Source organism: Theropithecus gelada, chromosome 1 (assembly GCF_003255815.1).
Source record: "Theropithecus gelada isolate Dixy chromosome 1, Tgel_1.0, whole genome shotgun sequence".
Lineage (NCBI taxonomy): Eukaryota > Metazoa > Chordata > Mammalia > Primates > Cercopithecidae > Theropithecus > Theropithecus gelada.
Window position 1 is genome coordinate 165849891 of NC_037668.1, and position 72089 is coordinate 165921979.

Consider the following 72089-nt stretch of genomic DNA (forward strand, 5'->3'; position numbering starts at 1 on the left):
GGTTGGTTCAAAGTCTAAGTATCTGTGGTACCATTTTTTTCTTCTTCTTATTTTTCCCAGGATACGTAGTTGAATACTGGATATAAGATAAGCAGATAATCCATCAATTTAGTTTACTAGCCATACCTGAAAAATTGAAAATAATTAGATGACAACGTGTTACTTAGGAATTGGGAGAAGAAAGATTTAAAGAATCAAGGTTACTCTATAAATCTCGGGATTTCTGTTTCATTTCCAAATAGCTGCAAGAGAAAGCTAGCCTTTCCAGGGAATGCACTGATGAAGACATCCATACTCTAGCAAATGTTCCTCATTTGCATATTTTCTGCAAATCTTATGGTCAATTTGTATCAGTATAAATCAGTGCCTCCTAAGCTTTTCCATGTCACGGCACACACACTAAAGTGATTTTTTTTTTTCTTTTTTTGAGATCAAGTCTTGGTCTGTTGCCCAGGCTGGAGTGCAGTGGCATGATCTCGGCTCACTGAAACCTCTGCCTCCCGGGTTCAAGTGATTCTGGTGCCTCAGCCTCTCAAGTAGCTGGGATTACAGATGTGCACCACCATGCCCAGCTAATTTTTGTATTTTTTTTTGTTTGTTTAAGTAGAGATGGGGTTTCGCCATGTTGACCAGGCTGGTCTAGAATCACCTGACCCCAAGTGATCTGCCCACCTTGGCCTCCGAAAGTGCTGGGATTACAGGAATGAGCCACTATTCCTGGCCCCAAAATGGTATTTGTACCACAGGCTGGGGTAAACTGAAGGAGATTTAGGGTGTCTATATGAAGTCGGGGGAACAATTCACTATTTTTGATACTAAATGATTATGAAGAGAAGAGAAATTACACAGCACTGGGAGACATATTAAAGGGAAAACCAATACAATATTTTCATAATTTTAATTTTAGTTATTTTTTAAAAGACAGAAACAAGTGAATTTTTATTTTTATTTATTTTTATTCATTTTTTTTTTTTACTTTGAGCTGTTTATGAATTTTGAAAAAGTAGCGTATTGGAGAAATAGTAAAAAATTCACATTTCTGAGCACTTACTTTGTATCAAGGACCAAGGCGGGTGGATCACTTGAGGTCAGGACTTCGAGACTAGCCGGGCCAACATGGTGAAACCCCATCTCTACTAAAAATACAAAAATTAGCCGGGTGTGGTGGTGTGCACCTGTAATTCCAGCTACTTGGGAGGCTGAGGCAGGAGAATTGCTTGAACTTGGGAGGCAGAGGTTGCAGTGAGCCAAGATCACACCTCTGCACTCCAGCCTGAGTGACAGAGTGATACTCTGTCTCAATTTAAAACAACAACAACAAAAAGGATTAAAAAGTAAATTCTGTGATGGACAGTAATCTTTTATTGCTGAATTTACAGCAGTTGGAATAATACCCAGTACGAAGAAGGTACCCCATAAGTATTTTTGATTGATTAAATAAAAGGTAAATCACAATTAATACAATTGACATTTGGAGGTACTGACCAAGGTTATACAGGTAGCAAATTTTTGAGCTAGAGTTGAGCTCAATCTGTTGGTCTTCAAAACCTAGGCATTTCCACTGCACAATATTGGTTTCCCCTTTGCAGGGAAGTGCATCCTCAGCCAAACGAATCATTTCTTGACACAGAGCAGGAAACAGTTCATTGCCATAAATCGATTCTGTTTCCAACCGAATCCTTTTGTGCACTATCTTCTTTTTTTACTCTAAGTGGAATCTTTATTAAATTCTGTGGAAAGCATAAATAAGTTATCATTAATTGCACTTGGAGCTTCTAAAGATTGAAAATTAAAATTTTTAAAAGTTTAAAGAGTTAATTAGGCCCCAAATCCTGAGTCACACTTAACAACATAGGGACCTTAATAACTATTGGTATTCAAACATTGATGAGCAGCAGTTCAAAATTTAACAATTCAGAATATTATGCCTGAGAGTATTTTGGAGAATTTCAGGTTTGGTGAGTGGAAATTGACTTTACTTTTTTTTTTTGAGACAGAATCTCACTTTGTTGCCCAGGCTGGAGTGCTGTGGTGCGATCTTGGCTCACTGCAACCTCCACCTCCCAGAGTTCAGCTGCCCAAGTAGCTGGGATTACAAACGTGGGCCACCATACCTGGTTAATTTTTGTATTTTTTTAAGTAGAGACGGGATTTTGCCATGTTGCCCAGCCTGGTCTTGAACTCCTGGCCTCAAGTGATCTACCCACCTTGGCCTCCCAAAGTGCTGGGATTACAGGCATAAACCACCGTGCCTGGCCACCTTTACTATGTTTTTCCACACCTTGTAACAAAGTGGTGCAAAGTTTTCATTTATTTATTCTTTTTTTTTTTTTTTTGAGATGGAGTTTTACTCTTGTTGCCCAGGCTGGCTGGAGTGCAATGGCATGATCTCAGCTCACCGCAACCTCTACCTCCCGGGTTCAAGCGATTCTCCTGCCTCACTCTCCTGAGTAGCTGGGATTACAAGCCTGCACCACCACGCCTGGCTAATTTTGTATTTTTAGTAGAGACGGGTTTCTCCATATTGGTCAGGCTGGTCTGGAACTCCTGACCTCAGGTGGTCCACCCACCTCGACTTCCCAAAGTGCTGGGATTACAGGCGTGAGCCACTGCGCTCGGCCTCATTTATTTATTCTTGAAGTCCTTGCCAACCTCATCAAATGCCCAGTAACAAGGCTTCCTTCCAGGCTTACTGCTGTGACCACAGAAGATTCCTTCTGTCCCTTGCAAGTCTTACAGCTAACATCTTATGTGATGTTGTGTAGCATACTTAGGAATATATGTGAAATTACTTAATCATATGCACACTCAGAGGTTGGAGGAACATGTTTGTGTGACAAAGCATCTTTTTCTATATCAGACTTTTTTTTTTTTATAAACAAAGCCAAAATGAAAATATAAAACCCCCTGAGATATCCATAGGAAGTAACTCTGATTTGGGCTGACATGGCTTATCTGAAGAGTGTGGGCCAAGTACATTCAGGGCAGCTTTTTTTCTCAGGGTCTGGAAGCATGAACGTTACTGGGGCAGACTTTTTCCGGGGCCAATATTCGGGACCTGATGGCAATTTAGGTACATCTCTGGAGCGAGGGGTGATGGAGTGATGAAGCACTAGAAGGGGACTGCCGTCAGAAGAAGGCAGTCGGGGAATGCTTGAGCTAGAAATTGCAGGTGGTACAATGCCAGTTTTCTTCTTGGTGGCTTCCTGAATGGCTCGTTCAAATTCTCAGACTTCATCAATTGTCATGTACTTGTTTGGGCATGACTCACTGTGTCATTTGCAGGTGAGGAATATTGATTGCAAACTTTTTATGTTAGTTTGCTCAGGCATGTTTTTTTCATATTCCTGAACATCATCCATTATGACATACCATTCATCAACCCATGCAAAAGCTTATGTCGTCTTTGACTAACTTGTGTACAAATTGCCCTATTTTGGTCCGAAGCCTCCAGACCTCCAACCTCACTGGCAGTCTCCAGCTTGTAGGAGCACATGATGGGCTGATGTCTATCTATTCAGCCTGCCCTTAACTGTCCCCATCCTGTCTTCTCTGACTTGAAGTGTTTAGGATCCTCAGATTCTTTGTATTAGTGCCCTGGAATTTCATTGCAGACAGTATCAATAAAGCAAACATCTCTCTCTAGGTTTTTGGCTTCCTTGTAAAAAACATTTACTGGTCAGGCATTGTAGCTACAGGTGTGAGCCACCGCGACTGGCTTTCTCTCTATTTTAAATTAAAAAAAAAAAAGTCAATGTATTATAAAGGATATTACAAAGGGTACAGATGAAGAAATGCATAGGGTAAGATATGGAGGAAGGGGAATGGAGCTTCCAAACCCTCCCTGGGTGCATCACCCTCCAGGAACCTCCATATATTCAGCTGTCCAGAAGCTCTATTTTCATGATTTTTAATGAGGCCTTAAAGTTGCTTTTATGACAGTAAGTTTTTAATATTAGGCGTTATAGTTGAATGGCTTTATGTAATTTTTGATTAAGACTTTTAAATAACAGTCTCTTCAATATTTTTATGTTCAACAATAGATTCTCTTCCCACAAATGTATAACAAAATTTAAACCAGTCTTCACAATTATTTAAAGTAATTATAACACTTGAATTACATTGGAAATAACAGCCTATCCTTATCTTCTCCTTATAAATGTAATATTGAGATTTCTTATGACAATGTGATTTCTATAAAACTTTTCCATATCAGGTATTTCAATATAATAATAAAGCAAAATTTTGCAGAAGGCGCTTGCATTGTTGGGATGGTCGCTTAGGAACCACTAATAGCAAATAGGGAGGTGTATCTGACTTACATGATGACAGAGATTTAAGTTGCTGGCTGTCCAGTGCCTGTCAGGAGTTCCCATCCAAACTCCTGGAACAAGGTTCATGGAGCTGCAGGAGGAGTTTATATAACAGGTTCCCAAGAGCATTCCAGGCAGCAAGATTAGGGTGGAGGATGGCAACAAGGCTGATGGCAAGCACTGGGCAGACAATAGTTGAATCTTTGTTGCTGCGTATATTAAATATGTCTGTCTATATGCCCATTGGTATTGGTGTGTTCTAAGTGACCACTCTAAAAAGGCAGGTACATTCTTTAAAATGTAGCTCTATTATTATTTTGAAATAATGTAGAGAGCTGGCTCCTAAAGTCAATATCTGAGTAATAGATGGGGTGCACTGTTTCAATCACAGCTCACTTCAACCTCAAGCTCCTGGTCTCAAGTGATCCTCCTGCCTCAGCCTCCCCAGTAGCTAGGAGCATAGGCATGTGCCACCACACCTGGTTAATTAAAAAAAAATTTTTTTGTAGAGATGGAGGTCTCGCTATGTTGCCCAGGCTGGTTTGGAATATCTGGCCTCAAGTTCCTGCCTTGACCTCCCAAAGTACTGGGATTATAGATTTGAGCCCCTGCTCCCAGCCCAGATGCTCATGCTCCTTCACCTCTCTGCAGATCCTCAAAGAAGGCTGCTTAAGGCTGGAGGTGACTCTCTTGGGGACAAGCCAGCCTACTTGTTGTGGGTGCCAAGGAGATTAGTGTCTCTCAGCATGCCTGTTAATCCATTTGTGTTTTACCAGTACATTTTAGCACCCTGATTAGCACGCTGTAGTATGAATAGTGTCTCAAAGGAGGTCTCCGTATCCCATTTCCCATGCCATGCATATGCCTAATGAGGATGCCCTAAAAACTGGTTGAGCCTAACTATTATCAGGAGATCCTGAAATTCTGTACCTCTAGGAAAGTTCTGCAAAAGAGATCTTCCCCAGTTCCCTCACCCAGGGTGGTAGGTGGGTTGAGGAGTGTCCAATATGGCACCCAACTGTGACCAACTGAATTGTGAAAGCCAATTGCAGTTCTTTGGGGTAGAGTCCAGGCAAACTTCTTCAGTGTTTATCAGTCCAATAGAAGCTGCTACTGTGAGTGGAAAAAGGGAGAGATTAAATAATCTGCTTTGGCCAGGTTTGTCTCAAACTCCTGACCTCAAGTGATCTGCCTGCCTTGGCCTCCCAAAGTGCTAGAATTATAATTTTGAGCCACCGTGCTTGGCCTTGAACTTTATTTTTTAGTGTAGTTTTAGGTTCACAGCAATACTGAGTGGAAACAAGAGAGTTCCCACTGCTATGTCTTCAAGGTCCAGCTTCCATATCATTATCTCTATGAAATCTCTGATTTCCCATAGAGGTAAATAAAAGTTTTCTCTTCTGAAATTTCACAGTCCCTTTAAGAAAATTTAACAAGATTTCATTTTCTAATCTGTTTTATTTGTCATGTACCTATCTTTTCTTCTTCGCTAGACTGTAAATTCATTAAGGGTAGGATCCATGTCTAATCTACCTCTGCATCTCCTAACACCATGGTTCCATCATTGTTTTGGCAAATATTGGAGTATGCATGTATTATTACACCGTGCTGCTTACATATTTATAGATCTGCTTTTCTTATTTGACGGACACCTCTGAGATTATATCTTTATTTTTCTATGTCTCCCAATGCCTTGAGCAATGTCAAGTATATAGTCAGTGGTGAATAAATGCTTGCTTTTTTCGTATGAAAGGAAGCTGGCTGTTCTATGGTAAAATTTCAGCTGAAACCTCTGTAAGTATTAAGTAGTAATCATAAACAATTAAAAATTATGGAAAAGTATAGAAAAATTTGTTTTCAATAGAATGTATTTATTGTGTTCTCAAAAGCATATGTTTTCATCTCCCAATGTTTCCTAAAGCTTGGTGACCTTTGTGTAGGATGAGACATCTTTCATGGATGAAAATAGATCTCTAACTCTTTGAAATCATAACTTCTTCTGACAGTAGAAATATATCAAGGAAAAAAGAGTTTGAGTCAAAATACATCTTTAAAGTTTTCTTTTTCTCAGAGCATTTGACATTTAAAACTCATTATCTCTTGCCACTTGAATCTCAGTGTTGACCTCAAGGATTCTGTAGAAGGTACAGGATTTAGAGGGCAAAGAGAAGCACAGTAAAGTGAAGTGAATGAAAATGAAGAGTAAAGAGGTATAACTTGGTCTTGGTGATGTCAAATTCAGACCAAGGGCAGTGGGTAATTTATGGGATGTATCAAAAGGAAAGGGATAAATGATGATGAGAGTAGCAACATTAAGTCAGAAAAGACAAGAAAAATGAGAGGCCAAAGGGCAAGACACACAATAGGTGAGGAGGGAACGTTTCTAAAATAACAACTGTGATCCTTTAATTTTTTTAAATTGCACCAATAACTTCAGAATACTGGTAATGAAAATACAGATACAATTCCCCTTCAACACCATTTCCCTGGAAATCAAATCTTTTTCCTTTTTTTTTTCAGCCCCAGAGAATGGAAAATATTTAGAGAGGTACAAAACTATAAAGTGTCTCTATAAATAACTACAAAATTTTGACTTACATTTATTTATAATGTCTAAGGCACAGCCACAAGATCTCCTCCTCTTAGGAAAGAAGGAGAAAATTTTAAGGGTTGGCTGCTCTTGGCTGGGTGTGGTGAGTCACACCCATAATCCTAGCACTTTGGGAGAAGGAGACTGGAGGATCACTTGAGCCCGCGAGTTTGAGGCCCGACTGGGCAATATCATAAGATCTGGTCTCCACAAAAATATTAAAAAAATATTAGTTAGCCATGGTGGCATGTGCCTGTACTCCCAGCTACTGGGGAGGCTGAGGTAGGAGGAGTGGTTGAGCTCAGGAGGTGGAGGTCTGGATTGCACCATTGTACTCCCAGCCTGGGCGATAGAGTGAGACCCTGTCCAAAGAAACAAACAAAAAACCACACACACGCGCACACACACACACACACACACAACAAAAAAATGAGTTCACAGCTCTTATCTTTACTTTAACTAAGTTTAGACATCCCTTCCTCAAGATGATTCTCCTTCTAATCCCAAAATAGCAGAAACATGGAATTAGGTTAAGACAACTGGCTAAAGAAATTTATTTCTTCATGCCATTATTTTCATTAATAGGCATTCTAGACTTTTGAGGTACTTATTGCTTTCTGTCTTAACATACATATTAACACTCATAGATGTAACATACCCTTATGAGCATACTTACATTTTGAAAAATCTCCTCTTCACCTTCAAATTGTGGAGAAATAAAGCACTGAAATAATTCATTATTCATAATTTCCATCCAAGCTAGTGCTACTTCCTAACTATGGACCACATTATAGACATGGTAGGTGGCAGTTTACATATATTTCCTACAGAATCATTTGTAACTATAACTTTTCATCTCTAATTTGGAAAAAATAACAAATTCCAAGGAATAATAATAATAATATATTGATAGAGTCTATCTTGGGTATACAGTAATTTATGGATAAAATATACATAAATGTTGGTATTTTATTGTTTATAATAGATTACTTGCAAGTCACCTCTCAGTTGGTTAAAATGCAATCATACATGACGTTATGGTTGAGTATGGTTGGTCTAACATGGTGTTGTAATGAACTATAACCGGTGTAGCCACTGTAAAGACTTTTTCTTCTTGTTGTTGTCACCAAGACTGGAGTGCAGTGGCGCGATCTCAGCTCACTGCAACCTTCACCTCCTGAGTTCAAGTGATTCTTCTGCCTCAGCCTCCTGAGTAGGTAGGATTACAGGTCCCCGCCACCATGTCTGGTTAATTTTTGTATTTTTAGTAGAGACAGGGTTTTGCCATGTTGGCCAGGCTGGTCTTGAACTCCTGACCTCAAGTGATCCACCTGCCTCAGCCTCCCAAAGTGCTGGGATTACAGGTGTGAGCCACCATGCCCAGCCTTGTAAAGACATTTTAGCCCTCTGACAGTGAAGTCAATGAGGGGACCTTGAAATTGTCTGTGAATGTCTCATTTCTTTTCTTTTCTTTCCTTTCCTTTTTTTTTGAGGCAGAGTCTCACTCTATTGCCCAGGATGGAGTGCAGTGGCACAATCACAGCTTACTACAGTGTAGAACTTCTGGGTTCAAGCAATTCTGTCACCTCAGCCTCCCAAGTAGCTGGGACCACTGGCATGTGCCACCATGCTTGGGTAATTTTTAATTTTTTTGTAGAAACAAGGTTTTGTTATGATGCCCAGGCTGGTCTCAAACTCCTGGACTCAAGCAATTCTCTTGCCTCAGCCTACCAAAGTGCTGGGATTACAGGTGTGAGCTATTGTGTGCAGCCCATTTTCTTACAAGGACCTGAATATCAGCTCTTTGCCAAGTCAGATGATTTCATTCCACAGGTGCAGTATATTGACCGTGTTCAGTTGGAAGCAGCCAGTTGAGAGAAAATGTCCCAGTGTCCCTAATCTCACAAGACTGTGGAATGAGTCTTTGACAGTGGAGAATTGTAACAGTGAAACAGTAAAAAAACTACAGTAACTAACTCCAGAATTAAGCGGCATTTACCCATTCCTGCACATAGGCAAGGATAATTTTAGAGCACTGAGATAATATACAAAAATAGCAATAATGTAGTTTTAAAAGCTAACTCTGGGATTAAAAGAGAAATATGTAAACAATGAACTCTGTTTTCTTTTTTTTTGAGATGGAGTCTGGCTCTGTCGCCCAGGCTGGAGTGCAGTGGCCGGATCTCAGCTCACTGCAAGCTCCGCCTCCCGGGTTTACGCCATTCTCCTGCCTCAGCCTCCCAAGTAGCTGGGACTACAGGCGCCCGCCACCTCGCCCGGCTAGTTTTTTTTTTGTATTTTTTAGTAGAGACGGGGTTTCACCATGTTAGCCAGGATGGTCTCGATCTCCTGACCTCGTGATCCGCCCGTCTCGGCCTCCCAAAGTGCTGGGATTACAGGCTTGAGCCACCGTGCCCGGCCTGAACTCTGTTTTCTTAAAGATTTATAGGAGCATTGTGATCTGACCAAAAACAAAGAAGTTCCCAACCTCCTTGGACCCTGGCTGGCACCCAGATGTCTGTGTTTATTGATTACCTCTTGATCCCAACTCCCTTGCCTTCCCCTGCCCTTAAAATAAAAAGAACCTGAAATTTGTACTGATTAAGATGATACTTTAGAATGCTAGTTCACCATCTTCTTGGTTTTGCTGGCTTTCCAAATAAACCTACGTTTCTTCCCACCAACGCTTGTCTCTCAAGTTTGGCTTTTGAGCTGCTAGCTGCTGACCTGTATTCAGTTACATTTTCAATATAAATCACTATTATTTATCTTGGGAATCCACTGGTTGAAATTCAAGTTCTTTCTCTACTGCCAAAATCCAAAATTTCCATTTCATCAGCCTCAAATGCATTTAAAAATGTCAAAATGCATTATGACAATGTTGCCAGATAAAGCCAAAAATACCTTCCACCTTTTATTGTCTTTGAATACTAAGAAAATGAATGAAGGAATAATAGAGATGCTTCTCTAGAAACTTTAGTATTATAATTAAATCTGCCAAACATTTGCATATGGTATTTATTGCACAGTGTTTTATATTTTCCAGGGAGAGAGAGAGATTGGTTACAGTCAATAAGTTGTATAACTGATACCTGAATTCACTCTTTCCTTTCTGTGTAAGTTGATTCCAAGGCATCAGACTATAGACCTGGAACAGAGGAGCAGAGGCATAATTCAAATTACTGAGCATCTTCTGCTAACAATGTGTAGTAATTTTTTTACTTAGTAGATGTGAACTTAACCCAGAACCTAAGTTACCTTAGTTCATGTGTACTTAGGCTCTGGGTTTAAAAAATAATGAATTATATCATTCTAGTCTTTTAATTAATTAATTAATTTATTTATTTTTTCTTGAGACGGAGTTTCATTCTTGTTGCCCAGGCTGGAGTGTAATGGCATGGTCTCGGCTCACTGCAACCTCCGCCTCCTGGGCTCAAGTGATTCTTGTGCCTCAGCCTCCCAAGTAACTGGGATTACAGGCGCCTGCCATCACACCCAGCTAACTTTTTTGTATTTTTAGTAGAGACAGGGTTTCTACTGTTGGCCAGGCTGGTCTTGAACTCCTGACCTTAGGAGATCCACCTGCCTCGGCCTCTCAAAGTGCTGGGATTACAGCTGTGAGCCACTGTGCCCAGCCTATAATTTTTGTTATTTTATTTTACTTTAAGTTCCAGGATACATGTGCAGAACGTGCAGATTTGTTACATAGATACACATGTGCTATTGTGGTTTGGTGCACCACCTATCAACCTGTCATCTGGGTGTTTTTTGTTTTTTTTTTGGGACAGAGTCTTGCTCTGTCACCAGGCTGGAGTGCAGTGGCACTCTAAGCTCACTGAAACCTCCACCTCCCAGGTTCAAGTGATCCTCCTGCCTCAGTCTCCTGAGTAGCTGGGACTACGGACGCGCGCCACCACGCCTGGCTAATTTTTTACATTTTTAATAGAGATGAGGTTTCACCATCTTGGCCAAGATGGTCTCGATCTTCTGATCTTGTGATCTGCCCGCCTCGGCCTCCCAAAGTGCTGGGATTACAGGCATGAGCCACTGCACCCGGTCACCGTCATCTAGGTTTTAAGCCCTGCGTGCATTAGGTATTTGTCCTAATGGTCTCCCTCCCCTGTAGCTCTAGCCTTCAATTCGAAGTCTAGTAGGGAAAATTTTTTTTATTTTTTTGGGACACGGCTTTACCCTATTGCCCAGGCTAGAATGCAGTGGCACAATCTTGGCTCGCTGCAACCTCTGCCTCCCTGGCTCAAGCCATCCTCCCACTTCAGTTTCCTAAGTAGCTGGGACTAAAGGCATGTATCACTGTTCCTGGCCAATTTTGTGTGTGTATATGTGTGTGTGTGTGTATATACACACACACACACATATACACACACACACACACACACACACATATACATATATATATATATATATATATATATTTTTTTTTTTTTAAGAGAACAGGTTTTGCCATGTTGGCCAGGCTGGTTTTGAACTCCTAAGCTCAAGCAATTCACCTGCATCGGCTTCCCAAAGTACTGGGATTACAGATGTGAGCCCCCATGCCTGGTTGAAACAAATATAAATAAGTGCCAATGGAATGTAAAAAACCCCTGTATTGAAGCACTGTGTCACAGGTCACCACCCCTGCCTAGCGAACTCTTCTCAGAAGGGAGGAACTTTGAGCTGGGTCTTGAAGAATGAGTTGGAGTTTTCCAGAGAAAAAAGAAATCTGATGGTCTTTCAGGCAGAGGAAACAGCATATGTTTGGGAGTAAGAGTTTTGGGAGAAAGGCAGAGAGTTCTGTGTAACCAAATTAAAAGGAGTGTGTGAGTGTATTGCTCTGAGCCCCATTTATATTTTATTTCTGAACCTACTCTGTGAACTTTTCTTCTGTCTATTGCTTTCTGAAGTGTTTAAATAAACAATGATTCAAGATAGACCCTACACTTAGTAGCCTTTCTCTCTATTGTGGAGTGGGTTAAGATGAATCTCCAGGATATTTATAGATTATACCTTTAACATGTTCACAATGTATTGACTAAGACAAACTAGAAGCATTTTACTTCTATTTACTTGTGTGAGTGGAAGGAACTGAAGCATAAAGAGCTGTGAATGACTCATTTGGTGGGGGGTGTTAGGCTATAACTTAAGACCTCTGATTTCAAGGGAGCCTTTGGTTCATATCTGCACATCTTCCAAGATCTACAGGCATTGTTTTCCACAGCACAAGTACCTCACCATCTTAAGGGAAGGCACATAAAAGGAGCAACTGTCTCTGCCAACCTGAGATCCTTTTTATTCTGAAAATACCACCTGTACTCACTGTTTACCACCCACCAAGAAAGCAAGTGTTTAACAGCTCAGTCTTGGGTATCCACAGGGCCTTAGCCTATGCTCAGCACAATCTGATGGGAATTGGAGATCTATAAGACATATATATATATATATTTTTTACCTTCTTGGAGTTTGTAATTGGGATGAGATTACCACCCAGTTAGAGCTTAATTACAGAGAGTTGGGCTGGGCATGGTAGCTCAAGTCTGTAATCCCAGCACTTTGGGAAGGTGAAGCAGGAGGATCCCTTGAGTACAGGAGTTCAAGACCAGCCTGGGCAAAAAAGTGAGACCCTATCTCTATAAAAAATAAAATAAAATAAATTAGCCAGGTGTGGTGGTGTGTGTTTGTAGTCCCAGGTACTTGGGAGACTGAGGTGGAAGAATGGCTTGAGCCCAAGAGTTTGAGGCTACAGTAAGCCGGGTTTGCCACTGTATTCCATTCTGGGCAACAGAGCCAGACTCTGTCTCAAAAAACAAAAAAAATTTATGGAGGGTTGACTACAGAAGCACAATAATTCTACCTGTTTCTGATGATGGACTTTCAAAACCTTTTTCTGAATCAGAATTTCCAGCTGCCTCCTGAAACATTTACCAGGATGTGCCAAAGACCCTTAAATTCAACAGATTCAAAATTAGATTGGTTATTTTTTTTTTTTCCTATTATTCCTATGTCAAGTGTTCTCTATTCTATATTTAGATCTTGGTTAATGGTATTATCTCCTGTTCAGCACGCAAACTAGATATCTGTGGGCCATAAATGACTTCTTCCTTTCTCTAACACTTTAATATCCAGACTACCACTAAGTCATGTTCATTGAATCTTCAAAATGAGTTTCAAATTTCCACTGTAATTTGGTGTAAATGTAATAGTCTATAATTCATATTATGCCAAAAATGTATAGCTTCTATGCATGGGTAGCAATGGATGCTGTGGTTGGAACATCTGTTTGACAATGTACGTTGGCTCAGTTTCTTCTGGTTACACCCATTTCAGGTTAACTCAGACTTGTAAGATTTCTCTCCACTCCTGGCTCCTCCCCCAGAGGCATCTGGGTGTGGAGGAAAGCTGACTTGTCTCATGTGATGGGAGAAGTGTATCTGGGGATTGGGAGGTGATGGAGGCAAGATACACATGCTGTCCTCTGAGTTCTTGCTTGTCTCCAGCTGAGGTGTCCTTTGCTTTTCTCTGTGTGTGTTAACCTATGTTCTCACTAAACTATCAGTGACAGAACTAGTCCCACCTGGTCTTTGGTATGTGTTAGCATCTGCTGTTGTTGAGCTAGGACTCCACCATAGTCTCTGGTCCTGTGGCTGCTGCATTCTGGCTCAAAGTCCCTGCCATTTCTTAAGTCCTTGCAGCTTGTCCTGCACCCCTGAGCAGGTGGGAACCTCTGGCTTTTCTGCACTTTACTTACATGCCTCAAGTCCGGAAACATGTCTGGGTAGACACTTCCACTGGATGGGTAGAGGCTTTTCCCACAGGGTCTGAAAAGGCCACCGTGGTCATTTCTTCTTTTTTGTCAGACATAATTCCTCAGTTTGGCCTTCCCACTTCTATACAGTCTGATAATGGACTGGCCTTTGTTAGTCAAATCTTTGCCCCATCTCTAGAAGATGAAGGGCTTTCTCTAGTTTTTCCCCTTTCTGTATGGTCAGGTCATATCATTCCCCATGTGAATGCAGCATTTCAACTCCTTTCCCTGTAGCCGTAAGATGATAGGACTGTAGGGGAATATGATTTATAGAGGAAATAAGGACTACATTTACTGTTTTCAAAATAGTATTCTTATTACATATAGACTCATTTATACATACACACCTCTGTGCATTTTTTATTAAAACAAAATCATTACTATACTTATTTTTTGTAATGCCTTTTTAAATCAAACAATATATATATTTGTTTGTGGGGGGAGCGGGGGACGGACTCTCGCTCCGTCTCCCAGGCTGGAGTGCAGTGGTGTGATCTCGGCTCACTGCAAGCTCCGCCTCCTGGGTTCATGCCATTCTCCTGCCTCAGCCTCCCGAGTAGCTGGGGCTACAGGCGTCCGCCACCACGCCCAGCTAATTTTTTGTACTTTTAGTAGAGACAGGGTTTCACCGTGTTAGCCACGATGGTCTCAATCTCCTGACCTCGTGATCTGCCCGCCTCAGCCTCCCAAAGTGCTGGGATTACAGGTGTGAGCCACTGTGCCCGGCCTTAAACAACATATTTTGCAGCACTTTCCATGCCAGGACATTCAGATATATTTCATTCTTTTTAATGGGTACATAGTATTCCATTCTATGACTGTATCATAATTTGTTTAGTGGTGGATGTTTAGCTTGTAGTATTCTATTTTTTGCTATTATAAATATTTCTGCAACATACATCCTTGTATGTCATGCAAGGAAAATTTACTGTTTCTTTATTTCCCTTACTACTTTAGTGGGCTTGTTTTGTCCTGCCTAAAAAGATTATTTTCTACCCTAAGACCAAATACATATTTTTTGTTTTTTCTTTTATCTTTACTTTTCTTATGTTTTTTTCTTTTCTCTCTTTTCTTTTATACTTTAACATGTTTAATTCATTTTTATATTTTAGACATTTCCATGATGTAGGTAGAATTATCATTTTTCCATATATTATAGAGTTGTGTATTTTTTTTAAAAAAATACATTTTCAGGTCCTCTCTCCCACGGTGGGTGAGTACGGCGGGGGGGTCCCTTTCTTCCTCAGCCAAGGCTGAAGACAAAGATCAGATCTTGAGGATCATTTTTAAGACTGCCATGTGCTGGGAAACCTTGTTTTCCTACCCCAGACATTTGTAGAAAACAAAACAAAACAAAACAAAAACCCAGTTTTTTCACAGAAAAGTTCCTGGTTGGAATCAGTTACTTGGGAAACTTAGGTTGGGTGATGTTCTCATTGATCTCACTTTCATACTCAGCATTTCGGTTCCCATTATTTTCTCTTAAACTACAATTGCCAAATGGCCTAAACCTGTCTTTGCAATAAGGTAGTAGATGTAAATTTTCTCCTCCCCTATTTGCAATAGTTAGGTTGTTAATTAACTGAATGAATACTCAATCTCTGATCCCCATTGCAAACATAATGATGCAAAAGCCAAGATCTGGGTGATTTAAAATCATTGTAGAACCCCAGCGTGAACTCCAAAAGTCAGAATTTGTGCAGTGTTATAATATTTTATTTTATTTTATTTTTAAGAGATGGGGTCTCACTGTGTTTCCCAGCCTGGAGTGCAGCGGCACAATCATGGCTGACTGCAGCCTTGAACCGTTAGGCTCAGCTAGTCCTCCTGCTTCAGCCTGCCAAGTAGCCAGGACTTTAGGCACATGTCCCCACACCTGGCTAATTTTAATTTTAAAACATTTTTGTAGAGATGGTGTCTCACTATGTTGCCCAGGCTGTCTATCATAATGTTCAAAACAATTTCAACGGGCTCATTTGTAATAAAATGTAATAGCAGAGTTGTTAACATCTGCATTTAAAAGATATCTGTTACATAACTGTGTTTTGCAAAAAGAGAATTTGTTTATCTTCTTAAATCTATCTACCTACCTACCAACCTACTCATCTGTATTTAGATCTAGCTATAGATATATTTGAAGAAACAGAAAAAATATGTACAAAGAAGAAAAGAATTTACTGGTACCCAGTTAATTGGTCAACATTTTGGCCAGTTTTCTTCTCATTTTGTATTTATGCAATGCACACATGGTTTATTTACCTACAAAGTAGAAGAGCACCGCCTACATTCTGGCCAAATGTAAAAAGTTGACTATTGAAATTAATATTCAGTGGAACTGAGGCTGAAGGCAAATGTAACCATCAAAGAATAAATTTTAATGGCCGGGTGTAGTGGCTCAAGCCTGTAATCCCAGCATTTTGGAAGGCCCAGGTGGGTGGATCACTTGAGGTCAGAAGTTTGAGATCAGCCTGACCAACATGGCAAAAACCTGTCTCTACTAAAAATACAAAAAATTAGCTGGGTGTGGTGGTGGGTGCCTGTAATCCCAACTACTCGGGAGACTGAGGCAGGAGAATTGCTTGAACCTGGGAGGAGGAAGTTGCAGTGAGCCGAGATCGTGCCACTGCACTCCAGCCTGGGCGACAGAGCCAGAGTCTGTCTCAAAAATATATATATACACATTTTAATACCAAGGTAAATCCAGTTGATCAAAATAAGATCAATAAGCATAATTATTACTATAATTTCATATTAAAGTTTTTGTAGTAATATTTTAGAAGTTTGACATTATGGCCCAGGCACAATACCTCCTACCTAGATCTTAGCTGCTGGTCTGCTTGTACCTTTGCAGATTCTTCAGACCGTACCTTTGCCTACTAAGGAGATGCTTGTTTCAGCTAAGGGCAGTGAGCGGATATAATGTTTGTTGCCATGTAGCCATCTTGCCACCAAGTTGTTGGATGTTCTCACCTCTGAATTGTAGCCAACTAAAGACTTATCTACTCTTCGTATTCTGCCTTTAAAGATTGGTAGTTGTGAAATTTCACTGAGGCAGTTCCACAAATTTAAGCTTTTTTTGCCTGATTACAGAAAAATACTGAATATTGTTGTGCTCATGTTTTTGGTTTTAAAAAATTTAAGCTTGGGCAACATGGTGAGATCCCACCTGTACTAAAAGTTATTATATTATTTTTTGAGACCAAGTCTCACTCTGTTGCCCAGGCTGAGTGCAGTGGTGTGATCACAGCTCACTGTAGCCTTGACCCCCTTGGCTCAAGTGATCCTCCTATCTTAGCCTCCTGAGTAGAGGGGACTACAGGTGCGCACCACCACACCTGGATAATTTTTTGTAGTTTTAGTAGAAATGAGGTTTTGCCATGTTGCCCAGGCTGACCTCAAACTCCTGGACTCAAGTAATCTGCCTGCCTTAGCTTTTCAAAGTGCTGGAATGAGAAGTGTGAGCCACTATGCCCAGCCACTACTAACAACTAAAAAATTAGCCGCATGTGATGGCATGGCTGTAGTCCTAGCTACTTGGGAGGCTGAGGCAGGAGGATCACTTGAATCTGGGAGGTGATTATAGGCGGTGAACCCAGGAGGTATGATCGTGACACTGCATTCCCACCTGGAAGACAGAGCAAGACCTTGTTTAAAAGGAAAAAAAAAATGTATGCACATGATGTATATAATTATGTGGACAAAATTTATCCTTAAGTCTTGGGTTTGGAAAAGTACCAGTGGAGCAATGTAACCGGCTTTCAGGTTAGCAAAAGCTCCGAATTTCCATCTGCATCTCAGTTCTCACTCACTGCACACACGCCAATGCCAGCACCTTTGGTGGAGCGGCATGACTTGAAGCTCCCCACGGCAGGCATCATCAGGCAATACTTACCCTCTCATGGGACTTTCCAACCAACAAACCCCTTTCTCTGCAAGGGACTCTTTGTGAGTGAATTCTGTGCTGTAGGTATTCATCTCTGCAAAGTATAATGCTAAGGCTTTCTTTTGAACAAGTAACTGTTTTTTCTTTTTCTTTCTTCAGTAACTACTCTTCCTCATTGTTTGACCATGTTATATGAGTACATTATCAGGCAGCTCTATAACCTCTTACCTGTCATGTTGTTGTCTTTCGCTGCAGAAGAATGATGAATGTGACCCCAATCTTGCTGCCACAGCCGACAATTCTGTTACTTTACCCTCTGCTATAATTACTTCCTGAGCACACATAACCAAACGATGTGAACTAAACATATGGCTGTGATTCTTAAGCCACTCAGAACCTTGTTTGTTCCATTGTCAATGACAACTGCATGACACCTTCCTTTACCGATTTCCCATTTGTAAAGATTTCTTTTATCACGTTAATGTGTGAGATTGGTGTTCAAGATTAAGAAATTTCTTGATGTGGAAGTAAAGCCAAATGCAGTTGGTTTTGTCATTAATCCATGGTGCTGACACGTAGACAAAAAATTTCTGTTTCTAAAAGTTCACATGTCTAATATACAAAATATTAAATATGTTTAATAATATTAACATTTTTGTCAAAGTGGAATATAATTGAGGTATAATCTTTTTGGTAACCTGGTTTTTAGAATTTATATCCTGTGGCTGAGTGTGGTAGCTCACGTCTGTAAATTCCAGCACTTTGGGAGGCCAAGGCAGGAGGATTGCTTGAGTCCAGGAATTCACGACCAGCTGGGCAACATAGAACAACCCCGTCTCATTAAACAAAATAAATTTAAAAAATTTATTTAAATTAAAAACTAATTTAAATCCTGGGCACGTATCAGAAAGCCATCATTTTCAATGTCTAACAATTACTAGATGCTGTGAAAAACATTTCAACAAGCTTGTTAAAAATTGTAGCTTTCATAGATTCTATACTATAAGGAGTTATCTTATTTGTCAAGTCTGTTGTATATCATTTGTTCATGAAATATGTTTAGGTACCTTGTTTTTCTCTAGCTTTTCCTTTTTCCCATATGAATCATCGAGAGTGCCTAAGTTTTTAAAAATAAGTATACTCATATTAACACATAACACTCTGCTGATTGGTCTTATTTTCCATATTAACACTCTGCTGATTGGTCTTATTTTACATTCACAACTTTGAACCACAAATTGGACCTTGACAGTGGTACCTGGTAATCACGCTACTCTCTCGAGTAGTTGCGATTACATGCCTGCGCCTGGTTCATTTTTGTATTTTTAGTAGAGGTGGGGTTTCACCATGTTGGCCAGGCCGGTCTTGAACTCCTGAGCTCAAGTGATTCACCTGCCTTGGCCTCCCAAAGTGCTGGGATTACAGGTGTGAGCCACTGTGCCCGGCCAAAAGACCCACTCTGTCTACATTCTTCTTAAATTTTCAATTGTTCCTCTCTATCTTCACTCTGCTGATGCTTTTCTTGTTTCACTGAAGAAACCTGAAAGTACTTAGAAGTTCCCTAGACATCCACCCTTGCCTTACCCACCTGCTAGCATGTCTTCCCACTCACTCCAGCTTCCTGCTTATTCCCGTAGTAGATAAACTCTCCATGTTAGCTGAGCCAGTCAGTTCACATACATATGGATCCTCACTCCTCTTGTCTATTAAGGACAGCCGTTCAGCAAATATTCCATCTGATCAGTTTTTCACTTTTTACTGCATCATTTTATTATCATATTAATACTCTGTTACCTATCTTATCTTTGAAAAAAAGTTCTTCACAACGTCACTTCTTTTTCTGAAAGATGAATATTTATTCACTTTACAAAGAGAATGGTATTAAATTGCCACAAACAGCTCCATTTATAGACAAATATAACTGTACATGACACCAGTAGCTGGTTGAAACTTGCTTTCCCAAGATGCTTATATGACTCCAGCTCTTAAGTTGAGCACACAAATCTCTGTTCTGCCATTGATATTAAAATGTCCCTCAGAGATAATGGTTTTGTTTTACATATTCACAGGTGGGGAAAAAATCAATCCATCTGCCCAGCCCTATCCTTAGAGGTGAGCTTCCATCTGCAGGTCCCCTAGTGAGCACTAAGCCAATATTGGCTCATTCTTAAAAAAAAAAACAAAAACAAACAAACAAACTATTGATAATTTGAAAAGGCTTTTGCAGCACACCAAAATACTTATTCATACATATGCAAAAAATCTTGAATCACAGCTGGGTGTGGTGGCTCATGCCTGTAATCCCAGCACTTTGGGAGGCTGAGGCAGGCGGATCACCTGAGGTCGGGAGTTCAAGACCAGTCTGACCAACATGGACGGAGAAACCTCGTCTCTACTAAAAATACAAAAATTAGCCAGGCATGGTGGTGTGCACCTGTAGTCCCAGCTACTCAGGAGACTGAGGCAGGAGAATCTCTTGAACCTGGGAGGTGGAGGTTGTGGTGAGCCGAGATTGTGCCATTGAACTCCAGCCTGGGCAAAAAGAGCAAAACTCCATCTCAAAAAAAAAAAAATAAATAAAATAAAATTGAATCAGGTTTATTATTTTAAAGTTAAACAGATAACCTATCATTGCCAAGAGTAGATAATGAAAAGGAAGAAAAAAACTAAATTATTAATTATAAAAATATATTCTTTGGAAAAAAATTCTAATAAGGTTATCATTAATATTTAAAAACCAAAGAGAAAAAAATAGACAATTGTTCTTTGATCCATTAGTAATTTAAATAAAAATGAAAATCTTTTTAAAACCAGGTATAAATTGAATTTTTAAAAGAGTTTCAGATAACAAGCACTTCTAATTCATACACTGATGATTCTTTACTAGCAATTTGCAGTCAAGAAAAATCCTTAATGTGGTTAATTCTTTAGTTTTTTAATTGTCATAATTTTTGTTTTGTTTTAAAAAAATACTTCACGTGACAGCTTAAAAAATAAGTGGTTATTTTGGGGAAGCACTCCAAATATTTAATCTTACTCAAGTCAGATTACCCATTAGTAGACAAACTAGTGATATTGATGATTTTTAAAAATTACAATCATTTTTACTCCAGTTTTTAGTTATCTCTTCATATTTCATGAAAATGAACCAAATTAAATGTACCAAATTAAAAAAATTTTTATTAATGATGCTTTGAATCTGGATTTGATGAAAGATACCAACCTGAGATAAGAGCTGACTCCTTCACAACAGTCCAGTTCTTCAAACCCTGTGGGAAAATCTTTATTTGCACTTATGCCAATTCTTGATATAACCAATCATACTAGGATATTATCTTATAAAAATATACCATATATTGGACACTGATGTCAGTGCATTTCAGAAAATGTGTCTATATACTGTGTAAAGTTTATTAGCATTTGAACGAAATGCTCTTATTTACACAGTGAAGTCTTAGATGCTCAGGACAGCAAGGTGGCATGGGATCCACCGTTATGAATTTGGAAATTTGCAGTGGTCCTCAGCATCCTGGCACAGAGGCAACCCTCCCCAGAAGGACTTGGCAGCACTGGGCAAGGTGAACCAGCGTTTAGATAATTTGACCCGCTTACTTTTCTGTCTTCATTCTTCTTCACTTTCATTTTCAGGGTCTAAATCAGAATCTCCATGTAATTCTTTTTCACTTGCCATATCTCTGTCCTCACCATTTTCTTCATCTTTTCCTTAAGCATCCTCATCTTCCTCTTCATCAACGTCCTCATCTTTTCCACTTTCACTTTTTTCCTCATCTTCATCCCAAGTATCATCAGAATCCTTATCTGCTATTTCATCATCAGACTCCTCTTCTGAAGATTCTTCTTCATACATTAACATTGCTTTCTGTCCAGGGGAAGTTGTTCCCTTTGTTTTTGTTTTGGTTTTTTTTTGTTGTTGTTGTTGTTGCTGTTACTTGTGTAATTAGAAGAATAAGCTTTCCATGAAGGTGTGAAAGTTTCTGAAAAGTTTTTACTCTGCTTTCCATTAACTGGTGGAGTGTCCCTACCTGGGGTACCAGGTCAGGCATGTGGACAGGTATGATGCATGAACTGTTTTTTAAAAATTATTGTTTATGTATTAATTTGTATTTTTATATTTTTGAGGCAGAGTCTGGCTGTGTTGCCCAGGCTGGAGTGCAATGTCACAATCTCAGCTCACCACAACCTCCACCTCCCGGGTTCAAGCGATCCTCCTGCCTCTGCATCCCGAGTAGCTGGGATTACAGGCATCTGCTGCTATACCTGGCTATTTTTTGTATTTTTAGTAGAGACGGGCTTTGGCCATGTTGGCTAGACTGATCTTGAACTCCTGACCTCAGGTGATCCACCCGCCTTGGCCTCCAAAAGTTCTGGGATTACACGCATGAGCCAATGCGCCCAGCCAGATGCATGAACTGTTAATGCACATTTTAGCCACTGAACCATTAGCACAGCACTGTTAGGTTTTCCTTGTAACCTCTTTGTAGGCCCGCTGGATCTGCTTCTCATCCTTCACGCTCCCTGCCCTGGGATTGTATCTCCCTATAAAGCATTCGTGCTTAAATCTTGTTCAGGCTCTGTTTTTTAGAGAACCTTGGCTAAGCCATAAGCTGTTTACTTTTTTTCTCCCTGTTTTTTTTTGAGACAGAGTCTTACTCTGTCTCCCAGACTGGAGTGCAGTGGTGTGATCTGGGCTCACTGCAACCACTGCCTCCCAGTTTCAAGCAATTCTCCTGCCTCAGCCTCCAGAATAGCTGGGATTACAGGCATGTGCCACCACATCCGGCGAATTTTGTTTGGTATTTTTAGTAGAGATAGGGTTTCATCATGTTGGCCAGGCTGGTCTCAAACTCCTAACCTCAGGTGATTTGCTGGCCTCAGCCTCCCAAAGTGCTGGGATTACAGGTGTGAGCCACTGCGCCCGGCCTTTTCCTCCCTTTTGTGAGACGTGCCTGTGCATAGTCTTAGGCTTTGTCCTTTTTCCTTTTGGGATATATATATTTTGTTTAATGATTTGCAATAGCCCTTCATCAGTTGGAGGCTATTAAATTTTGTTTTGGTATGTTTTAAAATTAAAAAGTACTATTTATTTTATTTTTCTGCATTTTGGGATACTTTTTTTTGTTTTTATTATTTCCTTATGTTTTAATTGTGAACTATATTAAAATATAGAAGAGTATCCAAACATACATCAACCAATAACATAATAATAACATACTAAAATGAACAACCGTGTAATTGTTTCTGTTAAGAATTAGATATTGCTGGGCTCAGTGGTAATCCCAGGGCTTTGGGAGGCTGAGGTGGGAGGATAGCTTAAGCCAGGAGTTTGAGGCCAGCCTGGGCAACATAGTAAGACCCTGTCTCCACAAAAACTTAAAATGCATAGTGGTATATTCCTGTAATCCTAGCTACCTTGGAAGCTGAGTCGGGAGGATCAGTTGAGCCAAGAGTTTGAGGCTGCGGTGAAGCATGATCAAGCCGTCATGCCACTGCACTCCAGCCTGGGTGACTCAGCAAGATTCTGGCTCTAAAAAAAAGAAAGAGAGAAATAGATCATTGCCAGTACCACAGAATCCCCCTCTGTGGCTCTCTCCAATCACATCCTCTTTCTTCCTCTATTCTGCAACATTCTTGTGATTTTTCTTTCCATACCCTGCGTGTGTGCATGTATGTGTTTGTATATAGTTGTGTATATATGTATAATACCCATATATAGCTGATTGCTTCTCAGCCCTGCAACAGGAACTGTGTTTATGTACACATATCTACATACATATATACATACATGCACACACATATGTAAACACACAGAAGAAAGAAACAGTAGTTTTCACAACTCCTTACTTTTCATCTTTTCAGTTGTCTTTTTTTTGAGACAGGGTCTCATTCTGTTGCCCCGGCTGGAGCACAATGGTGCAATTATGGCTTACTGCAGCCTCTATCTCCTAGGCTCAAGGGATCCTCCTGTCTCAGCCTCCCAAGTTGCTGGGACTATAGGCATGTGCCACCATGCATGGCAAATTAATTTTTTTTTTTTTTTTTTTTTGAGAGATAAGGTCTCACTATGTTGCCCAGTCTGGTCTTGAAATCCTGGGCTCAAGCAGTTCTCCCACCTCAGCCTCTCAAATGCTGGGATTACGGCGTGAGCCACCATGCCTGGCCTCTTTACAGTTGTTTCTCCCACTCCTTTCTCATCCACAAAAGAATCACATCCATGTAAGATGAAGAAACTCAAGGCACATACAGGGAGACCAGATGATAGATTATTACTCAGAAAACCCAGAATTTATACCAAAAGGAGAAAGAAGCAAAACTCCAACTGAGGTCATAAACATTTTAGAAAATTGATATTCCTAAAATGCTCTAAGATCAGTTGTATCCATGGATATTGATTTAAGTAGGGAAAAAAATTGAATGAACCTTCTAAGCATTACATAGACTTTATGGACTGAAAAATGCAAAGGTGAAATAATGAAAGAAAAATTATCTGAATCTATCAAATATACATAACAAATATATTTAATATCTATAGAATATATACTTCGCTGTTGCCTACTATTTTAAAATAGAGTTTCCCCCTTATCTGGCACAGTTGAACATAGATATATGGAAACAGAACTTAAACAAAGATAAAGCCATGCAGTAGTGTGTGCCCATAGTCCTAGCTACTTGGGAGGCTGAAGCAAGAGGCAGGAGGGTCATTTGAACTTAGGAGTTTGAGGTTAAAGTGCCATAGTTGTGTCTGTGAATAGCCACTGCACTTCAGCCTAGGCAACATAGCAAGACCCCATCTATAAAAAGAAACTTAAGCAAGGGTCATAAAACCATCCTTACATGTTTGGGAGTGACTTTATGTTACTTATAGGCCTTAAAAGTTTGAGGTATCATCCTACTCTCAAGGACCATCATCAACCTTGAATTTACAATATCTTTTTTGGTCTAATTAACTTCCATATAAGCGATGTTATAGTCACTTAGAATATAAAACTATCAGAGGTAGAGCATATGTATCACTGTTTTACACAGCTCATATCAGAGTAGGTACTTAAATGGATTTTGGTTGTCTAACTAAAAGCATGTCAATTTTATCGATCTTTTCAAAGAACCAACTTTTGTTTTCATTGACTTTTCTCCATTGTTTCTATTTTCTATTTCATTGATTTCCACTCTAATTTTTATTTCCTTTCTTTTCCTTGCTTTGAATTTAATTTGCTCTTCTGTTTATAGTTTCTCCAGGTGGAAGCTTGGATTCTTATTTGAAATATTTTTTTTCCATTCTTTTCTTTTCCCAGAGAGAAGGTCTCACTCTGTCTGTCACTCAGGATGTAGTGTGGTGGTACAATCACCACTCACTGTAACTTTGAACTCCTGGGCTCAAGTGATCCTCCTGCCTCAGCCTCTTGAGTAGCTGGGACTACAGGCACATGTCACCACACTCAGCTAATTCTTAAATTTCTTTGTAGGGTCTCATTATGTTGGCCAGGCTGATCCTGAACTCTGGCCCAAGTGACGCTCCTGCCTCAGCCCCCCAAAGTGCTGGGATTACAGGTGTGAGCTACTGCACCAGGCCTTTTTTACTGTTCTAATTTACCTTTCCACAGCTAAAACATTTCCCTTTGAGTACTTATTTACCTCCATACAATAAATTATGATATGTTTAAAAATGGCATTTGATTAAACATTCTCATGGTATGGAACATCGTTGTCATCTAACTTATAGTACTGTTGAGAAATTCAAAACCATTCATGTGGGTCCTCCATACCACTGCCATTTTTCATTTTGTAGCTCTTTATTTCCAGTGTTCTGAAGTTGTACAATCATGTGCCATAATGTGGTCCATTTTTATCCACTCAAGTGTCCTGAGCAGTTGACTGCTTCTTTCCAGGTACCCAGGCCCTTCAGTTCTGCAGAATTTTCGTGTACTATATCCACGGTAATTTCTTATTTATATATATATATATATATATATATCTGTATGTGTATATATAGTTTGTTTGTTTGTTTTGTTTTGAGACAGGGTCTCACCCTGTCACTCAGGTTGTAGTGAAGTGGTGTGATCAGAGCTCAGAGCGAGCGGACTACAATTTTGGCCTCCTGGGCTCCGGCAATCCTGCTGCCTCAGCCTCCTAAGTAGCTGGGACTACAAGTGGATGCCACCATGCCTGGCTGACTTTTATTTTATTTTATTTTGTAGAGATGGGCTCTCACTGTGTTGTCCACGCTGATCTTGAACTCCCGGCCTCAAATGATTCTTTCCCATCAGCCTCCTGAGTGGCTGGGATTACAGCTGTGTCCAGCCCATGATGATTTCTTTATTTCTATTTTCTCTTTCTCTATTTCTACAACTCCTATTATTCATATATCTAGTATTTTGGATGGAATATCTTTGAATTTTCTTAGCTTCCCTTTACTTTTTCCACTTTTTGTTTTGTGTTTTTGCTCTTCTTACAGAGATATTTCCTTAACTATATTTTAAACCTCTTCTACTGAGTTGTTTATTTTTATCCTTTAAAAAAGAGATGGACACCATTCTGGCCAACATGGTGAAACCTTGTCTGTACTAAAAATACAAAAAATTAGCTGAGCATGGTGGCACTCGCCTGGGAGGCTAAGGCAGGAAAATTGCTTGAACCTGGGAGGTGGAGCTTGCAGTGAGCCAAGATTGCACCACTACACTCCAGCCTGGATGACAGAGACAGAATCCCTCTCAAAAAAATTAAAAAATAAATAAATAAAAAATAAAAAAATAAAATTATTATTAAGAGCTCTTTTTCTCTGACAGTTGCCTTTTAATAGCATCCTGTCTTATTTCTTGCAGCAGTATACTCTCATGTCTCCAAGGAAATTAATGATAGTTTCTTTGAAGTTTTTATCTTGGCATAGACTATTCTCTTTAAGTTGTTTTATTTTTGACTTATGTATTCTGCTTCTGCTCACTCTCCCTTCATCCTTCTCTCTTTCTCATTCATGCTCTCTTTTTCCCCTCACTCTCTCTTCCCATGTTGGAGATTTTTTCTTAGCTGCCTGGTGATTTTTAGCTTTTGTTCACAATTAAGGACGGGGTAAAAAAAACACAAAACACTGATTGGAGGTTTTGTATGCATTGTTGCTTATTGCTGTTCTATACACGTTAGTCTAGTGTGAGCTGACTGCTTGTTTAATTGGACTAGCCCCAATTTCATTATCTTTTTTCCCTTTGAGTTGGTTAGAAAAGAATATTCTAATCCCTTTCTTGGTTGCCATTGTTTTGGTAGCCAAGTAGGAGAAGCAGTCAGTGGTGGTTCCAATCTTCAGTTTATAGTATTTCACTAAAATTTCTTACTTTTTTTTTTTTGAGACAAGGTCTTACTCTGTCACTCAGGCTAGAGTGTATCGGCTCACTACAGCCTCTGCCTCCCGGGTTCAAGCGATTCTCCTGCCTCAGCCTCCAGAGTAGCTGGGATTACAGGCATGCACCACCATGCCTGGCTAAGTTTTGTATTTTCAGTAGAGACGAGGTTTCAACATGTTGGCAAGGCTGGTCTTGAACTCCTGACCTCAGGTGATCCACCTGCCTTGGCCTCCCAAAGTGCTGGGATTACAGGCGTAAGCCACCACCCACGGTCAGTATTTCACTAAAATTTCTTGTTAATATAGTACTCATTCCTCAACTGTGCCTGGCATTGTCCAGTTCAAAGCCCAGAGAATCAACTTCACCCCTCTGCAGGAGTGTGGGAAGGACAGTCACGTGACTGTACCAAGTTGGGCAGGGGACCCAGGGTCTAATTGCATCTACAACAAACTTGCAAGCAATTCTTCTGTTTTTGTGTCATTTTCACCCCTTACTTACTGGGATAACTATTGCTACCAATTCCTGAGACTTTTGGTTTACATTGGGTTGCTTTGCAAGTTTTCCTACTGCCAACTTGGGGATTCTGCTGCCAGTTATCCCTCATTCTTCTAATTTTTCAAATTTTTTTTTCTTTTTGAGACAGAGTCTCGCTCTGTCACCCAGGTTCAATCTTGGATCACTGTAACCTCTGCTCGTTGCAACCTCCACCTCCCAAGTCCAAGAGATTCTCCTGCCTCAGCCTTCCAAGTAGCTGGAATTACATGCACACGCCACCACACCAGGCTAGTTTTTGTATTTTTAGTAGAGATGGGGCTTCACCATATTGGCCAGGCTGGTCTCGAACTCCTGACCTCAAGTGATCGGCCCGCCTCAGCCACCCAAAGTGCTGGGATTACAGGTGTGAACCACCACGGCTGGCCTCCAATTCTATCTGCTAATGTGAGCTATGACTTTTACAAAAGTTTGTGCTTTTTAAAACTGTAGTTTTAGTATGAAATGACTAAATCTACTTTTTTTTATTTTTCCTGGAAGCCCTCAGTTGCCTATTGTTGCTGAAAATGTCTTCAAAATGCCTGGAGGGCTTAAACAGTAAATGCCTCTGAGAGAGGTATCACATTTTTTTAAACTGATGTCATACTGTTTTTTGAGTAGAAGTTGATAGGTAGAGGGTGCATAAGAAAAGAGAAACTGTATAAAACCTGAAGACCCAGGTGTTCCAGGAACCAATTCTAAAGACATATTTGATTTGAAAACAAAATTCAGTCAAATGCGTTCATTGTAAGCTTCTGAACAGGCACTCTCCTTAAAGTGCATTTCTGACTTTTTTTTTTTTTTAAACTCTACTTCATTTTGGGTGAATTTGTGCAAATTTTTTTTTTGCCTTTCTATTAATAATTCTTATGACAGAAATAATAGTGATATTTTAAAATAATTTTTAATACAATTACAATTATAAAAATACAATTTATAATTATGTAAGGAAGTGATACTACCTTCAATATCTGTAGCTTCTAACAAGTGACAAGTCCTGTACACACACACACATATTTTAATACACACCATGTTCTCCCCCATCCTATGTGTCAAGGAACAATTCTTTCTCAGGTTGAGAGGGCTGACGATGACTACAATAAATGTGCTATTTACCTTGGCTATAATGTCCTAATTTTCACTTATGGCTCTCAAGGTATAGTAGCAGGGCTCAAATAAATCAAATCCTTGTCATGAAAGAGCTTTCTTTAACCAATTTACGAAATGGAAAGCACACTATTTCCAAGGAAGGTTAAGTGCAATGTATTATGCAGATAAAATAAGGTATTATTCGTGTAAATAGAATACACTGATACGATACTCCATAGGAAGGAGGTTCTATTTGCATGGCAGGAATTTCATCATTCTGATTAAAGCTTAAACATGTTGCCGTGTTGGGTGTATTGCTGAATACTTGACATGGGAACTGTGATTTGGCTTCACACTGCAGGAAACTTTAAGAGATCCACAACTCAGAGAACATTATTTTTTGGGTAATGGGTATTGGGTGTATTGTGAGGAATGTCAAGTTCTTCTAGTGCTTAGGAGGGAGAATCAGCAGCAGGAAAGAGCGGTCCAATGGTTGAGGTACGGCTTAAAGGTTCCCAACTCACATGCCTTAGGAAAAAAGAAGAATTTGGAAATGTCCTTCAGAAATCACCTAATTTATACCTTGGACATTTGAAATAATTATAACTATATCCTATGTTTTAGAGACTTCAAAAACATGATTCTGTAACTTTTCTCAGAAGTACATTGTTGAACAAGGGAGTTCTTCCTTATATCTTACTTGTGTCTTTCCTTTTTTGCTGTCTTCAGTGGGGTAAGAATAAGGAATATCTTGTGAGGCCAGGCATGGTGGTTCACGCCTGTAATCCCAGCACTTTGGGAGGCCAAGGCGGAAGGATTACTTGAGCCCAAGAGTTCGAGACCAGCCTGGGCAACAGAGTGAGACCCCCTCATCTCTACAAAAAAAAAAAAAAAAAAAAGAGCCAGATATGGTGGTAGGCACCTGTAGTCCCAGCTACATGGGAAGCTGAGGTGGGAAGATTGCTTGAGCTTGGCAGGTCAAGGCTGCAGTGAGCTCTGATTGTACCACTGTGCTCCAGCTTGGGTGACACAGCAAGATCCTGTCTCAAAAAAAGAAAAAAAGAGAAATACCTTGTGGCAAACAGTTATTCCTCAGGTTTTCTTTCCTCCTGATGCCTAGACTGAAAATTCTTTTTTTTCTCTTTAAGACAGTCTCACTCGGTCACCCAGGCTGGAATGCAGTGGTGCAATCTTGGCTCACTGCAACCTCTGCCTCCCGGGTTCAAGCGATTCTCCTGCCTCAGTCTTTTGAATAGCTGGGATTGCAGGCATGTGCCACCACACTTGGTTAATTTTTGTATTTTTAGTAGAGACAGGATTTTGCCATGTTGGCAGCTGGTCTTAAACTCCTGACCTCAAGTGACCTACCTACTTTGACCTCCCAAAGTGCTGGGATTAGGGGCATGAGCCACTGAGCCTGGCCTCTTTTAAAATGTATATATTTTTACTTTATTAAAAAAATGTAATGGGGCCGGGCGCGGTGGCTCAAGCCTGTAATCCCAGAGCTTTGGGAGGCCGAGATGGGCGGATCTCGAGGTCAGGAGATCGAGGCCATCCTGGCTAACACGGTGAAACCCCGTCTCTACTAAAAAATACAAAAAAACTAGCCGGGCGAGGTGGCGGGTGACTGTAGTCCCAGCTACTCAGGAGGCTGAGGCAGGAGAATGGCGTAAACCCTGGAGGCGCAGCTTGCAGTGAGCTGAGATCCAGCCACTGCACTCCAGCCTGGGCCACAGAGCGAGACTCTGTCCCCCCCCAAAAAAAATTTAATGTGGAATGCTTCATGAATTTGCATGTCATCCTTGCGCAGGGGCCAAGCTAATCCTCTCTGTATCTTTCCAATCTTAGTATGTATGCTGCCAAAGCAAAGCAAGCACTAGACTGAAAATTCTGACAACAAATCTGAGTTGGGTTAATTATTACATTGCTAAACACTTTTTAATGTTATTAAAAATGTGTAACTTGGCTGGGTGCGGTGGCTCACGCCTGTAATCCCAGCACTTTGGGAGGTCCAGGCAGGTCCTCAGGTCCAGGATCACCTGAGGTCAGGGGTTCAAGACCAGTCTGGCTAACATGGTGAAACCTCATCTCTACTAAAAATATAAAAATTAGCTAGGCGTGGTGGTGGGCGCCTGTAATCCCAGCTACTTGGGAGGCTGAGGCAGGAGAATTGCTTGAACCCAGGAGACAGAGGTTGTAGTGAGCCGACAAGGTGCCACTGCATTCCAGCCTGGGTGACAAAGTCAGACTCTGTCTCAAAATAAATAAATAAATAAATAAATAAATAAATAAATAAATAAATAAATAAAATGTATAACTCTATCTGGGCACAGTGACTCGGACCTGTAATCTGAGCACTTCAAGAGACGGAGGTAGGCAGATCACTTGAGGCCAGGAGTTCGAGACCAGCCTGGCCAACATGGCAAAACACCATCTCTAATAAAAATACAAAAATTAGTAGGGCGTGGTGGTGGGTGCCTGTAGTCCCAGCTACTCGAGATGCCGAGGCAGGAGAATCGCTTGAACCGGGGAGGCAGAGGTTGCAGTGAGCCGAGATCATGCCACTGCACTCCAGCCTGGGCAACAGAGTGAGACTCTGTCACCAAAAAAAAAAAAAAAAGTATAACTCTGTGGCTAAATACTAGTTTAGGTTGAAATTTTGTATGACCTTTTTCATTAGTGTAGTTATGATAATATCATATTTAATAATATACTTATATCTACTGAAAAATTAATTTTTCTAGTATGTATATAGTCAATCTATATTTATTTGGTAACCTTTTCTTCCTGATATGCATTTTATCTTTTCAGCAAGCCCTCATCTTCTATTTTCATTTCCTGTAACCCTCAAATAGTGTTAGCCAAGTTATCAGCTGTTTATTAACATCCCAGTATTCATTCATTTATTTCTTTGATCATTTAAACACCTTTTTGTGAAAGACATAGGGAGGAGGATATAAAAAAATGTAAGATTAGGATCCTTGGTTCTTGGAGTTCACAGTTAAGTCTTAGACACTTGTAAATTTTAATTTTAATTTTATCTTTAATTATTATTATTTTTTTTTACAGAGATGAGTCTCACTACATTGCCCAGGCTGGTCTCAAACTCCTGAGCTCGAGCAATTCTCCCTCGTCAGTCTCCCAAAGTGCTGAGATTACAGACATGAGCCACCATGCCTAGCCGGCACTTGTAAATTAAACGGCAGTGCAAGGTAGTTTATAATTAAATATTCAGTTTGTGGCAGATAGTAAGCTTTGAGATTTCACAGGAGAGAGTCATGAAGGTGGGTTTCTGTGGTTGAGAAAATTTTTATGGAGAAGTGACTTAAACTGGGTCTTGAAGCACAAACACAATTTAAACAGCTGGAGAGGAGGAGACCAAGTCAGGCTGGAAAGGGAGCAGGTTGAAATGAGCCGATATGTGTGGAAATAATATGGAATTCATCCTGAAGAGAATGGAGCTTGCATTGGGAAGTAATAAGGCTAGTAAAGTGAGTCATGGTTAGATAAAAAGGGCCTTGAAAGTTCCTAAGGATTTGGTTCTGTGGAAAATGGGTTTTGGAAGAGCAAGTGACAGAATAGTTTAAGAAATTGAACCTAGGCTGGGCACAGTGGCCCACAGCTGTAATCCCCGTGCTTTGGGAGGCTGAGGCGGGTGGATCACCTGAGGTCAGGAACTGGAGACGAGGCCGGCCAACATAGTGAAACCCCATTTCTACTAAAAATACAAAAATTAGCTGGGCGTGGCGGTGCATGCCTGTAATCCCAGCTGCTCAGGAGACTGAGGCAGGAGAAATGCTTGAACCTGGGAGGCAGAGGTTGCAGTGAACAAAGATCATGCCACTGGACTCCAACCTGGGCGACAGAGTGATACTCCATCTTAAAAAAAAAAAAAATAGAAAGTGAATCTGGTGATAACGTGCAATACAATACAGCAGTGAAGGGCCCGGGTGCTGAAAGAACCAGGCACACGGCCTTGGTTATTTATTTGCTGTGTAAACTTGCTGAGTAATTTATTCATTCTCGGCCTTAGTTCCCTCATTTAAAAAAATTGATTTTTTGATTTTTAAAATGGTTTATTTATTTTAATTTTTTAAGTGGACAAACTGTACATTTTCATGGGCTACATAGTGATGTTTCAATAAATAGACTGTATAGTGATCAGATCAGGATAATTAGCATATCCATCATCTCAAACATTTACCATTTCTTTGTACTGGGGACATTCGATATCCTCTTTCTTGCTATTTGAAACTATATAATATATTATTGTTAACTGTAGTCATCCTACAGTGGAATAGAACACTAGAACTTATTCCTCCTATCTAGCTGTAATTTTGCATCCTTTAACAAATCCTTACTTATCCCTCCCTATTCATCCTTTTTACCTCCCTTTGTTGGCTTGTAGTAGCCTCCGTCCTACTTATTACTTTTATGAGATCAACTTTTTGAGCTTTTACATATGAATGAGAACATGTGGTGTGTAACTTTCTGTTCCTGGCTTATTTCACATGGCAGGATTTCCTCCAGTTCCATCTATGTTGCCAAAGATGACAGGATTTCATTCTTTTTTTATGGCTAAATAGTATTCCATCGTGCATATATCCCACATTTTCTTTATTTGTTCATCTGTTGTTGGACACCTAGGTTGATTCAATAATTTGGCTATTGTGAATAAGGCTGAAATAAACATGGGAGCGCAGATGTCTCTTTGATATAATGATTTCCTTTCCTTTGGATAAATGCCCAACTGGAGGATTGCTGGATGACACAGTAATTCTGTTTGTAGTGTTTTGAGGAATCTGCATACCGTTCTCCACAGTGGGTGTGCTCATTTACATTTCCACCAACAGCGTATGACAGTTCCCTCTTCTCCACATCCTCACCATCATTTATCATTTTTTGTCTTTTTGACAATAGCCATTCTAACCGGGGTGAGAAAAAAATTTTTATTTTTTATTTTTTATTTTTTTATTTTTTTTTTATTTTTTTTTTTTGAGACGGAGTCTCGCTCTGTCGCCCAGGCTGGAGTGCAGTGGCCGGATCTCAGCTCACTGCAAGCTCCGCCTCCCGGGTTCACGCCATTCTCCGGCCTCAGCCTCCCGAGTAGCTGGGACTACAGGCGCCCGCCACCTCGCCCGGCTAGTTTTTTTTTTTTGTATTTCTTAATAGAGACGGGGTTTCACCCTGTTAGCCAGGATGGTCTCGATCTCCTGACCTCGTGATCCGCCCGTCTCGGCCTCCCAAAGTGCTGGGATTACAGGCTTGAGCCACCGCGCCCGGCCAAAAATTTTTATTTTTAATTGTGATTAAAAAACACTGTTCCTTTATTTTTGAAATTGAGGTATTAAATAATAACACCACCTACCTCTAGAGCTATTGTGAGGAGTGAATGAGGTGAATTATGTAAAATGCTTGTTACTTACAGAAATGCCTGGTGCATAGTAATCCTTCAAGATATATTAGCAAAAATTTTTTATCTGAAAGGGAAGAGATTAAAGAGAATGAGACAGGGGAGATGATTATAAATTGGTTGAGTTGGTCAAGTAGCATTTTCCATAGAAATAGCTCCATGGTTACTTTTGTCATATTGTATTATTTCTATGTCTGATTTGAACTCATTGAAGGCAAGAAGTAACTCCAATTATAGACTGGTGAAGGATATGTAACTAGTAGACTGGTTCAGGACATATAATGTGCATACACTAAATGCTTGTTTAATCCATATTGAGATATGGACTCAGGTGATCAGTGTGCACAGAAAGGGATGAATAAAATAGACCTGATGAGGGAAGAATTAGTTATCCTTAAATGATTGAAGCTGAGATGGGAGAGGCAAAAAGAACAGCAGAGATGGTTCCAGGGTTTCGACTTGGGTAATATAAAATGATTATATTTTTACAGAAGAAGGGAAGTCAGCCAATAATGAATTTTGGAGATAAAATAGTGAGTTTGATTTTATTGCAGTTACTTCAAAGTGAGTCAGTCATTTATTTATTCAACAAATATGATTGAGTTTTTACCATGTGTGATGAGGTACTTTGTCCACATTATCTTTATAACATAAAATAGTGTGTGCAGGTCAGGAGCAGTGGCTCACACCTGTAATCCCAGCACTTTGGGAGGCAGAGGCAGGAGGATCACCTGAGGTCAGGAGTTCAAGACCAGCCTGGCCAACATGAAGAAACCCCATCTCTACTAAAAATACAAAAAAGATAGCCGGGCATGGTGGCATGCATCGGTATTCCCAGCTACTTGGAAGGTTGAGGCAGGAGAATCACTTGAACCCAAGAGGCGAAGGTTGCAGTGAGACAAGATTGTGCCATTGCACTCTAGCCTGGGCGATAGAGCGAAACTCCATCTCAAAAAGAAAAAAAATAGTGTATGCCTTTCCTGTTATGTATTTGTCAGGTTCTTCCTCCTTTTTTCTTTCTTTCAGCTCCCTTTTGTTTTGTTCAATTGTCGATATTTATTAATCAGTGTGATCTCCAACACATCAACATGATTTCATGCATTTGGAGGAGAACTATTTCCTACATAAGTGGAAAATAGTGTGAGTGGCTTCTGGAAGACCTTCATTCTAAGCAGCTTTATGGTTAAACATTTTATTTAGAAATCTGGACCTTTGGCCAGGCACAGTGGCTCATGCCTTAATCCCAGCACTTTGGGAGGCTGAGGCAGGAGGATCACCTGAGGTCAGGAGTTTGAGACCAGCCTGGCCAACATGGTGAAACCCCACCTCTACGAAAAATACAAAAATTAGCCAGATGTGATGGTGTGCACCTATAGTCCCAGCCACTCAGGTGGCTGAGGCGTGAGGTAGAGGCTTCAGTGAACTGAGATCGTGTCACTGCACTCCAACCTGGGCAACAGGGAGAGACTCTGTCTCAAAACAAAACAAAAACAAACAAACAAAAATCTGGACCTTCTTTCTTCAGTTTGCTATAATCCACATTCACTGAGTAGAACTTGTATCAATCATTGGGACCCAGTTTGTTCCAGTGTTCTTTCTGGGTTATGGTTTCTGCCTCAATTAACACCTGGATTGAACAGTGCCAGATGCAAGACATCCAGTGTTGCTCCAGTACCTCCAGCTTCAATAAATTCAAGGAGAGGAATTAACCTCAGATGCTTCTTGGCCTGACTGAGGATCTGGCAGAGCATGTTTGCGGCAGAGGCCTCCTATTGGAAAGGAGAGAACCAGCCTAGCTATCTGGATGTCTTTTTCTTATAATTGTTTTCTAGGGAGTAGTATCTCGTCTTTTTCTTATAATTGTTTTCTTGCATTTCTTCTCTCTCTGGTTTCAGTACTATACTAGTCCTGCTGTCTGTTAGTACATGAATTGCCTCTAACATATTCGCTGCTCCCTTTCCTTACCTTGCTCATTTTCCTTCTCGATCTTTTCTGGTAACCCATGAAATCAAGGGTTCTCGAGCCCATGGTGCACCCCCTTCTGAAGAGCTGAGTTTTGAGCAGTGAATGTGAAGGGGGTAATTGCAATTCAGAAGGGTTCTGTGTGTGGAGAGGTTGTACCCAGTTTCTCTTGGATCTTGACCCAAAAAATGATTCCTCTGGAGCATGTTGATAATTTTCAGACTGGCTTCTAACTACCTAGGATAATTTAGGTTATGGTGAGATGAGAGAGGTATGAGTTTAACTGTAACACAATCAGATCAGTTTTAGATAAAGCCAAGAAGACTTAATGAGTTGTGCTTCACAGAAAAATTTCTATGTAGGAGAGCATCTTGTTTTCAGGTGAACATTAACATTGGCCAGCATAAGCCAGGAGTATGGAAAAGAACACTGGATCAGGAATCAGAACATCCAGGCACTTTAATTCTGAGAGCTGAATTTAGAATCTTTCATTATTCCCATTCACTGCTGATGTGGTTTGGCTCTGTGTCCCCACCCAAACCTCATCTCAAATTGTAATCCTCACGTATAGAGGGAGGGAAGTGATTGGATAATGGGGGTGGTTTCCCCCATGCTGTTCTCATGATAGTGAGTTAATTCTCACGAGATCTGATGGTTCCATAAATGATAGTTTTTCTTGGGCTCTCACGGGCAGTCTGTCCTGCTGCCTTGTGAAGAAGTTGCCTGCTTCCCCTTTCCCCTTCTGACATGATTGTAAGTTTCCTGAGGTCTTCCTGTCATGCGGAACTGTGAGTCAATTAAACCTCCTTTCTTTATAAATTACCCAGTCTCTGTTATGTCTTTACAGCAGTGTGAGAATGGACTAATACAACTGCTTTTTTTTTTTTTTTTTTTTCTGACAGAGCCTCACTCTGTCACCCAGGCTGGAGTGCAGTGGCATGATCATGGCTCACTGCAGCCTCAACCTCCCAGGCTAAAGTGATTCTTCTACCTCAGTCTTCCTTGTAGTTGGGACTACAGGCACATGCCACCATGCTGAGATAATTTTTGCATTTTTTGTAAAGATGAGGTTTCTCCATGTTGCCCAGACTGGTATTGAACTCCTAAGTTCAAGTGATCCTCCCGCCTTGGCCTCCCAAAGTGTTGGGATTACAAGTGTGAGCCACCATACCTGACCTCCCATTCAGCGCTTTACCATGATTTACTTTGAGTAAAACCAGGTAGAACTGAAACTTGAGTAATTTCCAATTGGCGATGATTGAGTCAGGAGCAGTACCGAGATTTATTTTGCTAAGCTAACCCTTAATTTGTGGAAAACACACATTAAATATGTAAATAAGACTTGGGGGCAGGAAGAGATTTTTAAGTTGTTCAACAGAATAAAATATTTTGAGGCACTTAAAAAATTCCATAAAGCATTTCGGAAGCACAATTTACGCATGGATAATTCACGTGCTAATTGTAATTCAAACTCTTCTCTCTAAACTAATTCTCTAAAGATCTCTGCCAGGTTATTTTTTTTCTGCTAGATTAGTTTATGTTGTTCGTACTTGAACAGAATAAAAGTGGACTTCAATAATGTTCATAAATCAGATACTTCACAAATTCCAATTGTTTCTCATCCTTAATTAATGAAGTTTTGGTTTATTTCCATCTTATTTCAAAAAACTGCCAAAACAAGGATTTCTACAGGAAATATGTTGCCCCCTCCACATGTATTTAAGTTTAGACATTCCCAAATTTCTCCGTTAAGCATCCCCCTGCTTTACAAATTTTGAAGAAATGTTTAAATTCATAAAAATACCTAAAATTATTTTTAGTAGGTTGGATAATTTTTCCTAATTCTCACTTCTTCTAGATACAGATTATATAGCCAAGCCTTTGCTGTGTGACTTTTCAGTCCCTCCTACATTAAGCGGAGGGCAATTTCTTATCTCATTGATTTACTTTGGCCAATGCAGTCCTATTTTTTATTGAGACAAAATTTAGATATTATAAAATTCACCATTTAAAGTGTCCAATTCAGTGGATTTTAGCTTGTTCGCAATGTTGTGCATCCATGTTGTGCATCCATCACCACTATCTAATTCCAGAGCATTCTTATCTTCCCTAAAAGGAACCACGTGCCCATTAGCAGTCACTCGCCATTCCTCCCTCCTCATACACCAACCACGTGTCTTTACGGATTTGATTAGTCTGAACATTTCATGTAAGTAGCATCATACACTATGTGGTTTTTTTTTGTGTTTGGCTTCTTTCACTCAGTACAATGTTTTTAAAGTTCATCCATATTGTAGCATGTATCAGCACTGCATTTCTGTTTTCTTTTTCTTTTTTTTTTTTTTTTTGAGACGGAGTTTTGCTCTTGTTGCCCAGGCTGGAGTGCAATGGCATGATCTCGCTCACTGCAACCTCTGCCTCCCAGGTTCAAGAGATTCTCCTGCCTCAGACTTCCAAGTAGCTGGGACTACAGGCATATGCCAACATGCCCGGCTAATTTTGTATTTTTAGTAGAGACAGGGTTTCACCATGTTGGCCAGGTTGGTCTTGAACTCCTGACCTCAGGTGATCCACACACCTTGGCCTCTCAAAGTGCTGGGATTACAGGTTTGAGCCACCACGCTGGCCATTTCATTTCTTTTTATGGAAAAATAATATCCCATTTCATGGACATGCCACTTTTTGTTTATGCATTCATCAGCTGATAGACATATGGGTTATTTCCACTGTTTGGCTATTGTGAATAATGCTGCCATGAATGTTTGTGTACAAATTTTTATATGAGCATGTGTTTTCATTTCTCTCTTGGGTATATACCTATTAGCAGAATTGGGTCATATGGTAACTCGTTAACATTTTGAGGAACTATTCATCTGTTTTCCATAGTAGATAAAGTATTTTACATTCCTATTAGCAATGTAAGAAAGTTCCAATGTCTCCACATCCTCGTGAACACACATTATTGTCTGTCATTTTGATTGTGGCCATCCTAGTGGGTGTTCAGTTGTACAAAGTCAACAGGGTTTCTGCATGTTGGTCAGGCTGGTCTCGAACTTCCAACCTCAGGTGACCTGCCCACCTCAGCCTCCCAAAGTGCTGGGATTACAGGTATGAGCCACCACACTGGCTAATTTTATATTTTTAGTAGAGATGGGGTTTCTTCATGTTAGTCAGGCTGGTCTTGAACTCCCGACCTCAGGCGATCCTCTCGCCTTGGCCTCCCAAAGTGCTGGGATTACACGTGTGAGCCACTGCACCGGGCCTCTTTTAACCTTTCTTTATGGAGCCTATTTTACGTAGTTTAGCTAAATCATTTTGGTTCCTTTTGTTTAAAGCCCTTTTACAATTTTCTCCCCTAAAATGAATAATGAAAAACTGTACACTCATTCATTCACTGATTTATTTTACAAGTATTTATGGAGTAGAGATGAACCTAAACCCTTTTATTAAAGGACTTATATTGGAGTGTGAAACACAGACAATAAAAAATTAGAAATAAACCCCCAAATCCCTCTTCCTCCACAACCCATCTTTCCATTAAAAAAATACTATAATTTCAGATAAGTGTTGGGAGACAAATCAGAGAAGGAGTGTAGAGAGTGACTGAACTGGCAGGCAATATTGAATAGCAGGGACAGCAGGTGATATTTGAGTAGAGGCCTGGATGATGTATAGAAGTCAGCCACATCAAGAATAGGGGAAAGGACATTCTAGGCAGAGGAAGGGACTGTGCAAATGCCCTGGAGTGGGAGCAAGCTTGGTGTCTCTGCGGACTAGCAGGTCCATGTGTCCAGAGTGTATGAGGGAACTGGGGAGGAGATAGACTGGATAAGTAGGAAGGGCTGAATTGTGTGCAGTCTGACAGGCCATATGAAGGGGAATTGACGGTATGAGAAGTTGTCCTGACTTGATTTCAAAGTATGCTTGGTCTAACCAAATAATATTTATTCTTATCCTCGATGTCTCTGTTTTCTCCTTTCCACTTTCTCTAACTTAGAGACCTTGTCTCTACCTTAAAAATAGAAAAAAGATGAACGTTATTAATAACACATGCCTAATGAAAGAATCTGAGTGCATATTTTACACACATAAAATTTAAAACTTAAAAATACTTGGATACATCAAAATAAATAAATAAATAAAATGATTGGTGAGATTCAGCTAGTAGTGTTGTTGAAACTGGGTTGTCCTGGCCTTGGAGACAGAACTGTGTATATCTTTTCCCAATTCCGCCTCCAGTGGCTCCACGCTAGTAGCTTGAAATTGATCATACTGGGCGTTTATACCACAGTAATCGGCAAACATTGCAAATAAGGGGTTTATTTCCTCTCCTCCACCACACTCACCCAGACAGCCAGTTAAGCAGTATTAAAAAACAAAACAAAACAAAACAAAACAACAACAACAAAAACTCCCTGTATCTTTACTTGCATTAGGTACATTGGGGGAGCATGAGGTCAGTTTCTCATTTTAGAATGACTAGCATGCATAAACATTTGATAGCAGCTAGGAAAAAATGAGTGTCTTCCACTTTTCTCATATGTATCGGGGTGTTCAACATTAAACCTTCACTGAGGATTTTCTCAGCTGAACATAACACTGGGCAGTCTAGTTTATAATAATTACATTATTTATGCACTGCAACAAAAAGTCAGGGGGCCTTGGTCCATTTTATGATCCTAGAATGATAGAACCAGAAGGAGAATCCAGCTTCATCCTTTTTCAAATGAGGAAAGTGAGACACCCAGGCGTGACGTTACATGCTCAGGTAATTTGGTTAACCAGTGGCTCAACTGAGAGATGAATCCAGGTTGTCTGACTCCCAGGACAGTGTACCTGTGTTTCGATTTAACCCACTCCTTCCTCTTTGTTCTCTTTGTGTAATTAGCAGTCCTTTTCAGCTCTAACGTTTCATATAATGGTATTTAATAAATAGGTGATCATGATGATTAAGCTAATTTGAAAATTAGCTAGGCCTGGACTGGTTGCTTAGCTCTTTAATATCAGCATTTTAGGAGGCTGAGGTGGGAGGATTGCTTGAGGCCAGGAGTTTGAGACCTGCCTGGATGAAATAGCAAGACCCTGTCTCTACAAAAAATCATAAAAAATTAGCTGGGTGCAGTGGCTTGCATCTATAGTCCAAGATATTTGGGAGGCTGAAGTGGGAGAATTCCTGAAGCCAGGAGCTTGAGGCTGAAATAAGCTATGATTACACCACTGAACTCCAGCTTGGGTGACAGAGGGAGACCCTGTCTCTTGAAAAAATAGCTGGAAAGCAAGAGAAGGGGAATAGACTATGTCTCCAGTTATTCAACACCTACTTTTGGGGTGTTTGTATGTTGCCATGTATTGCGCTAGATACTGAGATACAGAAGGGGATGACATAAACATGAACTCTACCAGTGACTGTGGGAACCTCAGTCTAGGTAATTGAATCAAGGTGGTACTTTGAAGATATTTTTTGTTCTGTAAATGGTATGCAGATTTGTGGATTGTCGATACGTATTTTTCCCATAAGATTTCCATATATTGTAGAACATTAAATATTTGATACAGGATTTCCTATGCACCACAATTATCTATTATTTCATCCCCTACAATATAATTTTATTTCTCAACTAAAATCATAGGAAGGTGTTTATCTACTAGTCTCTAAGACCTGGAAATAGAACACGCTCCAGGTCTCTTGTCCAGTGCCAGGTGGGTGTTTCAACTGATTGTCATGAATACCTGTGACCTTAGGAAAGCCACATTGCAGGCAGAGGTCCAAGTGGGCAGAGAAGCAATGGCTACCATCAGCAGGTGGAAGCTTTAACATGTGATGAAACACCACTCACAGAGGCTGCATAGCAAGCAGGAGGCAACGGATCCTATAGTACGTCGGAATCAGACTGAAGTTTGGCAGGAGGTGTGAAATGGTAAACCTTGACCTTGGTTTTCAAGGCTAGGAGGTTGTCACCTAGTATATTTAGGAAATGAGGAGGTCACGATATTAGCTAGGACTATTGCAACAGTCCACAAAGAATAACATGGCAGGGTTACTGCAACTGAGTAACAAAGCAAGGCTTGGTCAAGCGAATACAAAACGGGTGAGGTTGCTCAAAGCAGAACTCAGAGCTCATAGGGAGCCCTAGTAAAGCTCGTTTTATTCTCAAATCTGTCTTGCCTAAGGACCAGGTGCTAAAAATTGGCCTCTAAAGGATATTTAAGCAGTTCCAGGTGTGGGGAATAGCAACCTGTTGAGGCATTGAGCCTTGTCATTAGGAGTGGCTTTGATTGACACTATTTTATAGAAATGGCTTTTACATTTTAGTATGTATCAAAAGCACCTGGAAGGATTAATAAAACACCAATTGCTGGGGCCTACCCCCGGAGTTTCTGATTTGGTAGGTCTAGGTTGGGCGAGACAGCATGCCTCTCAAACAAGTTTCCAAGTAATGCTGATGATACAGGTCTGGAGACCACACTTTGAATGCCCCTGTCTTATCAAAAATACTTAAGAGACAGGCACGGTGGCTCATGCCTGTAATCCCAGCACTTTGGAAGGCTGAGGTGGGAGGATCACTTGAGCCCAAGAGCTCCAGACCAGCCTGGGCAACATCGCAAAATCCTATCTCTACAAAAAATAGAAAAGATCAGCTGGGCGTGGTGGTGTGTGCCTGTAGTTCCAGCTACCTGGGAAGCTGAGGTGGGAGGATTGCTTGAACCTGGGAGATTGAGGCTGCAGAAAGCTACGATCGTACGACTGCACTCCAGCCTGGGTGACAGAATGAGACCCTGTCTCAAAAAAAAAAAAAAAAAAAAAGGAAAAAAGAAAAGAAAAAATGCTTAAGGTAAGATAATGGAAGTTTTTAGGACCTTATTATGACATCCAGGTTGGGTGGATTTCGTCTACCAAAAAGGAGGAACCTGTGTTTCCTTTGAATTCCTTTGAGTACATAGTAAAACTTTAAACTTTTTTTTCCCATAACTTTCTTTTAAACACTGAATTTTTCCCATTAATATAGGTAAGATTTGTATTAATTTGATTTAAAAAAAAAAAAGATGCTTCTTGAAAACAAAAGCAAGGCTATCTGCAGCCTGTTACCTTCCTAGCACAGACATAGACTCCTCCACGGAGGCAGGGACCGTCTCTGCTTCCTTCATTGCCATATCCCTGGCACACACTGTTTGTATAGAATAAGTACTCAGGAAACATTTAAGTGAGCATATAAATGAATTTAATTTGTATACAATTTTAACTTACATTTTATTAAGTTTTTAAAAAGACAAATTTAAGAAGCTTTTAAAAAGGCAGCATTAAAAAGACATGCAAAAGAATTGACATGAAGAAAAAAGGCGGGGAACCACAGGAAGACATCATTAGTATATCAGGAAACAGATGCAGAGACTGCCTCACTTAGTGAGATGGCTGCCTGGGTAGGTAGACATTGGCTTTTCCTTCCCTCCTCTCTTCCTCTCACTTGGAGAAGCTGCGCAGTGCATGGTGGGTCTGTTTATGCAACTTCCCACTGCCCTCACTTGTCAAACCTTGGTCTAAGGGCTACAGCCCCGAATGAGTCACAGGAGCTTGGCTCCTGCCTGCTCTGGGCCACCCCTGCCCCTAGCTAGTTGGCTCTCTGCTTTTCTTCTCTGCTTCTTGAGAGCACTGCAGGGCAGGAAGCAAACAGCTGCTCCAGAACTCTCCTGCAGGTATATTGCAATTCGCTGTCCTTCAGTTTCCACAGTTCTACTCTAGAAAGAAAACTTCTGTGTAAACTGAAAGAAACTGTAAGGACTAAATTAATATCTGCAAGGTTTAATACGCTCCGCTACAAAGTAAATAATTTAAAAATGCAAAATTTTATTTTATGTTTTTGAGACAGAGTCAAGCTCTGTCACCCAGGTTGGAGTGCAGTAGCGCAATCTCAGCTCATTGCAACCTCTGCCTCCTGGGTTCAAGCAATTCTCGTGCCTCAGCCTCCTGAGTAGCTGGGATTATAGGCACCCGCCACCACACCGGGCTAATTTTTGTATTTTTAGTAGAGATGGGGTTTCTCCATGTTGGCCCAGCTGGTCTCGAACTCCTGATCTCAGGTGATCTGCCCGCCTGGGCCTCCCAAAGTGCTGGGATTACAGGCATGAGCCACTGTCCCTGCCTGGCAAAATTTTATTCTCGTTATCATCCAGTGTCCTGTTCTTTTTTTATGTCTAGGGACTCTTGCTTCCATTTCAAGTTTCTCTTTTAGTTAAACTTATCTAGAACAATAGATTTCAATCCCACCTTAAAAAAAAAAAAAAAACAAATACAACATCTTTTATTCAAACAAACTTCATGTGAAAACTCAGTATATACACACTAGAGGAGAAGGTGGAGGTGCTCTGGCAGAGTGGGGGTGGGGAGCCCAGCATTCCTCACAGAACCCAGCAGTCACTATTTGTAGCAATTCAGCCCAGCACAGCACATAACAATAAATTAGCTAAGACAGATTCAACAAAGTTATTTCCTCAGCAATTACATACTGGATGCCTCAGAAAATGAGTGCTTAGCTGTTTGCTCATTTCAAACAGTATTAGGAAAAGGAAATAAAATAGAATCAAATGCTGAGAACAAGGGAAGCTATTTGTGCTTCATCTTCTGAAGTACTCTATTTTTCTTGGGGATTTTAATCTGACCATAGGCAGAAAGGTGATCATTAGGGTAAGATGGTATCTTCTTTTTTAAATGCTCCATTACATTGTACATAGTAATAACTGGTACTCACATGCACACTATCCACGGAAGTGAAGGAGATTAAATGGATGCTAGGCAGCATCAGCTTCTGTAAACTCAGACTGCCAGGAGAAGCCCAGGTTGTCCTAGGAGGAACAAGAATTCAGGGCCAGAAGACCAAGCCACTTGCTGGCTGCAACAGCTGAGGTGAATCCCTTAGCCTTTGGGACCCTAAGTTTAGATGTAAAATGCGGAAAGTAATAGTTGTTCTGCCTTCTTCTTGGGGCGGGGTAGGGGTGGGGAGGTTGGGACTTAGTCCCAAAAGGAAGGGACACAAACTGAGGCGGGAGAATAAAGTCTGGAGGCTGGGAACCTAAGGCTGTTTCACGCTGACTTCCTAGAACGAAATTGAAAGGGAAACCCTAACTTTTCCTGCCTGAGTAACAAAAGGACCAGAGGCTACTCAGTTTGCAAATCCCCCCAACATTTTCTGAGCGGCAGATGGGAAATTCGCTGTCCGCAACAAATCAGACTGGGTGCAGGCTGGGCCTTCGTTTGCATAGAAGTGTAAGTTTGTAACTTCACCCTAGCCTCTCATTGGTTTTGCAACCAATCAGATGTTTGAACAGGAGTGTGACCTTTGTAACTTCACTTCAGCCTCTGGTTGGCTGTTTTCTGTAATCAATCAGACTGATTGTGGGCCACCACTTCATTTACATGAGGCCAGCATGAAGTGGCCAATGGGAAACTTCTAGTGGGTATTTGAACCCAAAAAGATTCCCTATCCGGCCCTTGAGCCACTGCTTGGCCTGTTCCCACACCATGGAGTGTACTTTTGTTTCCAATAAGTCCTTGCTTTCGTTCTTTCATAACCTCATTCTTTCTTTGCTTTGCTCGGCGCGTTTTGTCCAAGTCTTTGTTCAGAACACCAAGAACCTGGACAACTTGCAGTCACGACCCTCTACCGGCGACAAAATCATGTAATGTACAAGATTACAAACTTCTAAACAAACACCGGCCTGACATGGGTGGCTCATGCCTGTAATCCTAGGATTTGGGAGGCCAAGGTAGGCAGATCACCTGAGGTCGGGAGTTCAAGACCAGCCTGGCCAACATGGTGAAACCCTGTCTCTACTAAAAATACAAAAATTAGTTGGGCGTGGTGGCACACGTGGGTAATCCCAGCTACTTGTGAGGCTGAGGCAGGAGAATCGCTTAAACCTGGGAGGCGGAGGTTGCAGTGAGCTGAGATCACGCCACTGTACTCCAGCCTGGGTGAACCAGTGAGACTCTGTCTCCAAAAATAAAATAAAAATAAAAATAAACAAATAAACACTGACTTTTATTATGTAAGTATTTAGAAAAATATTTGTGAATGAGGCACAAAATTATTTTGCAATGGTCCATTGTGCACAGAAGATTGTCTTTGGTTCTTTGGGGAAGAAGAATGAGATGAATACACTGTGTATTCAAGAGGGGACTAATCTAAGGGGCACATGAGATAAATATATGAAAATACATATATGTAAAAGCAGTATAAATGGACACTTGTAGCTGCTGTTTGTTTGTTGTGCATTTTCTTTGTGCCAGGCCCTGAGACATCCTTACTAAGTAGAAAAAATTATTCCCTTGTAACAGAGGAAACTCAGGGGCATAGAGTTTACAATAACTTGTAACAGGTCATGCAGCTTGCAAGGGTCAGAGACAGGACGTAAACTTATGTTCATCTGGCTGGCTCTGAGGTCCAAGCTCAGATTTACGTCCATGCTGTCCACAACCTCTTACTTTTTTTCATCCTTTTTCTCCCACTTCTCTTCTCTTAGTCTTCCTTTCCCTCCTTCTCCCCATTTCATTCCTCCTTCTTCTCTATACACTCTCTTTCTTCCTGTCTTAGAGATGTGCGCATCTTATATTTATAATTAAGCACAATTTTCATTATTGGCCAACTGGAATTAGGGTTTTCCTCCTAATTTGTAGGAATCGTATTTTAAAACTGAGATATTTAGGGTGCTACAGATTATAAACTTTTGTTTTTTTCTTCTCTTTTTTTTTGATACAGAGTCTTGTTCTATCGCCCAGGCTGGCGTGTAGTGGTGTAATCTCAGCTCACTGCAACCTCTGCCTCCTGGGTTCAAGTGATTCTCCTGCCTCAGCCTCCCAAGTAGCTGGAGGATTACAGGCATGAGCCACTGTGCCTGGCCCAAACTTTTCAGAAAAATCATCTTAGAGAACACGTTGCTGGATCTGACATCAAATCTATACTTTAAAAATATGACTGGCTGAGTGGACTAAGCTTATTTCTTTCAGTGTTATATTAAATCTCTGAAATATGGGGTTATTCATGTAATGAAAATCCTCTTACAGAAAAACAAACCCCTTTCAGTCGTAACTAAAAGTTCTTTATGTGACAGCAGTTAGGTTTGATACGGTTGTTACCGAGAGCAATAGCTTTCTTTTCTTTTTTTTTTTTGAGACGGAGTTTTGCCCTTGTCGCTCAGGCTGGAGTGTAATGGCGTGATCTCAGCCCACTGCACCTCTGCCTCTTGGGTTCAAACGATTCTCCTGCCTCAGCCTCCCGAGTAGCTGGAATTACAGGTATGTGCCACCACACCTGGCTAATTCTTTGTATTTTTAGTTGAGATGGAGTTTCACCATGTTGGCCAGGCTGGTCTCGAATTCCTGAGCTCAGGTGATTTGCCTGTCTTGACCTCCCAAAGTGCTGGGATTACAGGTGTGAGCCACCATGGCTGGCCAATAGCTTTCTTTTAACCAGTCAGGATAAACATGTTTTAACACAGATATCCTTTCTTAATTAGTAAATCTAATCATGGCTTTATTCCTGGCCAGTATGATTTGTCAGAGTTCACCTTTTCTTGATTACTATGTAACTTGGAGTAGGGAATAAGGAACACAGGAAAAGTGAGGATTTTTAGGAGATTCCAAGCATGAATCTCCAAGATTTCTATGTCGGGGGCAGGTTTATGTTGACATAAATTCATCTGCAAATTATGTAACTAGAACTATCACACGTGGGCCGGGCGCGGTGGCTCACGCCTGTAATCCCAGCACTTTGGGAGGCTGAGGCGGGCAGATCAAGAGGTCAGGAGATCGAGACCGTCCTGGCTAACATGGTGAAACCCCGTCTCTACTAAAAATACAAAAATTAGCCGGGTGTGGTGGTGGGCGCCTGTAGTCCCAGATACTCGGGAGGCTGAGGCAGGAGAATGGCATGAATCCGGGAGGTGGAGCTTGCAGCAAGCTGAGATCCCGTCACCGCACTCCAGCCTGGGCGACAGAGTGAGACTCGGTCTCAAAAACAAACAAACAAACAAAAAATCACATGTGTGGTAGACAGCTTGTTATGAACTAATACCACACATGCATAAAAGAGAGTCTAACTTTTAAAATCATCTTACGAGTAAAAATATATATTAAAATAAGCACAAAATGGGGCAGTGCATGGAAACTAAGGTCCATCTCTTTTTTACACCTGAGGGACTAAGACACATGGATTGGTCCCTGTAGAGCCTATTCCCCACATCTTATAGAGTCATGTGGGATTTACCAAGGATAATTTTCTTACTCTACAGGGGAGAGACAGTTACCAAGGCAGTTCACTCATTCGTTGTTACTTCATTTCTGTCATTTGAGGACCAAGAACACATAGTGTCTGCATTTAAGTATCTGATAAAACAATGTGGACAGGGAATTTGTTTTATGAATTGTAGGATGGAAAGAAATTAACACATATTGAATACCTCCTTTGTGCTAGGTACTTTCATATCCCCATTTAATTTTATTTAAAACATTCTATACTACCAAGTAGTATTCTTTATATCATAAAAATTAGGAAACCAAGGCTCTGAGAGGTTAAGCAGAGGGCCCAGTGTATCTCAGCTAGAGGTGATGGAGCTGGTGTTTGAACTTGGTCTCTGGACTCCCAGTACCTGGCTTTTTCCATTACCTTACTCTGCAGGAGATAAAAGTGCTTGTAACATTAAGCCACACCATGTCCCAGTTTCCTAGTACAGTGTAGGCATAGGGACCTGGCCATTCTGCTGTGACTATTCCTGGAGTACATGTATCTCAGTTTTCTGTCTCATTTCATGAGAGCTTTATAACATAAAAATGTAAGCTACGTTAAGCAAAAATAAGAGGCTATACACATGAGTTTGAGAAATTGCTGATATATTTAAGATTTAAGAAATTTAGGACTAAAACTCAAAAATTATTCCATTGCTTAAAACTTAATACGCTATAAGGAATCTTGATCCAGATTCTTCTGGGTAAGCATGCACATAAAAAGAGATGCCTGACTGTAATAAATCAACTTTTGATTAATATAGCAAAAATTGAAGCTCAATTTTCAATGTGTATGCAGAGTTACTAATTAATATATACATTTAGAAATAGCACATTTTAAAAAATAGCACAAGCCATGCAATCTTGATTTCTTATTATTTCAATGTGGAAAATTATTTTTCACATTTCTGTTTTTGCAGAGATTTTCAAATATTATGCATCAGTTTAGACTTAGTTATTGTATATGGATTAATATCTTTTGTTTTTTTCTTGAGACAGGGTTCCACTGTAGCACTCAAGCTGGAATGCAGTGGCGAGATCTCAGCTCACTGCAATCTCTGCCTCCTGGGCTCAAATGATCCTCCCACCTCAGCCTCTGAGGAACTGGGACTACAGGTGTGAGTCACCACACCCAGCTACCTTTTGTAGAGAGAGGGTCTTACTATGTTACCCAGGCTTGTCTTAAACTCCTGAACTCAAGTCATCAACCCACCTTGGCCTCCCAAAATGCTGGGATTACAGGTGTGAATCACCACGCCTGGCCAACATCTTAACTTACGGATAAATTCTTAACTTCGTCTGTCAAAATTGGTTTGCCAGAATGCTCATTGGTGATACTTAATGAGGGTTTACTATGTATGCATATGCTTAGTATGCATATGCTTCGTGTGAATTGTCTTTCTGAATTCTCCCCAACCCATGATATATTTGGTGAAATTATGCCTATTTTACAGACGAGAAAACCAAAAGGCCATCAGGCTGGCAAAGAGGGGTATGTGACATGGAACCCAGTATTTTGACTCTGAAGTCCATGTTCTTAAATGTGCTGTGTATCTATAACATCACTGGGCAAGAAGTTAATACTCAAAAAATACTGCACATAAAAACATTACCCCCAAAGGGATAACAGTGGGGAATAGGCTAATATTCACTCCTACGTCTCATCCTTTCCCAGGGCAGTGTTGGCTCATGTTCTTTTTAATTCTTTGGCATTCTCCTTGAGGTTTTCTGCCCCATGGATATTGTAAGAAGACCTCCTCCAACTAGAATATTGCTGGGGTGGCATTTAGCTTTGTGTAATGCCAAAGTGAAGGTTTCTATGAAGTAGATGTATGCTTTTTTGGGAGAGACCATGATTTCTCCTGAAAGGATGCCACTGGTGGGTGACTACATGAATTCTTTGTCCCCTCTGCTGTGCCCCACTGTGGGAGAGAAGCAAGGATGGGTCTGTCAGCCAGGGAAGAGGAGGTGACAGCAGCACAGTCTCTGGAAAAGTGTTGCTGATAGCCTATGGTGTGGAGAAGGGCAGGTCTGGGGAGTAGCAGGAGTAGAGGGAAGGAAACAGGCTATCATATTTCTATAGAAGCAAAATGAGCAGTAGGGCTGACAGCCTTTGGCAGCAGGAAATTGGACATTATTTCTGGAGAGAACTTCCTGTCCCTAATGGGTAAACTTATCCACTTCTCACATTTCCCCACTTGTACTAGGGGTTTCCTAAGAAATAAATACTCTTTTTTCTTTTTCTTTCTTTCTTTCTTTTTTTTTTTTGAGACTGAGAGTCACTGTTGCCCAGGCTAGAGTGCAGTGGCATGATCTTGGCTCACTGCAATCTTTACCTCCTGGGTTCGAGCGATTCTCCTGCCTTAGTCTCCCAAGTACCTGGGACTACAGGCATGTGCCATCATGCCTCGCTAATTTGTGTTATTTTTAGTAGAGTCAGGGTTTTACCATGTTGGCCAGGCTGGTCTCAAACTCCTGACCTAGGTGATCTGCCTGCCTCAGCCTCCCAAAGTGCTGAGATCACAGGCGTGAGCCATTGCGCCCGGCCGGAAATACTCTTGTGTGTGGCTCCCTGTCTTTCCGTTCGGTCAGGGGTCTGTGATAGAAGTGACTCCCCAGGAAGTTTTTCTGGGGAACTCACAGGACAGAAGTGGGGGTTTTCTTTGGTGGGCTGAATGTTCTTACTTCCCTCCCCACCTCTCACCCCCACCCAATTGATTTGTCTTTGACATAACTAATTTTTATTGGGCATTGACTTTTAGGACTGAATTGGGTCTTTCAAAGTTCACAAACACTACCCACCTCACCAACCTAACCACCTGCAAACCTTTCTGGAAATTTCCAGGCAAGTGGCTGATCCAAAGCATGGAGCGTAGTACAAAGGCAAGATGGAAGCACAAGACATCATGTTTCGTGTATTAAAACCAACTCCTTGGCCAGGTGCAGTGGCTCATTCCTGTAATCCCAACATTTTTGGAGGCTGAGGAAGGTGGGTCAACTGAGATTAGGAATTCGAGACCAGCCTGGCCAACATGATGAAACCCCATCTCTACTAAAAATTCAAAAAAAAAAAAAAAAAAAATCAGCTAGGCGTGGTGGCAGGTGCCTGTAATTCCAGCTACTCAGGAGGCTGAGGCAGGAGAATCACTTGAACCTGCTTGACCCTAGATCGTGTCACTGCACTCCAGCCTGGATGACAGAATGAGACTCTGTCTCAATAATAATAACAAAACAAAACAAAAACAATTCCTTGAAATCACATTTAAATATTAAGGTATTTTTATATAACCACAAAATTTGCTTTTTAGATGGAATATGAAACCTCATCTATTCTTTGCAAACATATTTTATTAACCTCGTTCTTCTTTGTTTTAAACTGTTTCTCCTCAGTCTTTCATACAGACAGATGGTCTCAGTTATGTACAGTAGCTTCTAGCCTCTGTGTTGCTATGCAACAAAATGCATCCTATCTGCGTCCTTTCTCTGTTGTATCCCGTTTCCGTTCAACTCAAAATAACTAGCCGAGTGCTTCAACATGCTACTTCCTCTTTTCTACAGAGTTGAATACCTATCAAGTATCTTCCTGGGCTTCCTATCTCTTCCTGTTACAGTCTTGAAAAAATGTGTTTGCTCCAATTTGATTTTCCTCATCACTTCCTATTTACATCAACCCACTCAGAACTAAGGCAGGCAAAACATACATCAGTGAGTCATGCAGCTGTTGGCCCATAGGAAAAAGAAATGTGTCAGCCAATTGAGTGGTATTTGAAACTAAAATTCTTTTTTTTGTTGTCAGATGTGGGGTTCCTGTTTTTCCTTTTTATCATGGCTTTGTTTCTCAACAGATACTAGAATGTACAAAAAATTAAACATAAAAGTAACTTTTCTCATTTTGGTTGGGGTTTAAGAAAAATGGTAATAATCTTAATTCTTGCAAAATAAGAGGCAAGCAGAGGACATATAAATGTCCTGCATTTTCAAGATAGAAGCTTGGAATTTAAAGATAAAAAGGCCCTTAAAAAACGGTAACAAAAATATGTCTTTTAAAAGACTGTATGTCATGTTGGAGTTTTTTTCTGTCTCTTTCTTATTTAATCCTTAGGACATTAGACTCATTATGGATTCTTCCAAAAGCTCATTTCATGCCCCTTTAATTCATGTCATTTTTCTTATCCCTAGTGGTCATAAATCTGAAATAATTAGATTAAGATTGGCCCAACTAAGAAACCAGTGGATGTGGAATGGGGAGATGGTAACATTGAGGTTAGAGTGGTTGGGGAAAATATGTTCATCACTCCTTGCTCTTCAGTAATTCCAAATTCCAATTTCTGAAGAAAAATCTAATGTCAAGTGGAAAAGCATGCATGTATTTGAAAATCCAAAGAATCTATGTGATTCACATTGGTGTTTCATTTCTTGATTTAAAAAATGAAGGTGATTGCATGATTTGAGATGAAGTATAAATCACTCAATAGAATTCTGATGTTGTACAATTACTATAAATTCAACAAAAAGTTTCAATTGCCTTAGAGGTACACTAAGTTTCAATTGTTCTTTAGAGGTATGCACATTTGTCTTCTTTCCTTGGACGTTTTGGTTTCTCAGTCAAGTATTCTCTGTGGAGTTGTAAATTTTCTTTCACAGTGGCTGGGGTGCATGGCTTTTACTTCCATGGTTAGTGTTTTCACGCCTGATTTTGCTAAACTTGTGTTGGCTTCTTGCCTGAGCTCCAGTGACGATCAGAACAGGTGGTCCTTGTGGCCAGCTCCCCTACCACACTGTTTCTTTGGAAACTCAGCACTGGGAATTGTTGCAAGACCAGAAGAGAAGCTAAGTAAGGCTGAGGATCTGAGTTTCGTGGCACTACTCATTTGAGGTTACTGTGGTCTCTTGATACTGACAGGACCTTATCAGTTCACAACGCCACAATGCCATAGTACCCTTTGAATACTCTGACTATATTCTGTGTCTAAGCCAAAACGAAGTCAGGCAGCAATGTCAAATTGGACCCAGTGGCAGCCAGGCTTTGGGATGGAACTATGTATGTGCCTTTGGCTTAGATGGTCATGTCTGTCTGTGTTTACGGGCGGCTTCTGAAGTTATTTTTTAGACAGGTGCTGGTGTTCTTTATTTGGTCATATAAAAATAAAAGGAGATAGAAGATTGGTAATGTGGATGTGTTAAATTTATAGATATGTATATGTATATATGTTTTTGGGTATATATGTGTGTGTATACATGTATGTATGTGTGTGTTATATATATGGGAAAAATAGATATTAAAAATTATAAAAACCACTCACAACAATTTTAGGCCATTCCTTCAACATGTGTATTAAATACCCCTTTACATTTCATATTTATTTTATCTGTGACTTTAAGTAAGTTAGATAAAATAACTTTTTTTTTTTTTTTTTTTTTACCAGATATTAAAAATATTTTGCTGGGTACAGTGGCTCATGCCTGTAATCCCAGCATTTTGGGAGGCCAGGGTGGGTGGATTACTTGAGACCAGCCTGGGCAACATAGTGATATCTTGTCTCCAAAAAAATTACAAAAATAGTTGGGCGTGGTGGCACATGCCTGTACTTCACTACTCAGGAGGCTGAGGTGGGAGGATTGCCTGAGGCTGAGAGGTTGAGGCTGCGATCAGTGATATTTGTGCCACTGCATTCCAGCCTGGTGGTAAAGTGAGACCCTATCTCAAATACGTATATTTAAAAATATGTTTAAAGAGTTGTAGTATTGTAAATTTCATCAAATCTCCAAATCTTTTTTATCTTGTGTTTTAGAAAGTCTCCTGTCCTCTGATTTATATCATACCAAGGAAAAATAAATAATACATTCAAACAAAAAAGAAACTCATTTTTTGAACTTCCTTCTGTTTTGTGGGCTCAGAAACATTCTGTCCACCCTTCGTTTCCCGTAGAATATTTCATCATATCCCTTTAAACCATGAGTCTTCAGCATTCCTTTCCATCTTGAACATAGTGTGTATTCTAAGCTAGATAGTGAGGCCACAGAGGACAAGTCACATATCTCCCTTGAGTCAAAGGCAGCATCCAGGGCCTGTGAGGGGAGCAGCCAGGAGCAGGAGTGCACTGACTTGGGGTAAAGCAATCTAAACAATGTTGACCTTTCAGCACAGCAGTGGTGACTGAGTATAATGGTTTATCTCTAAAATCCATGGAAGCTGGCATAAAATTAATGTCAGGGAGAATATTTTATTTTTTCCATTTAAATACATTTGTTATTAATATTAGAGTAAATCATATTCATCATAGAATTTTTTTAAAAAAGCAATAGGGTGGGAAACACACCCCATACATTATGGGAAACAACCACCATTAACATTGTGGTATATATTTTTCCCTCTCATTTTCCCTCCTTTGGATTATGATTGGTTTTCTAGCTGTTTCCCATACTTATCATGAATGGGTTCTCATGTCATTAAACACTTTAAATTCTGATGGCTAATAGCTGCATATTTATTCCATACATAAGTAACTTCAGTTATTTGTCCAAAGAGTAACTTCTTTTGACTTTTAAAAATAGTTGCAAATTTTATTATGAAATAATGCAAAATTTTGAGCAAGGCATGCTTTGTATCAGGTGTCTACCTACTTCTTTCTAATATCTCCTCTTATCCTCACGTGCAACACAAACAATACCTTCATGGGTAGCCTCTTCATGCTCACCTCTTCCAGAACCATGTGAAACTTAAAAATCAAGACTTTCCCCTGAACTCATCTGAGCCTTTTATTTCAGGAATTTCCTCAGAAAGTCTACTCTTTCCTGGATATTTGCATTTCAAAAAAGCTACTGAAAATGTAGAGAAGTGAATTTCTCATCGAATTTCATTTAGTGTGTCTCCAGCAAATGTGTTATATCCATTGGAGGAAATGTACTACTCTGTCAATATTTGTGGGCTGTAATTGTTTCCCAATTATTTCATAATTTTGAGGATTGTCTCCTTAGTAACATCATCAGTTCCTTTAGTGAAGATCCTGGGGGAAAACCTTTTTTTATTCCTGCTCAAAGCTTAGCACAATTCTTGGCGTATTGCAAATAATAATGATGATGATACTTTTTAAAGAAGCTTACTTAATTTTAATGGTTAGTAGGAACCTCAAATCTGAGATCACAGTCTATGGTTAGTTGTAGCAATGAAGGAATGATTCTTTTAACAATACTCCCGGGGCAGAAATCACTAGAGGCTGGCCAGAGGAGAAACATCAGGCAAATTTGCCTATTGAACCAGAGGTTTGGTGACATGAAGCAGAATGATTAGGCTTATGTTTAGGGTTAAAACATTTTGAGTACATTAAGTAAATTTTGAGATAATGGACCTCAGAGTGACAACGTTATCAGAATTTCTAATTATCTTGGTGTTCCTTTCTGTTGAACCATGCCCAGCCAAACAGATAATCCTGGTGTCAGAATTACATTTCCATGAATGGAAGATGAATAATTCTTTCTTTTAAGTAACAGAGATAGGATTAAGCCCTGAGGTTGCATGCCTTTGCCATGACTGTTCCTCCCTCTAAAATATTCTTTGTCTCTTCTCCTGACAAATTCTTAGTCATTCTATGAAATCCAATTCAAATATTCCTTTAAACATTTATTGATGCCCCTAGGCTACCTCTGTATACCCCAAGACTTCTTCTTTAGTGCTTTCACAGCATTCTTACTGTGAAATATCTGGATCATTAGAGATCATAAATATGTGAATCATGGATATTTATGATCTCTGATGATCACATTGTAGCCATTATACTGGCACTGAATATCCCTGCATCCCCACTCTCCTATGAATTGGGCAAGTATACGGGCCATATTCTATTTTGCTTTGCATTTCAGAACTTAATCACAATCCATTGTTCATAATAAGTACACAACAAATTTTATCAAGTGAATAAATGATGTTTCACAAGCCATGTTGCAAGTTATTGACAATGCCAATAAAACCAAGAACAATGATAGGTTTTATTATGCTGTCTTTCTTTGGCTATCTTGACCAAAATACATAAACAAAGCGGGGTTTTTAGCCTCAGCCTATGACATCTACAAAACTCTGATTTTCTTGATTTCCATTCTTTGCCTTAGATTCCACCTCTTAAACAATAGGGGTCTATTTTCTGTGTTCCTGAACACACTGAGCACATTCCAAGCACAGAGCCTTTTCTCTTTTGGTTTTCTCTACCTGGAATGATTTTCCTCCAGCTATTTGTATGATTCAACTCATCACTTCATTATGTCTCATATCCTCAAAGACCACCCTATTTAAAAGGGCAAACTTCTCAACTCCATTACTCTACCGTGATGTATAACACTTAACACTGTTTCACATTATGATACACATTTTAGAATTTGTGTATATATTGTTGGTATGGGCTTTATTTTGTTCATTGCTCTATCCCCAGCAATGTTGCAAAACTGATTCAATGGAAGAAGAATGGACTTTTCAACAAATAGTGCTGAAGCAATTGGATATCCAAAGGCAAATAAATGAACCTCAAAATAAGCCTCAAAAATCAACTCAAAATAGATCATGCAAAATAGAAAATACAAATCTGTGAAACTTTCAGAAAAAACATAGATAAAAATATTTGGATCTTAGTGCTAAACAAAGAGTTCATAAACCTGACCCCAAAAGAACAATTAATGCAAGGAAAAATTGAGAAATTGGATCTCATCAAAGTTGAAAACTTTTGCTTTGTGGAAGATCCCCCGAAGAGGATGAAGAGATAAGATACAAACTGGGAGAAAATATTAGCGACTCATCTGCCTGATGATTGCGTTGTATCTATTCTAGACTATGGAAGAAACTCTCAAAACTCAATAGTACAAACACTTTGAACAATACAATTAGAAAATGAACAAAAGATATGAACACACATTTCATTGAAGAAGATATACAGATGGCAGGTAAAAAGGTATTTAACATCATTGAATACCTACATTAGTGAAATGTAAATTAAAATCACAATGAAATGTCATTACACAACTATTAAATATATAGTGATTACACTGGATACTGATAAGGACGAGGAGAGGATGAGGAGAAACTGATCATACATTACTGCTGTGAATGTCAAATGGTGCATCTACTCTGGCATTAGTAAATAGTTTGGCAGTTTTCTAAAAAAAAAAAAAAACATGTACTTAAAATAAAACTTAGCAATTGCACTCTTGGGCATTTATCCCAGAGAAATGAAAAATTATGTTCACATAAAAATCTGCATGTAAATGTTTATAACAGCTTTATTTGTAATAGCCCCAAACTGAAATAACCCAACTGTATTTCAACATGTGAATGGTTAAACGAATTACGATAATACAGCCATACCATGGAATACTACTCAACGATAAAAAGGAATAAACTATTGGTACATGCAATAACTCGGATGGATTGCAAGGGAATTTTTCTGAGTAAAAAAGATTACATACTATAAGGTTTCATTTATTTAACAGCCTCAAAACAAAATTGTACATGTAGAGCACAGATTAGCGGTTACCAGAGATTTCGGATACAGGGGAAGGAGTTGTCGGGGCTACAAAGGAATAGGAAAAGGGAGCCTTATGCTGACAAAACAGTTACGTCTCTTTTTTTTTTTTTTTGAGACAGAGTCTTACTCTGTTGTTCAGGCTACAGTGCAGTGGCACAATCATAGCTCACTGCAGCCTTGACCTCCCACCCCAGCCTTGACCTTGCACCCCAGCCTCCCAGGTAGCTGGGGCTACAGGCGTGTGCTACCATGTCCAGTTAATTAAAATTTTTTTATTTTTATTTTTATGTATTTTTTTAGAGACAGGGTCTTACTGTGTTGCTCAGGCTGGTGTTGAACTCCTGGGCTCAACCATTTCTCCCACTTTGGCCTCCCAAAGTGTTGGGATTACAGGTGTGAGCCACTGCACTCGGAAAGTTCTGTATCTGGATGATGGTAGTGGTTACGTGAATTTACACATATGATAAAATTGTATCGAACTATTCACACATCCACAAGTGTGCATGTAAAAGTGGTAAAATCAGAATAAACTGTGAGTTGTATCCATTTTAAGTTCCTGGCTTTGGTATTGTTATTTTAGATATATGTAATTTAGATATATTTTAGATATATGTAACCATTAGGGGAAACTGGTGAACAGTACATGGAACCCCCTTCTACATTTTTTTGCATCTTCTCATGAACCCAAAATCATTTCAAAATGTTATAAAAAACCCCTCTTATCCACACACAGTTTATTTAATATGCACATACTTTATCTTGGAAATAGGTGTGAGGCACTCTTTGAACCCTTCCAAGTATTTGCCCAAAATGAAACTCCATACCTATTAAGCATTGATAATGGGTCAAATAACATGCCAATCTCTATGAGCAGAGGACTATGACAATATCAAAGAGTATTATTTCTAATTTAGAGATGATAGACTGAAGACAGAGGAGTTCGCTTATCAATAAGTTAAAAACCTTCTGTTTTAAAGAATAGAAATGGGGTCTCGCTAATGTTGCCCAGGCTGGCCTCCAATTCCTTGCCTCAAGCAATCCTCCTGCCACAGCGTCCCAAAGCATGAGCCACCATGCCTGGTCTTCTAATTAGTTTTTAAAGGTGTTACAGAGACCCAGAGGATAAACCCATTTTTGCAAAATGGCAGCTGTCTTTATAAGAAAGAGAAAATTTCCTAACTGTATTGGTTTTTCAAATCTACTGCAACAAATTACCATAACTGGGAGGCTTAAGACAACAGAAATTTATTCTCTCACAGTTCTGGAAGCCAGAAGTTTGAAATCAAGGTGTCAGCTGGGCTTTGCTCCCTCAGAAGTTTCTGAGGAAAAAAAAAATCATCCCATGTGCCTGTGCTAGCTTCTGGTGCATGCTAGCAATCCTCGGTGTTCTTCTCTCGGTGTCTTGTCCCTTTTGAGGATGCCAGTCATTGGATTAGGGCCCACCCTAAACCCATATGACCTCATTTTTTTTTTTTTTTTTGAGACAGAGTTTCATTCTTGCTGCCCAGGCTGGAGTGCAATGGCGCAATGTCGGCTCACTGCAACCTCTGCCTCCCGGGTTCAAGCAATTCTCCTGCCTCAGCCTACTGAGTAGCTGGGATTACAGGCGCATACCACCACACCCAGCTAATTTTTTGTATTTAGTAGAGATGGGGTTTTACTATGTTGGTTAGGCTGGTCTTGAACTCCTGACCTCAGGTGATCCACCTGCCTCGGCCTCCCAAATTGCTGGGATTATAGGCGTGAGACACTGCACCTGGCCCATATGACCTCATTTTAACTTAATGACATCTGCAGTTACCCTATTTCCAAATAAGGCCATGTTCTGAGGTACTGGAGCTTAGGACTTGAATGTGTCTTTTTGGAGGAACAATTCAACACACAATGGCTGTCATTGTTTTCTTTAGAAAAATAATAAAGGACAAGAGCTTGTACCAACCTTGAGGCAATAAAGATCTATTTGCTGAGCCCAGTTATCTTAGAAAAGATGCATGTGTGTGCACGTGGAAAGTATTGGTGGCCACTTTCTGGTTTTGGGGAATAGTAAGGAAGATAACAGTCAACATCCCATCCCTGGGAAGGAAGGAAAACATCTATATTGTCAGGATTCTTTCCAGTTATCTCTGCTACAATACCTTTTACCCAGTTCACATAGCCTGTGAGTAACAGTGTCAAAAGACTCAGCACTTCTGTGATTCAAATTCAGCAGCTTCGACTGGACCAAAGGTCAATTTCTTCCTTTGTAGACCTATATGTGGATGTGACAATCCAACCAATATCACTGGTTACTTTGTTTTAGAGCCAATATAGGCATTCATTTTAAGCAAACATCATTTGTAAAGTAAAAAATAGGGATAAAACATGTCTTATACCATGACCATGACGCCTTAAACTGGGGCAGGAAATCAAATCAAGAGCCCGCAGCACATTCCTTCTGGAAAATCTGCTAAAGGAAGGAAGTTCCCTGAGGGATTTTTAATCCTCCTGCACAGGACTTTGTTTTGAGAAGGTCATTCAAAAAAAAAAAAAAAAAAAAAAATCTGTACAAAATGCCCTACAGGGCACTCATGACACGCTTGGGGAAAATTTATAATGCTGCAGCATTATGCTAGAAGATATAGGATCCTCTGTCCTTGTTGAATAAGAAGAGTCACATTAAGAAATAGCAGCTGTGCTCAGTTTTAGGCTTATCAGAAAGAGTAGTGGTAAGGAATAAAGTAATTCAAGAGTTCTGAGCACAGGATCACCTCTCCTGCCAGCCAAAAAAAAAAAGTTGAGGGGTGGGTATGGAGCAGGGCAATAGCTCCCTCCCTCCCTCCCTCCCTTCCTTCCTTCCTTCCCTCCTTCCTTCCTTCTTTCCTTCCTTCCTTCCTTCCCTCCTTTCTTCCTTCCTTCCTTCCTTTTGCTTTCTTTCATTCTTTCTTTCCAGTCTTCCTCTGTTGCCCAGGCTGGAGTACACTGGCTCAATCTTGGCTCATTGCAACCTCTTCCTTGAACCTCTTCCTCCTGGGTTCAAGCAATTCTCATGCCTCTCAGCCTCCCAAGTAGCTGGGATTACAGGTGCATGCCACCACGCCTGGCTAATTTTTGTATTTTTAGTAGAAAAGGGGTTTTGCCATGTTGGCTAGTCTGATCTTGAACTGACCTCAAGTGGTCAGCCCACCTTGGCCTCCCAAAGTGCTGAGATTACAGGTATGAGCCACCATGCCAGCCCAAGGTGGTTTATTTTTGTTTTGTTTTTAGAACAATTTCTTTCTGATTATCTTTCAGGAACCCAGGAACCCAAGAGGCTGGGTCCCTGTTGGCTTTCCTGTTGGTACTTAGTGGCCTGTGCAATGAATGCATTACTCCCATCAAAGGGAAAAAAAAATGGAATCAACAGCTTTGTGAGGTTACAAGATAGGGAAACTAGAGATGCCACTAAAAGCTGACATTCTAACCCAAAGAAACAGGTTCCAAAAGTTGGTTTAGGTGGCGAATACATGGTGTTGATGAAGTGAGGGCCTTGGTTTTATTCCCACCAACAGTCTCATCCCCACTCTGGGACTTGACATTGGCTTTTCTTTCTATTCCATTCCATCCAATCGTTCTGCAAATGTTTTCAAGTGATCACAGGGAGCTTCCCTTGGGAGCACAGCTAGATTGTATGGTGAGATGTGACAGAATTGTAGCAGCCTCTGTTTTTCTACAAACCTTAGTTGCCCATATATATAATTTTATGGAGACACAAATAGTGCCTAACAATTTCCAATATTAAAAGTCTACCCAAAATAAATGAAGTATTTTCTGTACGGAATCTCTTTATTTCTAGTTTTTTTCTTTCTTTTTTGAGACAGGGTCTCACTTCATCACCCAGGCTGGAGTGTGTAGTGGCACAATCTCAGCTCACTGCAGCCTCAGCCTCCTGGGTTTAAGCTATCCTCCTGCCTCAGCCTCCTGAGTAGCTGGGACTATGGGTGTGTGCTACCACACCTGGCTAATTTTTGTATTTTTTGTAGAAATGGATTTCACCAATGTTGCTCAGACTGGTCTTGGACTCAGCTCAAGTGATCCACCTGCCTTGGCCTCCCCAAGTCCTAGAATTACAGGTGAGAGCCACCGGCCTGGCTTAAGCATTTCATTGTAAAACATCACCATTCAGTGGGTGCCAGGTAGGGTGTATTTTTCTGTAAGTAAGAAAAAAATATATGAATAATAAATATACTTGCTCTTGAATATAAGCAGTGCTTCCCTATTAGTTTGGAGAGAAGAGGAGGATGTAAAGAAAGGAATTCCATATAAAAGCTCAGCAGGCTGGGCATACCTTGCTCACCAAGGAGATTCTGACCTAGCTCCTCCTCCTCCAAGGTGACTACTCTGAGAATCACTCATTGTCATTTAGCACCACCATTATTCATAGAGATTTGTTGAATCCCTTTACTGTTATTGGGGGAGGAAAAAAAATATTGAGGTCATATACCCATTGCAGTCCACAATCCTCCTAAGAGAACAGAATCCTGACCATTTCCATACCTGGGATTGGCTTTGAGTCCTAGTAGGGTAAAGCATTGTATTGACCTGAAAAGGATATATTTTCATACAATTGCATAATAACAATAAAAATTAATAGTAACAAAACACTTTTTTTCCAACTAGGGCTTTTCTAAACAGAGCTTCCTTCTATACCGAACATTCACTTCACCAATAATTGATCAAAGTTGTCTTCAGGTAGAATTGTGCCTGAAGAAGTCACAGGCTCCTGCCTTGCCCCCTCAACTTTCTGTTGTACCCTGGAAAGCATTTCTCATCTCTCTTCTCTGCCAAATATTTCTGGTAGGTTATTTATAGCATAAGGTGAATAAACCAATGAATGAGATAATACATCTCTTTCGTTCTATCTTTTCTTTCTTTCAAGCTTTACAATTCAAAAACAGATAAAATTGTCAGCTTTTTTGTTTTAAATTTTTTAAATTTTATTTTTATTTTCTTGGGCACAGTACCTCCTTGAGGCAAAAACCTCCCTGACAGCGGCCAGTGTAGGATTCTTTGTGGTGCTCACAGCATCTATCATAATAACTTTAAATACTGGCCCTCATGGGCTTGTGTTGAGTGAATAAATATAAGTCCCTGAGAGGCTGGTGGGCCTGAGGATGGGGACTCCCCAAACTTGTGATGCATTTTAAGTGAGCGAATGCTAGTAATGTTAGTTATTTGCGTTCATTTCTTTCTTATTTCATTCACTTAAAGACTGTTAATAGAGACCGGGCGCGGTGGCTCACGCCTGTAATCCCAGCACTTTGGGAGGTCGAGACCATTCTGCTAACACAGTGAAACCCCGTCTCTACTAAAAATACAAAAAAATTAGCCGGGCGTGGTGGTGGGCGCCTGTAGTCCCAGCTACCCGGGAGGCTGAGGCAGGAGAATGGCGGGAACCCTGGAGGCGGAGCTTGCAGTGAGCGGATATCATGCCACTGCGCTCCAGCCTGGGCAAGACTCTGTCTCAAAAAACAAACAAACAAACAAACAAACAAAAAAACTGTTGATAGAGTATGTGCCAGACATTTTGCTGGGAAATGATAATGAACAAAAATGGCACACATCTCTGTGCTTGAAAATCTTACATTCTCGTCGAGGGATCCACAGATAAATATAATCACCAGCCAGAGTGAGCGCTCTAAGGAAATGGGCTCATCTATGGGCAAGACCTGGTGAACAGGAAGGCGCTCCCAAGAAGGTGGTGCAGAAAGGCATGTAGAAGTTAACAAGGTGAAGAGATGAGTGGACAGTATGACAGGCAGAGGGAAGGATGTTCATGTAAAACTTTTTTGGACAGTTACAGTGTAAAGGCATTGTTTGGGTACTGGGGATATAAAAGTAAACCAGATAAATAAGGTTCCTGCTCTCACGGAGTGTGTGTGTGTAGAGGGTTTAGAAGATACATAAAATACTCACCAGTAGTGGCCAGTGCTATGAAGAGAATAAAACAGCGTGGTGTGATAGAGAGCAAGTGGGTAGGAGGTTTGGCTGCAACATTGGGTAGATTAGATTTCCACTTCTGCACACCCCAGTTCTATTGAGAATACTTTGTCTTCTTCACTGTAGACATAATACTTTTAAAAGAGAACTTGTCTTCTGTGAATGAAGAGTCAGATGGCAAGAGTGAAAAAGAGATAGGTGACCAGGAGGGACTCACGATGGTGGTGTGGACCAGAAAGCATAATAGTGGAGATGGAGACAAGTGGATGGATTCAGGGTCTATTTTGGAGCTGGAGCTGGCAGGTTTTATTGTTGGATTAAGTGGATGTAGGGAGTAAGAGAAGGAGTAGACTTAAAGATGCTTCCTGGGTCTTTGGCTGGAGCAACTAGAGGGTGATGTTGCCTTTTACTGGAAGTAGAAGACTGGGTAAAGATGAAGTCATGATGAACAGAGGCATGGCATGTTGAAGAACTACAGGAAGAAATATGACCAGGGAATGGAAATGGGGGCAGTGGTGCCAAGGTGGGATTATGGCTGGACCAATAGGGCCTGTCTTTATTCCCATGGGAAATGAATTTACCTTCTCTGCTTATTAGATATAGTTAAGGTCTTGCTTCTGTGGAGTCTGTCCTGAAGCTAAAAGTCTTTTTTTTTTTTTTTTTTTTGGAGACAGAGTCTCACTCTGTTGCCAAGTGGTGTGATCTGGGCTCACTGCAGCCTCTGCCTCCTGGGTTCAAGCGATTCTCCTGCCTCAGCCTACCAAGTAGCTGTGATTACAGGCATGAGCCACCACACCTCACTAATTTTTGTATTTTTAGTAGAGACAGGGTTTCATCACATCCTCCAGACTGCTCTCGAACTCCTGACCTGAAGCAATCCGCCTGCCTCAGCCTCCCAATGTGCTGGAATTATAGGTGTGAGCCACCACACCCGGCCTAAAAGTCTTAAGTATATTAAAAAATAACTTATAGCCCCTCCAATAAAAAATAAGTTACTTCTGTTATCCTATGAAACTTTTTTTTTCTTTTTTTTTGAGACGGAATTTCACTCTTGTTGCCCAGGCTGGATGGAATGTAGTGGCGTGATCTTGGCTCACTGCAACCTCTGCCTCCAGAGTTCAAGCGATTCTCCTGCCTCAGCTTCCTGAGTAGCTGGGATTACAGGCACCTGCCACCACGTCCGGCTAATTTTTTCTATTTTCAGTAGAGATGGGGCCTCACCATGTTGGCCAGGCTGGTCTCAAACTCCTGACCTCAGGTGATCTGCCCACCTTGGTCACCCAAAGTGCTGGGATTACAGGCGTGAGCCACCGTGCCTGGCCCCTATTAAACTTTTAACAAAACTGAGAAAAAATTGATTTTTTCAGAAGAGGGATTAATAATAATAACAAAGGGATTATTATTATTGAGATAATAATATTGAGATGACTGAGTCCAAAATAGTTAAATGACATGCTCAAGTTCATTAAAAAAATGGAATTATCATTCTAGATGCATGGTTCCTTGTTAGTTGGTAGCTACTGGAAGGAATGAATGAAGAATAGGGCTGTTTTGCCTCAGATAGAGAGACTAAATGGACACCATTTGTAATGATTTGGAGGGTCCTTATACATAAAACTGTCTTTGTCATCTATTACTCTGAAGAGCACAACTAGAGTCACACTGTGCAGGGGAACAAAATGAGATTTGTGGTTAGAGAGAGATTTGTGGGTGGATGGAAGCAGACACTGAAGTGTTCTCATAGTGGCTTAGGTGAGAGATCATAGGGCCTTATATGGTGGGAAGGGCAGTCAGAAACGACAAGCGGGTACAGAGAGATGGAACATGGAAGAGCAGAATTTAAAGGGCTTTGTAAGTGATTGAGTGTGTGTGACAGTGAAGTGGTGAGGACACAAGTTTCAAGCTTGGTTCACTGGAAAAATGGTGACGGCGTTGGTCAACATAGTAAATGTACCAAGGCTGGGCATGGTGGCTCACACCTGTAATCCCAGCATTTTGGGAGGCCGAGGTGGGAGGATCACCTGAGGTCAGGAGTTTGAGACCAGCTTGACCAATATGGCGAAACCCTGTCTCTACTAAAAATACAAAATTAGCCAGATGTGGTGGTGCATGCCTGTAATCCCAGCTATTCGGGAGACTGAGGTAGGAGAATCGCTTGAACCTGGCAGTTGGAGGTTGCAGTGATCTGAGATCATGCTATTGCATTCTAGCCTAGGCAACAAAGCGAGACTCTGTTTCAAAAGAAAAAAAAAAGTGTACCAAATATACATTTATCTGCCTTTGGGAGTCCACGATGAGGAGAGTAACATACATCTCTACCCCTGCACCCACACACACAATAAAAAATAAAAGGTAATTTTTAAATGTTTTATACTATTATTTTTTATAATAAAATTAATTAAAAATACACTTATCTTACCCTAGTTGTAAAAATAAATATATTGTTCTACAACAATCATTTTCTCAGCACTCGTATCCTTCCTTAAAAATATTATTCTTGGGCCAGGCGCGGTGGCTCAAGCCTGTAATCCCAGCACTTTGGGAGGCTGAGATGGGTGGATCACAAGGTCGGGAGATCGAGACCATCCTGGCTAACACAGTGAAACCCCATCTCTACAAAAATACAAAAACTAGCCGGGCAAGGTGGCGGGCGCCTGTAGTCCCAGCTACTCGGGAGGCTGAGGCAGGAGAATGGCGTGAACCCAGGAGGCGGAGCTTGCAGTGAGCCGAGATCACGCCACTGCACTCCAGCCTGGGCGACAGAATGAGATTCCGTCTCAAAAAAAAAAAAAAAAAAAAAAAAAAATTAGTTTAGTGTGGTGGCACTACTCAGACGCTGATCTGGGAAGATCACTTGAACCCAGGATTTTGAGACTGCAGAGAGCTGTGATTCATGATCAAATCACTGCATTCCAGCCTGAGCAGCAAAGTAAGGCCCTGATGCTGAAAAAAAGGACACGAAGTTTTAAAACTATGATTTTAAGATTCTAGAGTGATAGTAAACATATGTTTTAAATCATCTTTCCCTTGATCCAACGTAGCTTTCTACCACTTTAAAATGATAGCTCTAGTAAATTTGTTAGCAAGATTATTATTTATGATTATATTTCACATTTAATTTTTTTATAGCATATGGCACTTTGGACAGCTACAAATTATTACTGGTGTTATGTACCTTATGAATGAAATCCAAGTTCTTTTCATTTCATTACAGATCTACATACCACTAAATAGATTGCTAATTACAGTAGTTGGATGTCTCCATTATGATGTCAATAACAAAGTTAGTGCCCTTATGGAACACTTCAATATAATTGACATCTGTTTTAAAATCTGGTAGAATATACTTCCTTTACTCTCCTACTAATGTTTGTGTTGAAAATAATCAGGGAGATATTGAAAACAAGCCATATGTTCAATGACAATAAATGCTTCAAATGGTCTCTTTGGACACACACTTCATTTGAAGTACAGTAAATGACTAATGTAGATTATTTTACAATTTCCACATGGATAAAAAGATTTGAGACACACTTTCTTCTCACCTCAAATGCATTGTTGACTGACATGCACTTCTCGTGTTTATTAATACATAAAATAAAAGAGCAGAACATATGTTTGCTGGCGTGGTTCACAGTGGGTCTAGGCAGGAGGTCAAGAGCTGATTAAGATTTATTTCCCCTGCATACTTACTGCACAATGATTCTTGTATTTATTTGGTTAGCGTAGAAGGGAGAGATTATTCCTGGAAAGTGCTCTTTGCCTCAAACATTCAGAGCTCAAGAAAGTATGAAGTGAAAAATATCTGCAAAAAGAAGTGCTTAAAAGCAAAAGTTGTAGTCAGTAAGTAATTACTACTAATGATGCTAATAATGCTGAGAATTTAAAGACAAATCCAACAAAGCTGGTTGCATATGACATGTCTCCTTGTTCAGTCATTTATTCCCTGGGTACGTTTTAAAGATCCCAAAAAATTAACATCTTTTCTCTTACTCTTTCCTCTCTTTTGGGTTTAAAAAAATCTGCTTTTTAATATTTAGTATTTAATATACAAATATTGATCTAATCTAAAATATCAGTATGGTGCCTTTCTTGCACCTTACTTTTATTTCCTATTTGCTTTCTTAAATTTCTTTTTAGAGGCAGCTGACTCATTCTCCGTGGGCATCAATTTGCTTATCTGTATAGCAGATATCCTAGTAGCTCCCTCCCAGGGATGTTATGAGCACAAAATAAGATAACAGTGACAGTGCTTGGCATACAGCAGCCCTAAGTAAAGAATTTCTCCTTCTTTCCTCTCTTCTTTCTTCACTTATTTTCTCGTTTCCCTTTGTCATTCTTTCTAAGTCTTAAATCCATGATATAATCTTTTTCAATTTAAAACTGCAACTGCGAATTTGTCTCAGTCAAAATGAAGAATAATAGCTCTTTTTATAGAAGGATTGGTGGAAGGAAGGAAGGAGGGGAAAAAGGAAGGAACAAAGCGAGGAAGGGAGGGAGACAGAAAAAAGGGGAGAGCTCTTTAAAACAAAAAAAACCCAAAAACCAAAAAACAAACAAAAAAACAGTCTCACTCTGTTACCCAGGCTGGAGTGCAGTGGCGCAATCTCCCACTGCAACCTCTGCCTCCTGGGTTCAAGTTATTCTCATGCCTCAGCCTCCCAAGTAGCTGGGATTACAGGTGACCACCATGCCTGGCTAATTTTTATTGCTTTTATTTTTATTTTTTAGTAGAGATGGAGTTTCACCATGTTGGTCAGGCTGGTCTCAAACTGACTTCAAATGATCCACCTGCCTTGGCCTCCCAAAGTGCTGAGATTACAAGCGTGAGCTACTGCGCCCGGCTGAGTTTAACTGTTTTGATTCTTGCAAATAAATGAGAACATGTGGTGTTTGTTTTTCTTTGCTTGGCTTATTTCACTTAACATAATGATCTCCAGTTCCATCCATGTTGTTGCAAATGACAGGATCTCATTCTTTTCATGGCTGAATAGTACTCCATTGTGTATGTACCACATTTTCTTTATCCATTCATCTGTTGATGGACACAGTTTGCTTCCAAATCTTAGCTCTTGTGAATAGTGCTGCAACAAACATGAAGATGCAGATATTTCTTCAATATACTTATTTCTTTTCTTTTGGGTATATACCCAGCAGTGAAATTGCTGGATCATATGGTAGCTGGGAGAGCTTTTCTTTATTAATACTATTGGCACTTCAATTTTTGTTTTGTCTCATATTTTTTATACCAATAAAAAAAAAGACTTGGTAAAATACGATAAGCATTCTAGATATTCAATAAAATTCTACAAATAAAATTCTGTGTCATATTGAATTATTGTCTAGTTCTGTTTAAAAACTGCTGTGCACTTAATGTGAGCTAGGCGTTGACTTATTATGTGTATCTAAAATGAATTTTTTTTTTTTTAAATTTTTGAGACAGGGTTTCACTCTGTCACCCAGGCCAAAGTACAGTGGCATGATCAAGGCTCACTGCAGCCTCAACTTCCTTGGCTCAAGCGATCCTCCTGACTCCACCTCCTGAGTAGCTGGGACAACAGGTGTGCAACACCAGATCCAGCTAATTTTTTTGTATTTTTGTAGAGATGGGGTCTCCTTATGTTGCCCGGGATGGTAAAATTGATTTTTAACATTAAACTTTTGTTTATATTTTAAGATAATTGTAGCTTCATATCCCCTTGTAAGAGATAATACAGAATGAGTCTAGGCATTCTTTACCCAGCTTCCCTAAATTGTAATATTTTGCAAAACTCTAGTACCTTATCACAACCAAGATATTGACATTGATAGTCAAGATACACAAAGTTTCCATTACTTCAGGCATCTATCATGTTGTCCTTTTATGGCCATACTGACTTCTCTTTCACTCCCATCCCTTCTTAATCCCTGGCAACTACTAATCTGTTTTCTATTTTTATAATTTTATAATTTTAAGAATATTATATGAATGAAATCAGGTGGATTTATTTTGTGATTGGCTTTATTCATTCAGTATCTTTGGAGATTCATTCAAGTTGTTGAGTTTGTCAATATTTCCCTTGCAATATTGCACTGGCTAGAATTCCCAGCGTTATGTTGAGTAAGGTAGTGTTGTCTTGTTCCTAACCTTAGGGGTATTTAGTCTTTACCACTAAATGCCAAATACTTTCTTGTTAAATATAACATTGTTTTTTAAAAATAGATTTTTTTTGCCAAGTTCAGAAAGTTCCACTTTCATCTTACTTTTCTGAGAATTTTTATGAGTATGAAATTATGTCAAATGCTTTTTCTTCATCAATTGATATAATCATGTGATTTTTCTTCTTTAGCCTGATAATATAAAGGCTTATATTAATTTTTGAATATTGGACCAGAATCTTGCATCTCTGAAATAAATTCTACTTGGTTATGATGTATAATTCTTTTTATATATTGCCGGATTCTATTTGCTAATGTTTTATTAAGGAATTTTACTTCTTTTTTTTTTTTTTCTTTGAGATCGTTCACTCTGTCATCCAGGTTAGAGTGCAGTGGTACAACCTCAGCTCACTGCAACCTCTGCTTCCCAGGCTCAAGTGGTCCTCCTACCTTAGCCTCCCAAGTAGATGGAACCACAGGCATGCACCACCACATCTGGCTAATTCTTTTTTGTATTTTTGGTAGAGGTGGGGTTTTGCCATGTTGCAAAGGCAGGTCTTAAACTCTTGAGCTCCAGTGATTCACCCACCCTGGCTACCCAAAGTGCTGGGATTACAGGTGTAAGCCACCACACCTGGCCAAGGAATTTTACTTCTATATTGTGTCTAGTTTCAATATCTGGGTAATAATGAAGTAATTTTTAAAATTAAAGAAAATTAAACTGCAGCCAGTAGGGTGACCATTCTGAAAGACTGGGGAACTTAAACTCTGGCAAGAAGCTGGAAACAAGTACTGCCTATAAAATGACTTGAGAAGTGTTCTTTTCTATTTTCTGAAGGGATTATTTTGGCGGTGGGGGTACAGCTTTCCAGTGAAATCCTCTGAGCCTGGAGATTTCTACTGTGGGAGTTTTAAAATTACAAATTAAATTTCCTTAATTGTAGAACTTTATTTATTTATTTATTTGAGACAGAGTCTTGCCCTGTCGCTCAGGCTGGAGTGCAACGGCGTGATCTCGGCTCACTGCAACCTCTGCCTCCCGGATTCAAATGATTCTTCTGCCTCAGCCTCTCGAGTAGCTGGGATTACAGGCATTTGCCACCATGCCTGGCTAACTTTTTGTATCTTTAGTAGAGATGGGTTTTCACCATGTTGGTCAGGCTGGTCTGGAACTCCTGACCTTGTGAAACACCTGCCTCAGCCTCCCAAAGTGTTGGGATTACAGGCGTGAGCCACTGCGCCTGGCCAGCAGAACTATTTAAATGATCTATCTCCTACTGGATGAATTGCTATAGTTGTGGTTTTTGAGAAATTGTTTCTTTTCACTTGAGTTATCAAATTTCTGTATGTAGAGTTACTTGTTTTGTCTTGATTCTCCTTCATTATTGATGCCTGCAGAGTCTGCAGTGACATCACTTGTTTTCTTTCTTTCTTTCTTAAATTTAATTTAACTTTTAAGTTCAGGGGTACATGTGCAGGTTTGTAAAATAGGTAAACTTGTGTCAGGGGATTTGTTATACAGATTATCTCACCATCCAGGTATTAAGCTTTGTACCCATTAGTTATTTTTCCTGATCTTCTCTTTCCTCCCACCCTCCACCCTCTGACAGGCCCCAGTGCATGTTGTTCCTGTTTGTGACCATGAGTTCACATCATTTAGCTCCCACTGATAAGTGAGAACATGTGGTATTTGCGTTTCTGTTCCTGCATTAGTTGGCTGAGGATAATGGTCTCCAGCTACATCCATGTGCCTGCAAAACAAACAAACAGACATGATCTTATTCTTTTTCATGGCTGCATAGTATTCTGTGGTGTTTATCTACTACATTTTCTTTATTCAGTCTATCATTGATAGGCATTTAGGCTGATTTCATGATTATGTTATTGTGAATAATGCTGCAATGAGCATACACATGCATGTATCTTTATAATAGGAAGACTGATATTATTTTGGGTATATACCCAGTGATGAGATTGCTGGGCTGATTGGTATTTCTCCCTCTAGTTCTTTGAGGAATTACTACACTGTCTTCCACAACGGTTGTACTAATTTACACAGCAACCAACAGTGTATAAGTGTTCCTTTTGCTCCACAACCTCGCCTGCATCTGTTATTTTTCGACATTTGGTAATAGTCATTCTGAAGGTGTGAGATGGTATCTCATTGTGGTTTTGATTTACATTTCTCTAGTAATCAGTGATGTCAAGCTTTTTTCATGTGGCTATCTCCTGTTTTCATTCCTGATATTGTTCTCTCTTTTGTCTTTGTCAGTCTTGCTA

General features: G+C 40.1%; 2 non-coding genes and 2 pseudogenes across 2 annotated transcripts; 1 reads left to right on the forward strand and 3 right to left on the reverse strand.

Moving 5' to 3' along the window:
- Nucleotides 1–2872: 2872 nt before the first annotated feature.
- On the reverse strand, nucleotides 2873–7657 carry LOC112631786 (annotated as a pseudogene).
- Nucleotides 7658–14899: 7242 nt separating this feature from the next.
- On the forward strand, nucleotides 14900–15040 carry LOC112616269. The gene has a single exon (XR_003117605.1).
- Nucleotides 15041–30323: 15283 nt separating this feature from the next.
- Nucleotides 30324–30426, reverse strand: LOC112615357. The gene has a single exon (XR_003117333.1). It is a non-coding gene; the product is annotated as a U6 spliceosomal RNA (small nuclear RNA).
- A 3849-nt stretch (nucleotides 30427–34275) lies between these two features.
- Nucleotides 34276–35722, reverse strand: LOC112631849 (annotated as a pseudogene).
- Between the last annotated feature and the right edge of the window lie 36367 nt (nucleotides 35723–72089).